Genomic DNA, 72,089 nt, shown 5'->3' with positions numbered 1-72,089 from the left:
TGAAATGTAAGCACGCATGACTGTAAGTCGCTTTGGATAAAAGCGTCTGCTTAATGGCATATTATATTATTATATTATAAATGCTTACTTACAAGCCCTTAACCAACAATGCAAATAGTCTGGGTAGCTATGATTAGCTGTTCAGGAGTCTTATGGCTTGGGGGTAGAAGCTGTTAAGAAGACTTTTGGACCTAGACTTGGCGCTCCGGTACCGCTTGCCGTGCGGTATCAGAGAGAACAGTCTATGACTAGGGTGTCTGGAGTCTTTGACAAGTTTTAGGGCCTTCCTCTGACACCGCCTGGTATAGAGGTCCTGGATGGCAGGAAGCTTGGCCCCAGTGATGTACTGGGCTGTACGCACTACCCTCTGTAGTGCCTTGCGGTCGAAAGGGCCAAGCAGTTGCCATACCAGGCGGTGATGCAACCAGTCAGGATGCTCTCGATGGTGCAGCTGTATAACTTTTTGAGGATCTGAGGACCCATGCCAAATGGGTAATGGGCTTTTTCGTGCCCTCTTCACGATTGTCTTGGTGTGTTTGGACCATCATAGTTTGTTGGTGATGTGGACACCAAGGAACTTGAAGCTGTGCGGTAGTTATGAAGTTATTGATGAAATTATTAGGCTTTGGATGGTGTATCAATACATCCAGTCACTACAAAGATACAGGCGTCCTTCCTAACTCAGTTGCCGGAGAGGAAGGAAACTACTCAGGGATTTCAACATAAGGCGAATGGTGATATTAAAACAGTTACAGAGCTTAATGGCTGTGATATGAGAAAACTGAGGATGGATCAACATTGTAGTTACTTCACAATACTAACCTAAATGACAGAGTGAAAAGAAGGAAGCTTGTACATAATACAAATATTTGAAAACATGCATCCTGTTGGCAACAAGGCACTAAAGTAATACTGCAAAAAATGTGGCAAAGAAATGAACTTTTTGTCCTGAATACGAAGTGTTATGTTTGGGGCAAATCCAACACAATACGTCACTGAGTACCATCACTGAGTATTTTCAAGCATGGTGGTGGCTGCATCATCTTATGGGTATGCTTCTCTTCAGCAAGGAGTAGGGAGTTTTTTAAGAAAAAAAGAAACAGAATACAACTATAAGTGCAGGCAAAATCCTAGAGGAAAACCTGGTTCAGTCTACTTTCCAACAGACACCTGGAGATAAATTCACCTTTCAGCAGGACAATAACCTTAAACACAAGGCCAAATATACACTGAAGTTGCTTACCAAGATGACAGAATATTCCTGAGTTGTCTAGTTACAGTTGACTTAAAACGTCTTGAAAGTCTATGGTAAAACTTGGAAATGGCTGTCTAGCAATGATCAACAATCAACTTGACGGCGCTTGAAGAATTATGAAAAGAATAATGACAAATATTGAACAATCCAGGTGTGGAAAGCTCTTAGAGACTTACCCAGAAAGACTCACAGCTGTAATCCCCACCAAAGGTGCTTCTACAAAGTATTGACTCAGTGGTGTGAATACTTATGTAAATGAGATATTTCTGTATATTTGCAAATATTTCTAAAAACATGTTTTCACTTTGTCATTATGGGGTATTGTGTGTAGATTGGTGAGATAAAAAATAAATATTTAATCCATTTCGAATTCAGGCTGTAACACAACAAAACGTTTAATAAGTCAAGGGGTATGAATACTTTCTGAAAGCACTGTAGATGTAAACAAATGTGTTCATAAAGAAGGATACTCTTCCTGCATCTCAAATATCTGAAGCTTTAATGGAATGTAAGAAGAGAACAAAGGTGAATTGAATATTGTTAATGCAATGGAACGTTCCCCAACCCACCCCCCCCCCCAAAAAAAAACATAAAAAAAAAAAAAAAAAAACATTGTAAAGTGGTTATCCCACTGGCTATAAGGTGAATGCACCTATTTGTAAGTCGCTCTGGATAAGAGCGTCTGCTAAATGACGTAAATGTAAAATGTAAATGTCAATACAGTTAATGCGGCCTCTGAAATGCAGGGTCTGGTGATGACATGTTAGAAACATATACTGTGTCCTGTCGCATTCCATAGTTTTTTATCCATCCACCTTGTAGTGGTGATTCTCAACCAGAGATCTTCAGTACACATTCAAGGGGTTCCACGAAAAAAGGAAGGAAAAAACGTACCCCTGCTCTTGTAGACCCAACACAACTCCTGTGGAATGAACAAGTCAGAGACAAAACCAATGCACCATATAGCAAATCCGGTGCCAATGGACAGTAGTTTGACCCAGCACTGTGGTGGTACCAAGGGCATCAGGAAGGAGAGAGGAGGACGAGGGATCTCTGTGCGATTATTTAGTGACTTCTGGTAGGTGCCTGTCAGGGATTTAACGATAAATGGTGGCAGCCAAGAATTACACTTTCTCCTTTTTCCTCTGTCTATTTATCTCACCCTCCCTGGTTTCCCCTCCCTGCCTCTTTTCATTCTCTCCCCCTCCACCCCCAGCCCCTCTCTCTGTCCTCTTCCCTCCCCCAGCCCCTCTCTCTGTCTCTGTCATCTCCCTTCTCCCTTGACAGCAATAAGTTCCTAGTTGCAATGAATTTTGTAGTGATATGTCCTCAGTTGTCGTAATGTGTATAACAGACTGATTTTAGAAATGCTGTGGTGGTGTTACAGGACACATCTACAATGTATTTTACCCTGTTGCCAGGACAAACGTCTAATACTGCAGTGGATCTGGTGTGGCCTGGCCGGTTTAGTTTGAGGGTTTTGTCTCATCCTATTCCTATCAGGATACATTGCCTCTCTCTCTAATTGTCATTCCCTGTTGTTGCATAATGTTTCTAACTGACTGAGCAGAGATCAGAGATGGACTTTCAAGTGTAAATGCTGCTTGCATTATTCATTCCCGCCCGTCAGTCTGTCTGTCAGGTGTGTGTGTGTGGTGTGGCGTGTGTGCATGTGTGTCACCAGGGCACTCAACATGAATAATTGATCTGATGTGATTAAAGTTTTGCAAATGATTACCCCCTCACCTCCCCTCTCTGCCTGTGTTCATGTCCCTGTCTCTTTATGTTGTTCCCTTCTCCTCTCAATAAAGCATATTTTCAATTAAACAAGGCTGTTACAATAGCTTTGTTTACTGAGTGTTTCTCTGGGAATATGGAGGACAGTTACTTGTCTGCAGTGCCTCCCTTTCATTTGGTTCCTCCTGCAGTAACAACATTCACTGACTAGACTAGTCTGCTTATGTGCTGAAACACAACTATCTGTTCCTCCAAAGGTTTCAGAATGATGAATCCTTAGATGTGGATAGACTGAGAATCAGATAAAACTGAACTTGTAACTGGCAGACTGTCAGATACAATGAAACACTTAAATGAACACTTTAACAAGGTCCCGTTGAGAGCAACCTTGGCCAACGTGACTCTACTGCCTTGCCTCTGCACCTTCTCCATTCCCTCCCATGTCCACACTCCACACTACACACACACTCTGCTCATTTTGTAGTAGGATCACTTCTCACTCTCTCCCCTCTCCGCTCTTAACCTTCAAAGCCCAACCAAGAATGTGACTTTGATCTGTCTTCCAGAGCCGAGGAATGAAATCCATGACAGGGAGCGTCTTGAGGAGGGAGAGATGGAGAGAAGGAGGGAGGGAAGGAGGGAGGGAGTGTGGGAAGAGTGACAGGTAATGACAGTGGCTACAAGCTGTGACCTTTGGAATGATCAGGGAAGCATGACGACCAGGCTCAAGGTGACAGAAGAGGAACACTTTGGGGGAGAGGAATGGACTAAGTTTGTGTGTATGGTTTAGTGGTAGTAGTGGTAGAGAGGATAGTTGGGAGAGTAATAGTTCTGTAGGGCAATCATTGTTGTAGCTATAGCAGTGGTGTAAAGTACTTAAGTCGTTTTTTGGGGTATCTGTACTTTACTTTACTATTTATATTTTTGACAACTTTTACTTTTACTTCACTACATTCCTAAAGAAAATGATGTACCTTTTACTCCATACATTTTCCCTGAAACCCAAAAGTTCTCGTTACATTTTGAATGCTTAGCATGACAGAAAAATTGTCTAATTCACACACTTATCAAGAGAACATCCCTGGTCATCTCTACTGCCTCTGATCTGGCGGACTCACTAAACACATGCTTCGTTTGTAAATGATGTCTGAGTGTTGGAGCATGCCCCTAGCTATCCATCAATTTAAAAAACAAGAAAATGATGCCGTCTGGTTTGCTTTATGCAATTTGTAAGTCGCTCTGGATACGAGCGTCTGCTAAATGACGTAAATGTAAATGTAAATGAATTAGAAATGATTTATACTTCTACTTTTACTTTTGATACATAAGTATATTTTAGCAATTACATTTACTTTTGATATTTAAGTATATTTAAAACCAAATACTTTTATACTTTTACTCAAGTAGAATTTTACTGGGTGACTTTCACTTTTACTTGAGTCATTTTCTATTAAGGTATCTTTACTTTTACTCAAGTATGACAATTGGGTACTTTTTCCACCACTGAGCTATAATTACTAAAACACAAACTGTGCCGTTTGCACTAATCAAGAAGACAACAGACGTCACCTCAACCGAGGCTTGGAACGCAGAAGTGAATATATCACAGAATTATTGATGGGATTTTAATTGTTCATGTGAATCTGGTAGGATTGAGAACAGAATGTACAGAAAGGACTAGAGCAGGACAGGTGGACAGTGAGATGAGTGTTAGAGGGAAGAGAGGTAGAGGTAGAGAGGAGAGAGGAGGAGAGGTAGAGGGAGGAGAGGTAGAGAGACGAGAGGTAGAGGACAGTTAGAGGGAGGAGAGGTAGAGGGAGGAGAGGTAGAGAGAGGAGAGGTAGAAGGGGGTGAGGTAGAGGGAGAACTTGTCTTCCTGTCCTCTCTGTCAGGCCTTAACAAACACCCTGTCACACACACACACACACACACCACCCAGCCTGGGCCTCACCAGTAGTCCATGTGCCTGCGTTTCTCGCCCCGTAAAGGCTTCAGACGAATACTAAGAAAGCAGGCATAGATTTTCTGCTGGGGTAAGAGAGAAGGGGGTGAAGGGGTTGAGGGGGGTTGACTGCTCCCCTCCTTTTCTTTTATCTCACCTGTTTCTTTCTCTCCTCTCTTCTCATCTGCTCTGGAGGGACCTTCTGTTTGGCAGCCAAGCACTGGAGCGTCTCACCCTAAAACCACCCCAACGCACCTCTCTCCATCTCTCTTTCTCTCTCTCTCTTTCAGTCTGTCTCTCTCTCTCCCACGATCTTTCTATCTCTCTCTATCTATCTATCTATCTATCTATCTATCTATCTATCTATCTATCTATCTATCTATCTATCTATCTATCTATCTATCTATCTATCTATCTATCTATCTATCTATCTATCTATCTATCTATCTATCTATCTATCTATCTATCTATCTATCTATCTCTCTCTCTCTCTCTCTCTCTCTCTCTCTCTCTCTCTCCTCTCTCTCTCTCTCTCTCTCTCTCTCTCTCTCTCTCTCTCTCTCTCTCTCTCTCTCTCTCTCTCTCTCTCTCTCTCTCTCTCTCTCTCTCTCTCTCTCTCTCTCTCCTCTCTCTCTCTCTCTCTCTCTCTCTCTCTCTCTCTCTCTCTCTCTCTCTCTATCTATCTATCTATCTATCTATCTATCTATCTATCTCTCCCTCCCACAATCTTTCTCTCTCTATGTCTCTCTCTCTATTTATCTTTGTCTGTCTCTCCCTCTCTCTCCTACCCACTCTGTAGTTCTGTCTTCCTCTGCTTTAATCTGCCTCCCCTCTTCCACCAGTTAGAAAATATCTTGATGATGTCAATAAGGGAGCGAGACAGAAAAAGATGTGATATGTGAGAGAGACATAATGGAGGTTTTAAAACAGTATAAAATACTTAGGTGCAGAGGAGTGGGGTTAATTTCTACCAAGAGATGCTTCCTAATAAGAAATGCAAAGGCTGAACAGAATAACAAATGAGAGAGAGAGAGAGAAAGAGAGAGAGAGAGAGAGAGAGAGAGAGAGAGAGAGAGAGAAAGAAAGAGAGAGACAGTGAAAGAAAGAAAGAGAGAGAGAGTGAGACAGAGAGTGAGAGAATAACACGAGAGGTAAAAGGAGGTTTGTTATACGAGGAAATTCAAATGCAGCAACAAGGATAGGTTTCTGGTTAACTCTATGATAAATGTAACACATAGGTGAGTAAAGATGGGAGGAAATTGCAGATTGCAGTACCCTCCCTCCCTCCCAGGCCTCTCTTCAGGCCCCAGCCTCCCCCAGATCGCTCCACAAGTGTTGGGGGGATTAGGGTGTGAAAGGGGTGCTCTATTGATTTCAGAAGCTAAAAGATGACAACTCTGGTCTCAGATCATCCTGTTTGTTTACAGTTGATTCACAGCCCATCTTCTGCTCTTAGAGAAAGAGAAAGACTGTGCGTGTGTCCGAGTGCACACACTCGTGTGAGTATATCTGTGTGTGTTTATTTATGCGAGAGGTTTGCCTCTTTCTGTGCCTAAAATCTATACTTCCTAATCAAAACAGGCTTGTTACATTTCATATGAAATATGAAGTCCTGTGAGAATAGGAAATCCTTACTCCAGACCATCCCTAATAGCCACACTACTCTCTCACGTACAGTTGAAGTCGGAAGCTTACATACACCTTAGCCAAATACATCTAAACTCAGTTTTTCACAATTCCTGACATTTAATCCTAGTAAAAATTCCCTGTTTTAGGTCAGTTAAGCTAAGTAATAATAATAATAATAATTTTAAAAAATAAACACATAAAAAAAAAATATATATATATATATATATATATATATATGTATATATATGTATATATATAAAACAAATGAAAATTAAAAACACTCTAAAAAATATATATATATATATTTTATACATTTGAAAGAAAGAAAAAAAAAGTGGTTGTCCCACTGGCTATCATAAGGTGAGTGCACCAATTTGTAAGTCGCTCTGGATAAGAGCGTCTGCTAAATGACGTAAATGTAAATGTAGTTAGGATCACCACTTTATTTTAAGAATGTGAAATATCAGAATTATAGTAGAGAGAATGATTTATTTCAGCTTTTATTTCTTTCATCACATTCCCAGTGGGTCAGAAGTTTACATACACTCAATTAGTATTTGGTAGCATTGCCTTTAAATTGTTTAAATTGGGTCAAACGTTTCGGGTAGCCTTCCACAAGCTTCCCACAATAAGTTGGGTGAATTTTGGCCCATTCCTCCTGACAGAGCTGGTGTAACTGAATCAGGTTTGCTGGCCTCCTTGCTCGCACATGCTTTTTCAGTTCTGCCCACACATTTTCCATAGGATTGAGGTCAGGGCTTTGTGATGGCCACTCCAATACCTTGACTTTGTTGTCCTTAAGCCATTTTGTCACAACTTTGGAAGTATGCTTGGGGTCATTGTCCATTTTGAAGACCCATTTGCGACATAGCTTTAACTTCCTGACTGATGTCTTGAGATGTTGCTTCAATAAATCCACATAATTTTCCTTCCTCGTGATGCCATCTATTTTGTGAAGTGCACCAGGCCCTCCTGCAGCAAAGCACCCCCACAGCATGATGCTGCCACCCCCGTGCTTCACGGTTGGGATGGTGCTCTTCGGCTTGCAAGTCCCCCTTTTTCCTCCAAACATAACGATGGTCATTATGGCCAAACAGTTCTATTTTTGTTTCATCAGACCAGAGGACATTTCTCCAACAAGTACGATCTTTGTCCCCATGTGCAGTTGCAACCGTAGTCTGGCTTTTTTATGGCGGTTTTGGAGCAGTGGCTTCTTCCTTGCTGAGCGGCCTTTCAGGTTATGTCGATATAGGACTCGTTTTACTGTGGATATAGATACTTTTGTACCTGTTTCCTCCAGCATCTTCACAAGGTCCTTTGCTGTTGTTCTGGGATTGATTTGCACTTTTCGCACCAAAGTACGTTCATCTCTAGGAGACAGAACGCGTCTCCTTCCTGAGCGGTATGACGGCTGCGTGGTCCCATGGTGTTTATATTGCTCTCAAGGATGAACCAGACTTGTGGAGGTCTACCATTTTTTTTTCTGAGGTCTTGGCTGATTTCTTTCGATTTTCCCATGATGTCAATTAAAGAGTTACTGAGTTTGAAGGTAGGTCTTGAAATACATCCACAGGTACACCTCCAATTGACTCAAGTGATGTCAATTAGCCTATCAGAAGCTTCTAAAGCCATGACATCATTTTCTGTAATTTTCCAAGCTGTTTAAAGGCACAGTCAACTTAGTGTATGTAAACTTCTGACCCACTGGAATTGTGAACTAGTTTTAATGACTCCAACCTAAGTGTATGTAAACTTACGACTTCAATTGTTCCACTCTCTGAATGTGTTAGGGTGACGCAGGGCAGGGTGGTGTGGAGCGCTTTCAGAGCTGCCAGGTTCCATCGTGTGGTGTCATGTGTGGAAGCAGACATAGGAGGGTGAGTCACTCTGACATTTGGAGGAGGGCCCGGTGGAGACCTGCCTGCCTGCAGACCTCTACGCCTGCAGCTTGGAGCCGCAGCTGGAGCAGATGGATCAGATGCTGCATCTCCAGGGGGCTCCAGGACCCTCGCAGCAACAACACAGCACCTCCACAGTGAGGAGCATGTCAGGAAGCACCCTCACCTCCCCAGGTGTGTGTGTGCGTGTGCGTGTGCGTGTGTGTGTGCGTGTGCGTGTATGTGTCTGTGTGCTACTCTCCAGATAAGAGAGCTGTGAGGTTTCCCCGTGTAAGATTAGAACTGACAACATGCTCGTTTCTCCTCTTTGATCTGTCAGGATTTTACCAAACAAACACCCAACTGGTGTCTGAATGACCTTTGATGGCTTAGCATGTTACCCACAAGGCTTTGGAGAAAGTAGACATAAAATTGCCTATATGTTGTTGATTAAAGAGTTCTACTCAAACCCCCAGATAGAATGAGAGTATTGAATTGTATTTCCAGATTCATAAATCAGTCTTTTTGTCATTTGGGACTGTGCTGTGGATATTAATGGTTGTCAGTTTATCGACCCTCCTGCCAAACCCTGTTAAACCTATTGGCAGCTATGAATGTGTATGTATGTATTATTCCTACTGACAGGTGTCACTGGAGACCAAAGCTTACATCTCATCCTTTTCTTCCAACAACAAAGTCCCATCCTTCCCTCTAGCTATTTACACCACCTCTCAATCTATGTCTCCTTTCATTTCTCTGTATTGTTTTTGACTGTTTTTCCCTCCCTCCCTCCCTCCCTCCCTCCCTCCCTCCCTCCCTCCCTCCCTCCCTCCCTCCCTCCCTCCCTCAGGCTCGCATGTGGTGATGTGAGGTGCATGTCTGTCTGTCTCTGTTTGTTTCCATCGAACATGCTAGGAGGATTTTCTGATCACACTATGAAGTTCCCCTTGTCTGCTCCCCCTCCCCCTCTCTAAACATCTGTTATGTGAATTTCTATCTCTAATTCAACCTAAGCTTGAATCATTACCAGAGGTTGTAAGGCTCTGGTTTTAATCATCAATGATTCAAGGTCCACAACCCACAAGTATTATCTGTATATTTCTTCATGGAGAGCTCTAGCGCCAAAAACACATACATACTGTTTTTATACCTCTTGACAAACAAAGGCACTATGCTCCTCCCACCTTTAGGTGGCTTTCTTAAACAGTTTCCGCCTTCCCCTTCACCCTTGAATGTTTAGTACCGCCCCCTCTGTTAGTGGGTTGACACTACATGATAATTCTAACATTTATACTGTATTTGGGGTGAAATCCTTTAGTCATTATTCTTAAAATCCAAATTAATCTAACAATCCACCCCTTTGACTAAATATTCCCACATTCAGGATAAATGTATTTTACAAGCATGATTAATCTCAGAGATCACATCAGAACTAATAAACATTTCATCCAATTGCGGTCTTTCAGGGTCCAAATCCTCGTCATCCACCAAGCCTGGAGGATCGTTTTTCACATTCCCCTGGTCAGAGTCAGTCCATCTCTCATCATTGTTTAGATACTGCATTTCACCAACGCCTGACTCACCAATCCTCGGACACAGGGAACAAGACAACAACCACATAATACAAGAATACCCATACAAACACTGACCGCTCCTAAGATGGTGGCTGCTAGGGTTTTCCATTTACCAAATATTTCATCAAACCACCCTATCCACAATGTACTAACTTCTGAGTTCAGTTCATCCTTCACTTAGTGCAGTTAATTCTGTAAGAGCTCTGGTGACTGTCCCATCCAGTGTGGTGTTGTTAGGGATAAATGTGCAACAATGGCTTATCTTTCTATAGACACCGGCCCTTTCTGCCTGATCTAGAACCAACCTCTACTAAGTTATGAGCGGGATGGCGGATAATCGCTCAGAGATCCCCTTTACTGCATCTCTAGTCTGGTCAATAAATCGTTGTTGGTTGTAATAGATATCATTTATCCAATCCATATTTTTGTTTATTGTCACCCACCAGAAAAATGTTGTAGTAAAACTCTCCCATATTTGATTCATAGCTTTGTATTCGTCTGGAACACCCCTGGGGATGCCTATACCATCTATCCAAATTGGGCTATTTCCTTCCTGACTTATATTTCTTTTTCTCCTAATTATTCTTCCTGTCACTGGTCTTTGATGACCAATTCTTACAGGTTGGACCAACAATACTGGTGCACAAGTACCCACCCATCCCTCTGGTAATGTCTGCCGAATGTTCCCTTTGTTAGTGCATGCCCACCACACATCAGTCAGAGGGATGGTTAGGCTCCTAATTTTTTTCCTCCCTTCCTTATCTAAATCAGTCACATTAATTATCTCCTTACAGCCATCAAAATCACCCAAGTTACGGGTGCCATTTCTATGTCTGTAACACTGGTATTCGCCAGGAGTTAAAGTGAATCTAGGTGGGCTGGCCGAGTATGTCAATTTTGCCAGCCCAATCCCTGTGCAATTTGGCTCTTTTTGATTGGACCCCAGGTCTAATACACAGGGAAACATTGCCTTTGGCATTGGGGCGGTCAACATTGTCGGTCGCCCAATGGAGCATGCATAACAATTGGTCTCTCCCAAGGCCCTAGCAGTGTACTTCATCCACTTTAACCAGATTCTCATCAGGGACCCCCTCTACTTCCCCTTGGTTCCATTCTTGGAGGAGAAAATCTTTCATAGTGGACGGGTTAGTCGAATTGACTCCGTCATCCCTTAACTGATTTACTCGGTCTATTGCTGTTAGTGGATTAATGACAGTACCTGTGCTTTCCATATCTTTTGACTCCATCAAATGTAATCTTAGACAAGTATCCCATCCATATTTGTCCGCGCAAGCCCAGTAAGTTCTTTTCATGTCCTCTTTAGTGACCTTTACTATCGTTACTACCATCTCCGTGGGGATGTCGTTATACCTTCTTATCCTCCATCTGGACGTCCAGCCCCCCCCCCCCCCCCCCCGTCTCATATCTCCGTCCCCCAGTATGTCTAAATACCTGAGCCCAGGAACAATCCGCCGAGGGAGCTGAACATAAATACAATGGGATTTTATAATCCCACGTTGCTTGCTTATCCGCTCTGATAAGATCCCTGACCCTAATTTTGAATCTTACTCCCCACCCTTCTCTGACCCCTATTTTGTAGATCACTCGTCCTTGACGGTCAGTATGTCGGGTTGCTTCCCTTTTATTTCTTAATAATGGTAAGGCCATAGCGTAATTGGTGCGAGGTGGTGGTGGATCTTGACATACCAAGACTATTGCCGAGACTATGATGCAGCTCAGGGTCACCCATATTCCCCAAAACCGCCAACCCTCTCCTGTCTTGAGTCCTTCTGCTCGGTACCACCCCATACTCACACCCTAGGAACACACTACAGTGATGATAGGTCTGGGTAGGAGATCTTCGTTGACAGAGGTGACCCCCGGACTCTGTGGCCCAGTTCTGCTCGCCAACTCTGCATGTGCTAAGTGGTGCTTGTACGTGGTCTTACCTTCTTGCAGTGGGTAACATGGACCCAGGTTCCTCTCTCTGCTATTCTAATGGCCAAGGCGGTGACCAACATAACCTGATAGGGCCCTTCCCAACAGGCCTGCTTCCAGTTTTCCTTCTAGTGACTGGATGCTCACCAGTCACCTGGTTAGATAGTGGGTCACCTTCTCCTTTAGTTCACCTGTGGGGCACAAAACCTCTGACATACGGGTGTGGTTAATAAACTATCTTCACACATGTTCAGATTAATCTAACAATTTCTGACTGCATTCTCTTTTTAGACTGTATCTAAAAAAATGTTTTTTTTTCAAAGTATTTTGTCCTCTCCTTCGTATATTATTTAATCCTACAATTAGCCTCTTCCCCCCTCTTGACACATAGCTCTGCTCATGTGTCAATATTTACCACCTACCTAACATTCCCTTAGGTAATTTATCAACCAATTGCCATGCCTTTCATTTTTGAGATTGTCTTTTGCTTCTTTATTGCTCCTCCCACTTCCTTTGTCTTTTATGGCGGCTAAATTCGACTTTCATTCAGTTCAGAATCAATTAGTAATCCAATCAATCAATCTCTTATCTTGTAAAAACACTTATGTTTAGTTCAACCTCTGTCCTACCCCGGCTCTCCCGGGCTTGACCTGAAGACTGATTGTTGGACATGACAAGTCCATATTTAGGTCACCTAAGTCTTCTGCCTAGCAACAAAGAATAAAAACCTCTATGTTCGTGATTAACCCAGTTATCTCTAATAGCCCACCAAAAAAACCCATCATCTTTAAATCACAACCAATGTCATATTCCTCTTTACTCTCTACCATTTGGGTAACATCCCTGATATATGTATGAAAAACTAAGACTGTTTGGGAAGAGAGCAACAACATAAACTGTTCTTCCTCCTCAGAGTTCCAAATGATTTTACCATGGGCTTCCATTGCCTTCTCATAGATAAGATCACTTAATTTACCAGTATACAGTACATAATGGAGTACCCAAGCTTTACAGCAGTCTATCATTACCAAAAAGCTCATAATTCTTCATCTATTTTTTTTTCCTAGTCCCTATCTTCCTGATCTTATTGCTAAATCAATGATCTAGGCAATAGCTGTTTCGCCTTAAATTGTACCTTCCTCTGATTACTGCAGCTCATTGCATTAATTTAGTTTCAAATATCACCCAATAAACCGTTCCATCCCACAGCATAGTAAACACCACCTATGAACTGTTGAAAATCCCCTAAATTCAACATAACAACCCTTTATAAACATCATGCTGGGTGTGTTTTTTTAATTTGAAAAACCCAATTGAAAAATAACAATCAAAGATAGTTAGGCTCAACTTAATTTGGTAGCTCCCTCTTATGACCTAAATACTGCCTAACTTCACTACTGCTCCCCCTTGCCCTGAGCAATATTCCAATGAGATAAGCTAATCTCTTTCTCCTGGTTATACATTTTGTTAAAATTGTTTCTCACGCGACAATTAACAATTTACTTATTTACCCATTGGTCAAAATACGTGTTTTTGATTGGACACTCTACTTATTAGTGTGCCTACTCCTTGTCCAAATCCTCCTTAGTGTGCCTACACTCTTAGAAAGAAAGGTGCTATCTAGAATCTAAAGGGTTCTTCGGCTGTCCCCATAGGATAACCCTTTGAAGAACCCTTTTTGGTTCCATGTAGAAACCTTTCCACAGAGGGTTCTACATGGAACCCAAAAGGGTTCTACCTGGAACCAAAAAGGGTTCTACCTGGAACCTAAAAGGGTTATCCTTTTGGAACCCTTTTTTCTAAGAGTGTTCTCAATGTTCAAACCCTTATTAGTCTGCCACTCCTTGTCCAAACCCTAACCTTTGACTTATTTGACTAATTTGAACTAATGTTTTTAAATGAACATCATAAAAATGTCAATAGTTGGTAACTAATGTTTAGGATAGTTATACATTCTGCTTGATGATTGAAATAGCTTAGCAGGACACGAGTTCCACAGTCATACATCATTCTACTGAACAGGGTAGAGGTTGTTGAGCTAAAACATGAGCAGAAATCTGATCAACTGATGGGAATATTTGCTCGACAATCACGCAAAAATACAAAGCGTTCAGAAATATAAGTACATTTAGATTTTAGTAGCTCTTATCCAGAGCGACTTACAGTTAGTGAGTGCATACATTATTTATTTTTATACTGGCCCCCCATGGGAATCGAACCCACAACCATGGCAAACGCCATGCTCTACCAACTGAGCTACATCCCTGCCGGCCATTCCCTCCCCTACCCTGGACCAATTGTGCGCCGCCCCATGAGTCTCCCGGTCACGGCCGGCTACGTTAGAGCCTGGATTCGAACCAGGATCTCTAGTGGCACAGCTAGCACTGCGATGCAGTGCCTTAGACCACTGTGCCACTCAGGAGGTATTAATTATACTTCAGACTTTTTTTTCTGAAGACAACGTGGGCGTAAATTATGTAAAGCAAACTATGACTTCAACTAAGACACAAAATACTGAACATACCAGCCTACCTAAAGCCTGGCCTGCAGGTATAATGCAGTACGAGGCCGTTATAATGAATTGTAAGACTTGTCGTGAGCATGTCAAAAAATATTTTACCTGCAGGCTTTAGTAAGTAAAGTTTTAAAGGTTCTTTCCAGCCTTTTTAAGAAAAAAAATGTGCCACGAAATGACCACCAACAACAAATATAACATTCAGGGAGAGTGTCAGCTCCTATTGCTTAAGCAATTGGAATAGGAAATTAAAGCTTTTGTTTTGTTGAATCAGAAAATGAAGTGGACTTAAAGAGAGAATTGCAGAGTGAGAGAGGGAGAGAGAGAGTAGAACATCTCTCAGTATGCCTGACCATGTCTCCGAGCTTGGAGTGGAGGAAGAGGGGAAAGCAAGCGATAACTGGACAAACCAGGAGGGAGAGAGGGAAGAAAGAAGAGGGGGAAAGAGAGATAGAGAGATAGAGAGAGAGAGAGAGAGAGAGAGAGAGAGAGAGAGAGAGAGAGAGAGAGAGAGAGAGAGAGAGAGAGAGAGAGAGAGAGAGAGAGAGAGAGAGAGAGATAGAGAGAGAGAGAGAGAGAGAGAGAGAAGGCAGGGCAGTGTGTATCTGGTATTATTAATAGGGAGAATGAGAGTTGCTGTGCAACTCAATCTGTACACTGTCACTCTGGATCAGGCCTCCAAATCAGAGCCTAATGGAACAGCACAGCACCACCATGTTGTATGCACACACACACACACACACACACACACACACACACACGTGCATACACACACACACAAACTGTGCAGGCAAGTGTATACCTTCACAAAATAAACACACTCAATTCCCTTTTCCCCGTTTTACGAATTATTTATTTATTTCAATCTATCTTTCTTCCTTTCTTTTGATCTATCTGTCTATCTATCTAAAATCAAATCAAATCAAATCAAATTGTATTGGTCACATGCGCCGAATACAACAGGTGCAGACATTACAGTGAAATGCTTACTTACAGCCCTTAACCAACAGTGCATTTATTTTTAACAATAAAAAGTAAAAATAAAACAACAACAAAAAAAGTGTTGAGAAAAAAAGAGCAGAGGTAAAATAAAATAACAGTAGGGAGGCTATATATACAGGGGGGTACCGGTGCAGAGTCAATGTGCGGGGGCACCGGCTAGTTGAGATTGTTGAAGTAATATGTACATGTGGGTAGAGTTAAAGTGACTATGCAGAAATAATTAACAGAGTAGCAGCAGCGTAAAAAGGATGGGGTGGGGGGGCAGTGCAAATAGTCCGGGTAGCCATGATTAGCTGTTCAGGAGTCTTATGGCTTGGGGGTAGAAGCTGTTGAGAAGTCTTTTGGACCTAGACTTGGCACTCCGGTACCGCTTGCAGTGCGGTAGCAGGGAGAACAGTCTATGACTAGGGTGGCTGGAGTCTTTGACAATTTTGAGGGCCTTCCTCTGACACCGCCTGGTATAGAGGTCCTGGATAGCAGGAAGCTTGGCCCCAGTGATGTACTGGGCCGTACGCACTACCCTCTGTAGTGCCTTGCGGTCGGAGGCCAAGCAGTTGCCATACCAGGCGGTGATGCAACCAGTCAGGATGCCCTCGATGGTGCAGCTGTATAATTTTTTGAGGATCTGAGGACCCATGCCAAATCTTTTCAGTCTCCTGAGGGGGAATAGGCTTTGTCGTGCCCTCTTCATGACTGTCTTGGTGTGTTTGGACCATGATAGTTCGTTGGTGATGTGGACACCAAGGAACTTGAAGCTCTCAACCTGTTCCACTACAGCCCCGTCGATGAGAATGGGGGCGTGCTCAGTCCTCTTTTTTTTCCTGTAGTCCACAATCATCTCCTTTGTCTTGGTCACGTTGAGGGAGAGGTTGTTGTCCTGGCACCACACGAACAGGTCTCTGATCTCCTCCCTATAGGCTGTCTCATCGTTGTCGGTGATCAGGCCTGTCGTCAGCAAACTTAATGATGGTGTTGGAGTCGTGCCTGGCCATGCAGTCATGGGCGAACAGAGAGTACAGGAGGGGACTGAGCACGCACCCCTGAGGGGCCCCCGTGTTGAGGATCAGTGTGGCAGATGTGTTGTTACCTACCCTTACCACCTGGGGGCGGCCCGTCAGGAAGTCCAGGATCCAGTTGCAGAGGGAGGTGTTTAGTCCCAGGATCCTTAGCTTAGTGATGAGCTTAGAGGGCACTATGGTGTTGAATGCTGAGCTGTAGTCAATGAATAGCATTCTCACGTAGGTGTTCCTCTTGTCCAGGTGGGAAAGGGCAGTGTGGAGTGCAATAGAGATTGCATCATCTGTGGATCTGTTGGGGCGGTATGCAAATTGGAGTGGGTCTAGGGTTTCTGGGATAATGCTGTTGATGTGAGCCATGACCAGCCTTTCAAAGCACTTCATGGCTACAGTCAGTGCTACCGGTCGGTAGTCATTTAGGCGGGTTATCTTAGAGTCCTTGGGCACGGGGACTATGGTGGTCTGCTTGAAACATGTTGGTATTACAGACTCAGTCAGGGACATGTTGAAAATGTCAGTGAAGACACTTGCCAGTTGGTCAGCACATGCTCGGAGGACACGTCCTGGTAATCCGTCTGGCCCTGCGGCCTTGTGAATGTTGACCTGCTTAAAAGTCTTACTCACATCGGCTACGGAGAGCGTGATCACATAGTCATCCGGAACAGCTGGTGCTCTCATGCATGCTTCAGTGTTGCTTGCCTCGAAGCGAGCATAGAAGTGGTTTAGCTCGTCTGGTAGGCTTGTGTCACTGGGCAGCTCGCGGCTGTGCTTCCCTTTATAGTCTGTAATAGTTTTCAAGCCCTGCCACATCCGACGAGCATCAGAGCCAGTGTAGTAGGATTCAATCTTAGCCCTGTATTGACTCTTTGCCTGTTTGATGGTTCGTCGGAGGGCATAGCGGGATTTCTTATAAGCGTCCGGGTTAGAGTCCCGTTCCTTGAAAGCGGCAGCTCTACCCTTTAGCTCAGTGCGGATGTTTCCTGTAATCCATGGCTTCTGGTTGGGGTATGTACGTACGGTCACTGTGGGGACGACATCATCGATGCACTTATTGATGAAGCCAGTGACTGATGTGGTGTACTCCTCAATGCTGTCTGAAGAATCCCGGAACATGTTCCAGTCTGTGCTAGCAAAACAGTCCTGTAGCTTAGCATCTGCATCATCTGACCCCTTTTTTATTAACCGAGTCACTGGTGCTTCCTGCTTTAGTTTTTGCTTATAAGCAGGAATCAGGAGGATAGAGTTATGGTCAGATTTGCCAAATAGAGGGCGAGGGAGAGTTTTGTATGCATCTCTGTGTGTGGAGTAAAGGTGGTCTATAGTTTTTTTTCCTCTGGTTGCACATTTAACATGCTGGTAGAAATTAGGTAGAACGGATTTAAGTTTCCCTGCATTAAAGTCCCCGGCCACTAGGAGCGCTGCATCTGGATGAGCGTTTTCCTGTTGATTTATGGCCTTGTACAACTCATCTATCTATCTATCTATCTATCTATCTATCTATCTATCTATCTATCTATCTATCTATGTCCGTCCGGTTTGCTTCTATATGCCATATTTTTCTAACTGTGCTCTTCCACAAAAGCTCCCAACCTACAACCTATAGACTTACATTTACATTTTAGTCATTTAGCAGACGCTCTTATCCAGAGAGACTTACAGTTAGTGAGTGCATACATATTCATACTGGCCCACCGTGGGACACGAACCCACAACCCTGGCGTTGCATGCACCATGCTCTATCAACTGAGCTACAGGGGACCCTCCGTAATCCAGCTCAATATTCCAGTAGACAGACATCACATCATTGGTCCAGTCCTGTGGTTTGTCCTATCAGTCCTGTCTGTCTGTATCTACCTGGTTGTTGTTACCCTGAGCCCTCACCACCAGGCCCTTTGAGATCATCATCCTGCTGACCATCTTTGCCAACTGGCTGTGTTCCCACCCATACCTGAACAATGACAACAATGCTACCAACACCTGCCTGGTAAGAACTTACTGACCTGATCTTCAATGTGCATGCATGTTTGTGTGTGTAAAGCTGTTCTGATTGTAACATAATTACACTGAGTATACCAAACATTAGGAACACCTTCCTAATATTGAGTTGCACCCATGCTGGCCCATGTTGACTCCAGTGCTTCCCACAGTTGAGTCAAGTTGGCTGGATGTCCTTTTGGTGGTGCACCATTTGTATTTTTATTTTTATTTGTATTTATTATGGATCCCCATTAGCTTCTGCCAAGACAGCAGCTACTCTTCCTGGGGTCCAGCAAAATTAAGACAGTTTATACACTTTTAAAAACATTACCATACATTCACAGATTTCACAACACACTGTGTGCCCTCAGGCCCCTACTCCACCACTACCACATATCTACAGTTCAAAATCCATGTGTACGTGTGTATAGTGCATATGTTATCGTGTATGTGTATGCATGTGTCTGTGCCTATGTTTGTGTTGCTTCACAGTCCCCGCTGTTCCATAGGGTGTATTTTTATCTGTTTTTTAAATCTAATTTTAGTGCTTGAATCAGTTACTTGATGTGGAATAGAGTTCCATGTAGTCATGGCTCTATGCAGTACCGTGCGCCTCCCATAGTCTGTTCTGGACTTGGGGACTGTGAAGAGACCCCTTGTGGCATGTCTTGTGGGGTATGCATGGGTGTACGAACTGTGCGACAGTAGTCCAAACAGACAGCTCGTTCATTCAACATGTCATTACCTCTCATAAATACAAGTAGTGATTAAGTCAATCTCTCCTCCACTTTGAGCCAGGAGAGATTGACATGCATACTATTAATATTAGCTGTATGTGTACATCCAAGGGCCAGCCATGCTGCCCTGTTCTGAGCCAATTGCAATTTTCCTAAGTCCCTTTTTGTGGCACCTGACCACACGACTGAACAGTAGTCCAGGTGCGACAAAACTAGGGCCTGTAGGACCTGCCTTGTTGATAGTGCTGTTAAGAAGGTAGAGCAGCGCTTTATTATGGACAGACTTCTCCCCATCTTAGCTACTGTTGTATCAATATGTTTTGACCATGACAGTTGACAATCCAGGGTTACTCCAAGCAGTTTAGTCACCTCAACTTGCTCAATTTCCACATGATTTATTACAAGATTTAGTTGTGGTTTAGGGTTTAGTGAATGATTTGTCCCAAATACAATGCTTTTAGTTTTAGAAATATTTAGGACTAACTTATTCCTTGCCACCCACTCTGAAACTAACTGCAGCTCTTTGTTAAATGTTGCAGTCATTTCAGTCGTTGTAGTAGCTGACATGTATAGTATTGAGTCATCCGCATACATTGACACACTGGCTTTACTCAAAGCCAGTGGCATGTCATTAATAAAGATTGAAAAAAGTAAGGGGCCTAGACAACTGCCCTGGGGAATTCCTGATTCTACCTGGATTATGTTGGAGAGGCTTCCATTAAAGAACACCCTCTGTGTTCTGTTATACAGCTAACTCTTTATCCACATTATAGCAGGAGGTGTAAAGCCATAACACAAATATGTTTTTCCAGCAGCAGACTATGATCGATAAGCCACACTGAAGTCTAACAAAACAGCCCCCACAATCTTTTAATCATCAATTTCTCTCAGCCAATCTTCAGTCATTTGTCTAAGTGCTGTGCTTGTTGGATGTCCTTCCCTACAAGCATGCTGAAAGTTTTTTGTCAATTTGTTTACTCTAAAATAGCATTGTATCTGGTCAAACACCATTTTTTCCAAAAGTTTACCAAGGGTTGGTAACAGGCTGATTGGTCGGCTATTTGAGCCAGTTAAGAGGGCTATACTATTCTTAGGTAGCGGAATTACTTTTGCTTCCCTCCAAGCCTGGGGGCACACACCTTCTAGTAGGCTTAAATTGAAAATATGGCAAATAGGAGTGGCAATATCGTCCGCTATTATCCTCAGTAATTTTCCATCCAAGTTGTCAGACCCCGGTGGCTTGTCATTGTTGATAGACAACAATACTTTTTTCACCTCTTCCACACTCACTTTATTGAATTCAAAATTACAAACTTGTCTTTCATAATTTGGTCAGATAGACTTGGATGTGTAGTGTCAGCATTTGTTGCTGGCATGTCATGCCTAAGTTTGCTAATCTTGCTAATGAAAAAAATCATTAAAGTAGTTGGCAATATCAGTTGGTTTTGTGATGAATGAGCCATCTGATTCAATGAATTATGGAGCTGAGTTTGCGTTTTTTCCCAACATTTCATTTAAGGTTCTCCAAAGCTTTTTACTATCATTCTTCATGTCATTTATCTTTGTTTCATAGTGTAGTTTCTTGTTCTTTTTATTCAGTTTAGTCACATGATTTCTCAATTTGCAATACGTTTGCCAATCGGTTGTTTTGCCTCCCTCTCAACCATACCATTTTTCAATTCCTCCTCAATCCACGGGGATTTAACAGTTTTTACAGTCATTTTCTTAATGGGTGCATGCTTATTAGTAACTGGAATAAGCAATTTCATAAATGTGTCAAGTGCAGCGTCTGTTTAATCCTCATTACATACCGCTGACCAACAAATATTAGGAATCACAACAAAACTTATTGTATGACCTCTTACACACTATATTAGACCCTACCTTTGGAACTTTGGTTTTCCTAGATATGGCTACTATATTGTGATCACTACATCCGATGGATCTGGATACTGCTTTTAAGCAAATTTCTGCAGCATTAGTAAAGATGTGATCAATACATGTTGATGATTTCATTCCTGTGCTGTTTGTAACTACCCTGGTAGGTTGACTGATAACCTGAACAAAGTTGCAGGCACTAGTTACAGTTTGAAGCTTTTCTTGAGTGGGCAGCTTGATGAAAGCCATTCTTGGTACACATGGGAAACTGTTGAGCGTAAAAACCCCAGCAGCATTACGGTTCTTGAAACAAACCGTTGTGCTTGGCACCAGTCGTTTAAAGTACTTAATTACCTTTGTTTTTAAGCCCTGGATTTCTAATCCCTTGATATTATTGTTGGATCTGATCTCGATGGCCATAATAAATAGATATGCTGATAGTGGACAACCTTGTTTCACTCCTCTTGACAGTTTAACACTTTCTGAGAAATAGCCATTATTTACTATTTTACACCTAGGGTAACTATACATGATTTTGACCCATTTTATAAGAGATTCTCCAAAATTGAAATGCTTTATATATAAACCCCAGTCGTACTTTATCAAATGCCTTTTCGAAGTCTGCTATGAATAGCAGGCCTGGTTTCCCAGATTTTCCATAGTGTTCTATTGTTTCCAGTACTTGCCTTATATTATCTCCAATGTATCTTCCATGTTAAAAACCTGTCTGATTAGAATGAATAATGTCCGACAATACCTTTTAATTTTATGCGCTATACATTTTGCTAGAATTTTTGCATCACAACACTGAAGTGTAAGGGGCCTCCAATTTTTTAAATGGACTGGATCTTTATATTTTCCACTTGTATCCTGTTTCAGTAATAATGAAATCAGACCTTCTTCTTGAGTGTCTGATAATCTACCATTTACATAGGAGTGGTTAAAACATGCTAATAATGGTCCTCTTAGTATATCAAAAAAGGTTTGGTATACCTCGACTGGTATGCCATCCAACCCTGGAGGTTTCCCGGACTTAAAGTCTTTAATTGCATCCAGAAGTTCCTCCTCTGTAATTTCACCTTCACATGAGTCTTTCTGTATGGCTGTTAATTTTACATTATCAATAGAAAAAAATCTCTACAATTAGCTTCAGTTAGAGGAGATGGAGGCGACTGAAACGAAAACATATGCTTAAAGTACTTTGTTTCCTCCTTCAAAATATAATTTGGTGAATCATGGGTGACTCCGTCAATTGTAACCAGTTTCATTAAATTATTTTTGGTAGCATTCCTATGCTGAAGATTAAAAAATAATTTGGTGCATTTTTCCCCATATTCCATCCAGTTTGCTTTATTTTTATAATAATTTACACTTGATCTTTCTTGAATAAGTTTCTCCATTTTTTTTTTTTTTTGTCAATGGCTGAGGTGAATGTGGTGTGGGAGTCAGGCGCAGGACACCGAAGCTTAGTCCAACAAAGTTTACTAGTGCAACACAAGGCACAATACAAATGAACGGCCTCAACACAAACCAGAGGCAAGCGATTAAGCAAACTCTGCGTAAACTACAAAAACAACAAACAGAGAAAACACGCAGCACTAACGGACAGGCGAATAACAACACACAAACTAACCAACACAAAACAGGCAACTTATAGGACACATAATCAGACACAAACGGACACAGGTGCAATAGACAGACAAAAGCAATCAAACACTGAAACATCTAACGGTGGCAGCTAGTACTCCGGGGACGGCGAACGCCGAAGCCTGCCCGAGCAAGGAGGAGGAGCAGCCTCGGCAGAATCCGTGACAGTTTTTCCTCTAATTTATTCTGAACCTCTATGTTACAGTTTTTATTGCCATCTATCTGTTCTGTTAGACCTTCTATTTCCTTTGTTAGTATAAACTCTTTTGACATAAATTACTTTTATTTTCGAGATGAGTACTGAATTGCATGGCCTCTAAAGGCACATTTAAAGGCGTCCCATACAATAAGGGGATTTGCTGTACCTATGTTATGTCTTAAAAAATCTGTTATAAATTATTTTGTCCTAGTTAAAAATAAATTTTCATCCAATAGGCTTTGATTAAATTTCCAATATCCTCGCCCACGTGGAAATTCAGTAAGAGTAATGTATATGCCAATTATATGATGGTCCGACTGCATTCTGTCCCCGATCAACACTTTTTAAACTTTTGGTGCCAACGAGAATGACATAAGAAAGAAGTCAAGATGACTAGCTTGATTGAGTCGCCGCCATGTATAGCTCACTAGATCAGGATACAGTGGGGGAAAAAAGTATTTAGTCAGCCACCAATTGTGCAAGTTCTCCCACTTAAAAAGATGAGAGAGGCCTGTAATTTTCATCATAGGTACACGTCAACTATGACAGACAAAATGAGGAAAAAAAATCCAGAAAATCACATTGTAGGATTTTTTATGTATTTATTTGCAAATTATGGTGGAAAATAAGTATTTGGTCACCTACAAACAAGCAATATTTCTGGCTCTCACAGATCTGTAACTTCTTCTTTAAGAGGCTCCTCTGTCCTCCACTCGTTTCCTGTATTAATGGCACCTGTTTGAACTTGTTATCAGTATAAAAGACACCTATCCACAACCTCAAACAGTCACACTCCAAACTCCACTATGGCCAAGACCAAAGAGCTGTCAAAGGACACCAGAAACAAAATTGTAGACCTGCACCAGGCTGGGAAGACTGAATCTGCAATAGGTAAGCAGCTTGGTTTGAAGAAATCAACTGTGGGAGCAATTATTAGGAAATGGAAGACATACAAGACCACTGATAATCTCCCTCGATCTGGGGCTCCACGCAAGATCTCACCCCGTGGGGTCAAAATGATCACAAGAACGGTGAGCAAAAATCCCAGAACCACACGGGGGGACCTAGTGAATGACCTGCAGAGAGCTGGGACCAAAGTAACAAAGCCTACCATCAGTAACACACTACGCCGCCAGGGACTCAAATCCTGCAGTGCAAGACGTGTCCCCCTGCTTAAGCCAGTACATGTCCAGGCCCGTCTGAAGTTTGCTAGAGTGCATTTGGATGATCCAGAAGAGGATTGGGAGAATGTCATATGGTCAGATGAAACCAAAATATAACTTTTTGGTAAAAACTCAACTCGTCGTGTTTGGAGGACAAAGAATGCTGAGTTGCATCCAAAGAACACCATACCTACTGTGAAGCATGGGGGTGGAAACATCATGCTTTGGGGCTGTTTTTCTGCAAAGGGACCAGGACGACTGATCCGTGTAAAGGAAAGAATGAATGGGGCCATGTATCGTGAGATTTTGAGTGAAAACCTCCTTCCATCAACAAGGGCATTGAAGATGAAACGTGGCTGGGTCTTTCAGCATGACAATGATCCCAAACACACCGCCCGGGCAACGAAGGAGTGGCTTCGTAAGAAGCATTTCAAGGTCCTGGAGTGGCCTAGCCAGTCTCCAGATCTCAACCCCATAGAAAATCTTTGGAGGGAGTTGAAAGTCCGTGTTGCCCAGCGACAGCCCCAAAACATCACTGCTCTAGAGGAGATCTGCATGGAGGAATGGGCCAAAATACCAGCAACACTGTGTGGAAACCTTGTGAAGACTTACACAAAACGTTTGACCTGTGTCATTGCCAACAAAGGGTATATAACAAAGTATTGAGAAACTTTTGTTATTGACCAAATACTTATTTTCCACCATAATTTGCAAATAAATTCATTAAAAATCCTACAATGTGATTTTCTGGATTTTTTTTTCTCATTTTGTCCGTCATAGTTGACGTGTACCTATGATGAAAATTACAGGCCTCTCTCATCTTTTTAAGTGGGAGAACTTGCACAATTGGTGGCTGACTAAATACTTTTTTTCCCCACTGTACATATCCTTAAAAAAAATATATTTCCCTTTATTACTTTCCAACCCCACCACCCCTTCCATAATTGGAGTAAACTAGTGAACAACAATGATTAGGCCTTTACTTCCAGCTTATACATACTACACTGCTCAAAAAAATAAAGGGAACACTTAAACAACACAATGTAACTCCAAGTCAATCACACTGATTGACAATACATTTCACATGCTGTTGTTCAAATGGAATAGACAACAGGTGGAAATTATAGGCAATTAGCAAGACACCCCCAATAAAGGACTGGTTTTGCAGGTGGTGACCACAGACCACTTCTCAGTTCCTGTGCTTCCTGGCTGATGTTTTGGTCACTTTTGAATGCTGGCGGTGCTTTCACTCTAGTGGTAGCATGAGACGGAGTCTACAACCCTCACAAGTGGCTCAGGTAGTGCAGCTCATCCAGCATGGCACATCAATGCGAGCTGTGGCAAGAAGGTTTGCTGTGTCTGTCAGCGTAGTGTCCAGAGCATGGAGGCGCTACCAGGAGACAGGCCAGTACATCAGGAGATGTGGAGGAGGGCGTAGGAGGGCAACAACCCAGTAGCAGGACTGCTACCTCCGCCTTTGTGCAAGGAGGAGCAGGAGGAGCACTGCCAGAGCCCTGCAAAATGACCTCCAGCAGGCCACAAATGTGCATGTGTCTGCTCAAATGGTCAGAAACAGACTCCATGAGGGTGGTATGAGGGCCCGACGTCCACAGGTGGGGGTTGTGCTTACAGCCCAACACCGTGCAGGACGTTTGGCATTTGCCAGAGAACACCAAGATTGGCAAATTCGTCACTGGCGCCCTGTGCTCTTCACAGATGAAAGCAGGTTCACACTGAGCACGTGACAGACGTGACAGAGTCTGGAGACGCCGTGGAGAACGTTCTGCTGCCTGCAACATCCTCCAGCATGACCAGTTTGGCGGTGGGTCAGTCATGGTGTGGGGTGGCATTTATTTGGGGGGTGCACAGCCCTCCATGTGCTCACCAGAGGTAGCCTGACTGCCATTAGGTACCGAGATGAGATCCTCAGACCCCTTGTGAGACCATATGCTGGTGCGGTTGGCCCTGGGTTCCTCCTAATGCAAGACAATGCTAGACCTCATGTGGCTGGAGTGTGTCAGCAGTTCCAGCAAGAGGAAGGCATTGATGCTATGGACTGGCCCGCCCGTTCCACAGACCTGAATCCAATTGTGCACATCTGGGACATCATGTCTCGCTCCATCCACCAACGCCACGTTGCACCACAGACTGTCCAGGAGTTGGCGGATGCTTTAGTCCAGGTCTGGGAGGAGATCCCTCAGGAGACCATCCGCCACCTCATCAGGAGCATGCCCAGGCATTGTAGGGAGGTCATACAGGCACGTGGAGGCCACACACACTACTGAGCCTCATTTTGACTTGTTTTAAGGACATTACATCAAAGTTGGATCAGCCTGTAGTGTGGTTTTCCACTTTAATTTTGAGGGTGACTCCAAATCCAGACCTCCATGGGTTGATACGTTTGATTTCCATTGATAATTTTTGTGTGATTTTGTTGTCAGCACATTCAACTATGTAAAGAAAAAAGTATTTAATAAGATTATTTCATTCATTCAGATCTAGGATGTGTTATTTTAGTGTTCCCTTTATTTTTTTGAGCAGTGTATTGACATTTTCTGGACACAGTCAATTTTACTGCTGTATTCTTTGTAAGTTAGACTACTGAAATCTTTGTAAGTTTCACTACTATATTCTTTGTCCTGATTCTTTCAAGTTCTGAAATTATCTTCAATTAAATCTTAAATGAGCCTTGAATTCTGACAATGGCTGAACACAAAGCACAATGTGATAGCGCATACAACAAAGCACAACACAGACAAATGCAATAAATATTCCATGAGTTATATGACCATAAATAAGTACCTGTTCTTTCTCTTTACACAGAGAGGAGAAAAACAACTGAGCCTAAATCCACGGTGAGAGAGAGAGAGAGATTTATCCTTGTTGCACCACGATATATGAGGCACCTTAAACAAACAATTCAAAATAAGTCTCCCGGCCCTAGCTACAGTAAATTGAATGTCCTGCTCACACCTCTGCTACCTGAAGAGGCAATGGGAGCATGGACGCAAGCTGCTCAATAACGCAAATAAAAGGAAACATTTGCCCAATAAAAATAACAAACATCAGCTAACAAGGACAGGTAAGGGTAGAGCGAGAGAGAGAGAGAGAGAGAGAGAGAGAGAGAGAGAGAGAGAGAGAGAGAGAGAGAGAGAGAGAGAGAGAGAGAGAGAGAGAGAGAGAGAGGAAGGGAGAGAGAGAGAGAGAGAGAGAGAGAGAGAGGAAGGGAGAGAGAGAGAGGAAGGGAGAGAGAGAGAAAAAATAACCAAAAGAGAGGGAGGGAGATACGCGGAAGGAGGGAGTGAGAGAGAGAGAGACAGACAGCTCAGAGACATGCACATATTTAAATATTAATCAGCTCAGTAATATTTTAACAGCCACTAAAAATCAAATTCTGACTATATTGCCTGTGACTGCTGGCCATGATGATCTTTCGTCCGGTCGAGGATGAGGCTGCTTCTAGAGCACTGAGGAGTGTTCTATTAGGTTCTATTGTTCTAGTGTTCTAATGGTTTTAATGGCACTGACAGACTGACTAAACCACAAAGTGAGACTGACACACCATTTAAGACAACACATGGATAGGATAGGACAGCACTCGTAAAGTCCTGAAAAAGAAGCCTATGGCGCTCTAGTATCCTACTCCAGCTCAGCCCCACACCCACCCTTTTCCTTCTCTTCACGTTCCCCCAAAACCTAGTTTCACGTTGTCATACTTCATAGACTTTGATATATTCACTCGGCTAAATGCGCAAAAGCTCAACCCTTGATAGGCACCATTTGAGTTTTTTTCTCTCTCTTTCTCTCTGGTGGACTATCTCCCTCGCTCCCTTGACAGTAGTCATATCTAAGGAGAGGGGGAGAAAGAGAGAGAGAGAGAGAGAGAGAGAGAGAGAGAAAGGGAGAGAAAGGGAGAGGCGATTGATAACAGAGTCATCATCAATATGTATCCCCCCAGAGCCTCCCACCAGCTCCCACCTCGGCCATTAAACTTTAAACATGCAGATGTGTGATTAAGCCTGTCATGTAGAGAGAGGACTCAACTCTCAGAGGATATGGAACTAAAACCTACATTTAAAACAACTTATTAGAATCATTGAGGGCCATTCCATATACTAAAACCTCAAAGATGATGCATACATGTAAAAAATACAAAATAAATATGAATATGCTCCTACTGTTTTGACCACAACAGTTTAGTAAATTAATTGGGCCATTAAGATGCATTTACTGTAAATGACTATAATTTGAATTATTTGATTTTACTATCTATTATTATATTACTATAATATAGGGAGCGCAAATACAGTGTGTGTGTGTGTGTGTGTGTGTGTGTGTGTGTGTGTGTGTGTGTGTGTAAGAGAAGAAGAACAATTCTCTGGGTGTCTCAGTATCTCTTCCTAATGAGGCCTGATAGCGAGGGAAAGCGACTCACGCAGACAGACGATAATCTACGTGTGTGTGTGTGTGTGTGTGTGTGTGTGTGTGTGTGTGTGTGTGTGTGTGTGTGTGTGTGTGTGTCACGCAGACAATAGTCTAGGGAACATTTTGTGTCTTCTCTCAATTCCTCACCCTTACGTACTACAACAAAAGATCCATTCATTTCCCCATAGGCTGTGGCCAACGAGCCATGGCGGAGTTAGCCTCCGTTAGTGCCTACAAAAAAACGCCATTACTATTGCTCTCTATTTCTTGCAGAATTGTGCCTACTATTTCATGATTTTGCCACAGAAGTCTTACTAAAGGGGAACAACAGGTGGGTTAAGACGTGATGTAGCTGTAGAGAAGCAGTTACAAGCAGGCAAACCTGATAGGTATTTTATAAAACATCCTTTAGCTGTTTATTTCCTTCCTCTCCTCTCATCAGAGTAGGTGAAAATATAACAATTGCCATTCATACCATCTCTTTTGTGTACCTTTGAAAATATATATATTTTTAACACATTTAATTATTTTCTCCCTAGACCCAATTAGACTCAGACCTACAGTATATTTTGTAACAAAATTACTGCTTTCAAAATCCTTAGGACAGAGGAGAGAGAGAGAGAGAGAGAGAGAGAGAGAGAGAGAGAGAGAGAGAGAGAGAGAGAGAGAGAGAGAGAGAGAGTAAGAGAGATCTTACAGGTGTTATAGCCTACATGCAGAGGGAGTGGGAGATTTTTCAAGGCGGTTTGTTGGAAAAAATCAGTTCCTTAAAGTAATGAGGTTTCTACAAACCCGAGGCTGCTTAACAGATACTTGGACTACAACAAGCTAACAAGGGCAAAACAAACAAGTCGTTAGGCTACATTTCTAGCAGGTTCGGGTTGGTTATTTCCGTATTTTCTTGAAATCTATGTTGGACTTTATAGTAGCTTAGCTGTACTGACCTCAGTCGAAACGGGTCATCAATTGGTCCTCTGTAGCTCAATTGGTAGAGCATGGCACTTGTAACGCTTGTAACGCCAGGGTAGTTGGTTCAATCCCCGGGACCACCCATACGTAAAAATGTATGCACACATGACTGTAAGTCGCTTTGGATAAAAGCGTCTGCTAAATGGCATATTATTTTATTATCACTAGCTTCTATAGCCACAAAGTCATAAACCCCTCCCATTTCTACAATTTATCTTCTTAAAATGTGATTTTAAACCTAACCCTAAACTTAACCACACTGCTAAACATATGCCTAACCCTAACCTTAAATAAAGATCAAAAAGCAAAAATGTTTTTCCAATTTTGACTTTGTGGCTGTGGAATCTGACTTTGTGACTGTGGAATCTGAATTTGTGGCTTTAGAAGCTGGTGGAAACCGTTGAAAGGGGAAATTACCGTAGAGGTGGTGGTGAGAAAAAGTGATTGCTGTTTCTTTCTCGTCTCTTCCCGGGCATCTCCTGCTTAAAAAGTATGCGCGCCTCTCGGCTATTCATTTGGCACGCTCTCACAGATTGTCTGCAGGAGGATTCGTACCTGGATATACTCGAGTCAAAGACGCCTGATGGAGAAATCTTCTTGAGTTTAGTTTCACTATAATAGGAAAACAGACAGAGTGAGTAAAATTACTGTGCAATGCATGCTTTTCGTTTTTGTGTGTCGATTTCCAAGATTTATCTTGGAGAGAGACATGTTTTAACAGTGGTGATAAAAACTCATAGAAACACTGTAGGCTACCTATAAACTAATAACAATTAGATACATAAGTATATAATAAATAGCATTACTTGACAATTGGAAATTAATTCAATCCCAATAGAAAATTGAACTTAATTAAATATTCAGGGATTCCTTAGGATGAATATAAAACTACATTTGTCAGATGATTGGATTTTGACCCAGTAAGACCTGATAAACATTTTAAATAATTGCCTAAAAGGACAGAAAAATTAAACCATGTCCTCCATGTAGAAATTCCCGGTTGTTTTAAATTAGAGTGGTCAGTTTCAAACCTCAAGGAGCATTTTATTTTTAACTTGGTAGAGCATGGGTGGAGTAGGCATTGTGGTGCTCATGTGAATTTCCTTTCTTTTTCGGCTTCTGACCAATCCCTACTTCTCACTTAAAACATAGTTTTTTGTTTTTAATTATATTAATGGGACTTGATAATAAAAAGCGCAATCAAGAGATACAGTATATGAATGTATTTGTTTTGTTCTTCATCTTTCCACAGACTTTGTGAGTCCCTGAAGAGAGGAATACACCATAGATCACAAAATAAAGATTTGATTGGTTTCTCGCCCCAGCACCCTCCATCTAGAACTGGACGCCATATAATACTACTACCACCCTGTAAACACACAGGACTAAAATGATTCTGACAGGAAGGGAACTCTGAACGCATCGACTTTCTTTTCCCTTCTCTTCCTTCTCTTATTTATTCTCTCAATCATGCCGTATTGAGCGGAGAGACACCTCTATTAGGTGAGAGTCTGTCATTCATAAGGGGAGCCGTTAGAAAAGCAGAAGTATTTTGTTGAATAGACATGTGAATTACTATTTTTTACTGCCGACTACAGTACATAAGTAGCTGAATTGGCACCTGAAGTCGAATCAGCGATCTCTTGGTAAGTTCTGATGACATAAGTTCCCTATTGTACGTTCTCTTGGGCTGGGTTTGGTTTATGTTTGATGCACAGAAAATATGAGGAATTTGATCAAAGCAAAGACAAGAAAACTCTGGAAGACAAGAGCAGGAAAAAAGGTGAAAAAGAACTAAATTAAATTAACTATGTCAACTACAACATAGCGTTATCTGAACACTGACTGCAGGTTTTAAACTACAACTTAGCGTTGTCTGAACACTGACTGCAGGTTTTAAACTACAACATAGCGTTGTCTGAACACTGACTGCAGGTTTTAAACTACAACATAGCGCTGTCTGAACACTGACTGCAGGTTTTAAACTACAACATAGCGTTGTCTGAACACTGACTGCAGGTTTTAAACTACAACATAGCGTTGTCTGAACACTGACTGCAGGTTTTAAACTACAACATAGCGTTGTCTGAACACTGACTGCAGGTTTTAAACTACAACATAGCGTTGTCTGAACACTGACTGCAGGTTTTAAACTACAACATAGCGTTGTCTGAACACTGACTGCAGGTTTTAAACTACAACTTAGCGTTGTCTGAACATTGACTGCAGGTTTTAAACTACAACATAGCGTTGTCTGAACACTGACTGCAGATTTTAAACTACAAGATAGCATTGTCTGAACACTGACTGAAGATTTTAAACTACAACATAGCATTGTCTGAACACTGACTGCAGGTTTTAAAAGAATGAAATCCTGCTCCCTCACCATCCCTTTCCCTTCGTCATCCCCCTCTCTCCTGTTGTTCCTCTCTTCCCTTCGTCATCCCCCTCTCTCCTGTTTGTTCCTCTCTTCCCTTCGTCATCCCCCTCTCCCCTGTTGTTCCTCTCTTCTCTTCGTCATCCCCCTCACTCCTGTTGTTCCTCTCTTCCCTTCGTCATCGATCTCTTCCTTTTCTCTCCCACATTCTACCCATGTTGTCTCAACGGACCCTCTCTCTTTGCTGCTGACACCTGTTGGCCTAGTCTGAGAGCACCACATACATACAGCAACCAAACCTCTCCATACCTTCCTTCCAGTCTTTCATATTCTGTCTATCTATAGTGCACCCTGGCACCCGGTACTATTCCGTCTAAGGGGGAGGAGGATTTTCTGACCCTGGCCGCCTCTCGGTTCAGCCGTCGGAAGCGTGCCATCGGAGCCGCCATGGGCGTGGCCATGGTCCTACTCCTCCTGATCGCCATCCCCCTATTGGTCCACATCACCAAAGGGGGAGGAGCTAACCCAGGAAGTGGCGGCGGGGGGACCCATTATGAGATGCTGGGGAGCTGCAGAATGGTCTGTGACCCGTATAGTACTGCCCAACCAGGCCAGGAGCTGACAGCCATGTCCCCCCAACCGGAATACCCTGGGAGGAAGAAAACGGGGTACCGCGGGGTCCCTGGGATCCCTGGTCCTCCAGGCGCCCGAGGACCCCCTGGGGAATCAGGCAAGCCAGGGCCACAGGGGCCTCCCGGCCCTGGACCTAATGGTTATGTCCCCTCCTTCTACAGCCCCAAGATCGCCTTTTATGCAGGGCTAAGGAAACAGCACGAGGGCAGCGAGGTGTTGAAGTTTGATGATGTGGTGACCAATGTAGGGAACTACTATGAGCCTAGTACTGGGAAGTTCACCTGTCCTCTACCTGGTATCTACTTCTTCACCTACCATGTTCTGATGAGGGGCGGAGACGGGACCAGCATGTGGGCTGACCTGAAGAAGAACGGACAGGTAGGAGAGAGTGTGTGTGTGTGTGTATGTATATATGTATGTGTTTGTGTGTGTGTCTGTGTGCATGCGTTTGTTCAAACAACACATCTCCATTGACCATCACCTCTGAGCAGTGGTGTAGTGGAGGGTATACGCAGGCAGGGTTGTGTAGGTTACTTTCTAAATGTAGTCCGTTACTGTTACTAGTTACCTATCCAACATTGTAATCAGTAACATCACTTTTGGATTACCCAAACTCAGTAACGTAATCGGACTATTTTCAGTTATTTTGGGATGACTTTTCCCTTAAGAGGCATTAGAAGAAGACAAAAAGGATCCAGCAAATGCATTTGGTGACATCATAGTGATCTCTGTCTTGTGACTCGCTCAGGTGGAACAAACTTAAACTTTTTCATAGAGAAAGCAGAAAGGTGTCATAATATAATTTTTTATGCTAACACTGTTCTAAATTAAAAAGTAATCATCTAGTTTTTCAAAAGTATTTATAATCTGATTACAAGATTTTTGCTGGTACCATAACTGATTACAGTTACAGTTTAAAAAAAAGATCAGATTACATTTCAATCAGTTACTCCCCAACCCTGTACGCAGGTACAGTGGGGAAAAAAAGTATTTAGTCAGCCACCAATTGTGCAAGTTCTCCCACTTAAAAAGATGAGAGAGGCCTGTAATTTTCATCATAGGTACACGTCAACTATGACAGACAAAATGAGAAAAAAACTTCCAGAAAATCACATTGTATGATATTTAATGAATTTATTAGCAAATTATGGTGGAAAATAAGTATTTGGTCAATAACAAAAGTTTTTCAATACTTTGTTATATACCCTTTGTTGGCAATGACACAGGTCAAACGTTTTCTGTAAGTCTTCACAAGGTTTTCACACACTGTTGCTGGTATTTTGGCTCATTCCTCCATGCAGATCTCCTCTAGAGCAGTGATGTTTTGGGGCTGTCGCTGGGCGACACAGACTTTCAACTCCCTCCAAAGATTTTCTATGGGGTTGAGATCTGGAGACTGGCTAGGCCACTCCAGGACCTTGAAATGCTTCTTACGAAGCCACTCCTTCGTTGCCCGGGCGGTGTGTTTGGGATCATTGTCATGCTGAAAGACCCAGCCACGTTCCATCTTCAATACCCTTGCTGATGGAAGGAGGTTTTCACTCAAAATCTCACGATACATGGCCCCATTCATTCTTTCCTTTACACGGATCAGTCGTCCTGGTCCCTTTGCAGAAAAACAGCCCCAAAGCATGATGTTTCCACCCCCATGCTTCACAGTAGGTATGGTGTTCTTTGGATGCAACTCAGCATTCTTTGTCCTCCAAACACGACGAGTTGAGTTTTTACCAAAAAGTTATATTTTGGTTTCGTCTGACCATATGACATTCTCCCAATCCTCTTCTGGATCATCCAAATGCAGTCTAGCAAACTTCAGACGGGCCTGGACATGTACTGGCTTAAGCAGGGGGACACGTCTGGCACTGCAGGATTTGAGTCCCTGGCGGCGTAGTGTGTTACTGATGGTAGGCTTTGTTACTTTGGTCCCAGCTCTCTGCAGGTCATTCACTAGGTCCCCCCGTGTGGTTCTGGGATTTTTGCTCACCGTTCTTGTGATCATTTTGACCCCACGGGGTGAGATCTTGCGTGGAGCCCCAGATCGAGGGAGATTATCAGTGTTCTTGTATGTCTTCCATTTCCTAATAATTGCTCCCACAGTTGATTTCTTCAAACCAAGCTGCTTACCTATTGCAGATTCAGTCTTCCCAGCCTGGTGCAGGTCTACAATTTTGTTTCTGGTGTCCTTTGACAGCTCTTTGGTCTTGGCCATAGTGGAGTTTGGAGTGTGACTGTTTGAGGTTGTGGACAGGTGTCTTTTATACTGATAACAAGTTCAAACAGGTGCCATTAATACAGGAAACGAGTGGAGGACAGAGGAGCCTCTTAAAGAAGAAGTTACAGGTCTGTGAGAGCCAGAAATCTTGCTTGTTTGTAGGTGACCAAATACTTATTTTCCACCATAATTTGCAAATAAATTCATAAAAATTCCTACAATGTGATTTTCTGGAATTTCTTTTCTCAATTTGTCTGTCATAGTTGACGTGTACCTATGATGAAAATTACAGGCCTCTCTCATCTTTTTAAGTGGGAGAACATGCACAATTGGTGGCTGACTAAATACTTTTTTCCCCCACTGTATATGCCATGTACCCACTTATGTTTCAGTGGGCATTGCATATACTCACTTCTTAATCCCCACCATGCATATAAAGTATCGTAGTGGAGGTATACGCCGTATCAATTACTAAGGCTGATGGAACTGATCAGAATGTTTAGCTTCAAATGTTGATAAACTATTATTTCTTCACCTTTTCAGTGCAGCGATGTGCACACAGTGGTAGGCCTATGCGCCAATGTTCCAAAAGGCAATTTGCGGGAAAACACTGTTCTACTGCACATGCAAACGGTTTCATGGACAGAGATGGGAACATCGTTAGAAATGTAGAAAGAGGGGAGATGCAACAACTATCATGGGCTGCTAATATGACTACGATACCTTTGGCTACTCGACAGTGAAAGAAAGTTGAAAGAAAACCAATAGAACAGTAGAACGCATAATAGCATAATTGCCTCCACGTTTCTATGGTGGGATTTTGGCTAATGGCTACTTTGAAGCAAGTTAAGACATGCCTCATAATATGAATTAAAGCGTCCAGGTTTCAAACAATTAAGGAACGGGAAAATATAGCAATGCTAATGATAGGCCTAACCATCTTCTGGTAGATGGAAAAGCCTTCCCAAAAACATTCATTAAATGTTAATGTGCTACAAAGTAGTCTATGCTTGCTTGGCAGAATGATATAATGATTATTTGCATGAATCCATGAATCTCATGTGCTACAGAAACACTGCTAACCAAACAACAGTGCTAGGTGCCTGCACTACATTTATTAGATTTTTCCCAGCCCTCAAAAGTGGTCTCCTGATGTGGTTTAACCATATTGTTGTGGACTTCGAACATTGAATTTTATTGTTTTTCAACAACAAAAAAGTGTGACAGAGCGAAAACCTAAATAAATAAAAGACAACAACAACCTGTGAATTTCTGACTCATTTATCTGTTTCAATAGTAGGCCTACTATTAGCCGACTTACACAGTACAGTACAGCTTGGGTTGGCCTGACTGTGAAAGACCAATATACAGTGAGGGAAAAAAGTATTTGATCCCCTGCTGATTTTGTACGTTTACCCACTGACAAAGACATGATCAGTCTATCATTTTAATGGTAGGTTTATTTGAACAGTGAGAGACAGAATAACAATACAAAAAATCCAGAAAAACGCATGTCAAAAATGTTATAAATTGATTTGCATTTTAATGAGGGAAATAATATTTGACCCCTTTGCAAAACATGACTTAGTACTTGGTGGCAAAACCCTTGTTGGCAATCACAGAGGTCAGACGTTTCTTGTAGTTGGCCACCAGGTTTACACACATCTCAGGAGGGATTTTGTCCCACTCCTCTTTGCAGATCTTCTCCAAGTCATTAAGGTTTCGAGGCTGACGTTTGAAAACTCAAACCTTCAGCTCCCTTCACAGATTTTCTATGGGATTAAGGTCTGGAGACTGGCTAGGCCACTCCAGGACCTTAATGTGCTTCTTCTTGAGCCACTCCTTTGTTGCCTTGGCCGTGTGTTTTTAGTCATTGTCATGCTGGAATACCCATCCACGACCCATTTTCAATGCCCTGGCTGAGGGAAGAAGGTTCTCACCAAGATTTGACGGTACATGGCCCCGTCCATCGTCCCTTTGATGCGGTGAAGTTGTCCTGTCCCCTTAGCAGAAAAACACCCCCAAAGCATAATGTTTCCACCTCCATGTTTGACGGTGAGGATGGTGTTCTTGGGGTCATTCCTCCTCCTCCAAACACGCCGAGTTGAGTTGATGCCAAAGAGCTCGATTTTGGTCTCATCTGACCACAACACTTTCACCCAGTTCTCCTCTGAATCATTCAGATGTTCATTGGCAAACTTCAGACGGGCCTGTATATGTGCTTTCTTGAGCAGGGGGACCTTGCGGGCGCTGCAGGATTTCAGTCCTTCACGGCGTAGTGTGTTACCAATTGTTTTCTTGGTGACTATGGTCCCAGCTGCCTTGAGATCATTGACAAGATCCTCCCGTGTAGTTCTGGGCTGATTCCTCACCGTTCTTATGATCATTGCAACTCCATGAGGTGAGATCTTGCATGGAGCCCCAGGCCGAGGGAGATTGACAGTTCTTTTGTGTTTCTTCCATTTGCGAACAATCGCACCAACTGTTGTCACCTTCTCACCAAGCTGCTTGGCGATGGTCTTGTAGCCTATTCCAGCCTTGTGTAGGTCTACAATCTTGTCCCTGACATCCTTGGAGAGCTCTTTGGTCTTGGCCATAGTGGAGAATTTGGAATCTGATTGATTGATTGCTTCTGTGGACAGGTGTCTTTTATACAGGTAACAAGCTGAGATTAGGAGCACTCCCCTTAAGAGTGTGCTCCTAATCTCAGCTCATTACCTGTATAAAAGACACCTGGGAGACAGAAATCTTCCTGATTGAGAGGGGGTCAAATACTTATTTCCCTCATTAAAATGCAAATCAATTTATAACATTTTTGACATGCGTTTTTCTGGATTTTTTTGTTGTTATTCTCTCTCTCACTGTTCAAATAAACCTACCATTAAAATTATAGACTGATCATTTCTTTGTCAGTGGGCAAACGTACAAAATCAGCAGGGGATCAAATACTTTTCTCCAGTATGCACCACTACACCACCGCCTCTGATTCTCACTTTTACCTTTGCTTTACAACATTGGTCACTTTTAATTCACGTCACATTCCTCTGTATCTATGGGCCGTAGCAACACGGCAGCAAAATATAGAACTAAGAAAATATTATCCATCATTAAAGAGAAGTGATGCTTTACACTTTAAAATCACAGCCACTAATTTGCATTTCCACCAGTCATAGACAAATGGCGAGTGGCAGTATGCTGCCATCGGTCGTTGCCAAAGGAAAGTCTAATTAGTAGATATTATACACCAGGACTGTGCCCCAAATGGCACCCTATTCCCTACATAGTGCACTACTTTTGACCAAAGCCTTATGGGCCCTGCCCTGGTGTAAAGTAGTGCACTATAAAGAGAATAGGGTGCCATTTGGGACACAGGTTGTCACCTCAGATAGATACTGTAGATAAATAATGAAAGCAAAACTGACAGGCCACTCATCTCTCGTTCCCTCGTTCTCTTTCCCCTGGTACTAATTAAAGACAGAGGGGCTGATGAGGAGAAGAGGAAAAGAAAAGGTGTAGGATAAATCACAGAGCTTTAATTTGAGGACTCTAACACAACTATGTTTTCATCTTAATTCATCAGTCACCACACTGACACATTCAATGTACCATTCAGTTCTCCGTGTGTCTTTCTGAGGCGTTGGGATGAAGCGGAAGTCAAATTTTAGTTGGACCTTGTGTACAATTGATTAATAAGGTGATCTTAATCTTCATCTTTAAATGTGTCCTAAGCATGTATTTGTGTTTAGAAAAATCAGAAAGAGGTAACACACTATATTTAAGATACCTACCTGGCTTCTGCTTTATGTCCTCCTATATTGTCATTCCAGTCATCTCATCATGCCATTAAATCATTCATAACTCTTAGATTAGATCCCCTGAAACAACTCTCCCACATACCCCCACTTCCCCCTCTACCTCCATCTCCTTCATCTACCACCCTCTATCCCCAAATGCCCCACTTCCCTCGACCCCCCCACCTGAGATAATATTTCCAGTTGACTTCAACGATCTTCATGTACATCTGGATCTGTTTCCCCAAGACAGTTGTTTTAGACATGTATTTCGCTTACTTTGGTATCAGGAACTAGTGGTGTCTGTTAATGTCAGATGCTCGGTTAGGTTCTGCAGGTTGCTGGCAAGTCTATTGGCCAAAGGTGTAGTGTCGTCTTAATCTGATCACTCTTTTGTTGCAGAGAATTTTCCAGGAAATGTAGGTGAGCTTTGTGATTTACATAAATTCACTGAAAACCCGCACACACAGTTATAGTCCAAACCTTGGGGGAGGGCGGTTCTACTAAGCTAATATATGGAATTGTTTGAAGATGGTCATACCATGGATAATTTAGCTATTTGATTTAGAATTTTAGGATGAAACATTGAATTTGTCCTTACTGCTATTAGCACATAGAAACGCATTGAATGACACATTCATACATGGCAAAACAAAATAAATCAAAACGACTTATATTTTGAAGTGTCTGTCCTATATCTGAGAGAAAGTTTGGACACACCTACTCATTCAAGGGTTTTTCTTTATTTTGTACTATTTTCTACATTGTAGAATAATAGTGAAGACACCAAAACTATGAAATAATACATATGGAATCATGTAGTAATCAAAAAAGTGTTAAACAAATCAAAATATATTTTATATTTAAGATTCTTCAAAGTAGCCACCCTTTGCCTTGATGACAGCTTTGCACGCTCTTGGCATTCTCTCAACCAGCTTCATGAGGTAGTCACCTGGAATGCATTTCAATTAACAGGTATACCTTCTTAAAAGTTAATTTGTGGATACAGAAGATAACCCTATTTGGTAAAAGACCAAGTCCATATTATGGCAAGAACAGCTCAAATAAGCAAAGAGAAACGACAGTCCATCATTACTTTAAGATATGAAGGTCAGTCAATACGGAATATTTCAAGAACTTTGAAAGTTTCTTCAAGTGCAGTCGCAAAAACCATCAAGCGCTATGATGAAACTGGCTCTCATGATGACCGCCACAGGAATGGAAGACCAAAGAGTTACCTCTGCTGCAGAGGATAAATTCATTAGAGTTACAGCTCAAATAAATGCTTCACAGAGTTCAAGTAACAGACACATCTCAACATCAACTGTTCGGAGAAGACTGTGTGAATCAGGCCTTCATAGTCGAATTGCTGCAAAGAAACCACTACTAAAGGACACCAATAAGAGACTTGCTTGGGCCAAGAAACATGAGCAATGGACATTAGACCAGTGGAAATTCGTCTTTTGGACTTGAGTCCAAATTGGAGATTTTTGGTTCCAACCGCCGTGCCTTTGTGAGACGCGGTGTGGGCAAACGGATGATCTCCGCATGTGTATTTCCCACTGTAAAGCATGGAGGAAGAGGTGTTATGGTGTGGGGGTGCTTTGCTGGTGACACTGTCTGTGATTTATTTAGAATTTAGAATCTGGTTTGGGTTTAGTGGGACTATCATTTGTTTTTCAACAGGACAATGACCCAACACACCTCCAGGCTGTGTAAGGGCTATTTTACCAAGAAGGAGAGTGATGGAGTGCTGCATCAGATGACCTGGCCTCCACAATCCCCCGACCTCAACCCAATTGAGATGGTTTGGGATGAGTCGGACGGCAGAGTGAAGGAAAAGCAGCCAACAAGTGCTCAGCATATGTGGGAACTCCTTCAAGACTGTTGGAAAAGCATTCCAGGTGAAGCTGGTTGAGAGAACGCCAAGAGTGTGCAAAGCTGTCATCAAGGCAAAGGGTGGCTATTTAAAGAATCTCAAATATAAAATATATTTTGATTTTTTAACACTTTTTTGGTTACTATATGATTCCATATGTGTTATTTCATAGTTTTGATGTCTTCACTATTATTCTACAATGTAGAAAATAGTAAAAATAAAGAAAAACCCTTGATGAGTAGGTGTGTCCAAACTTTTGACCGGTACTGTATAAGAAAGCTCAGGAAAAAAAATGAATACATGTTTACCGTGGAATAACTCATATACCTTTTTACATGGAAATGCTCTATTCACTTCCATGAATTATTCGCCCCGGTACTGGGTTACCTTCAGACAAGTCTTGCGAGGCTTGTGGGTTGTAGAGAGAACGGAGAACACCATCGTGTTTGTGAGAGTCTCATTTTTCCATAGTGGGGTCATATTAATTTCTAGTCCAAACTGTTCGGTTTTCATGAGAAAACCGATTTTCTGGATGTCTCATGGTCTGACAAACCGCTAGTGGATTGAGATGCAGCCCATGCAAAAAACATATCTCCAGCTTAAACATACTTATCCCCTTTTTCTCCCCAATTTCGTGATATCCAATTGGTAGTTATGATCTTGTCTCATTGCTGCAACTCCCCAATGGGCTCGGGAGAGGCGAAGGTCGAAGGTCGAGTCATACGTCCTCCAAACATGATCCGCCAAGCCGCACTGCTTCTTAACTCACTGCTCGCTTAACCCGGAAGCCAGCCACACCAATGTGTCGGCGGAAACACTGTTCAACTGACGACCGAAGTCAGTTTGCAGGTGCCTGGCCCGCCACAAGGAGTTGCTAGAGCACGATGAGCCAAGGAAATCCCCCCGGCCAAACCCTCCCCTAACCCGGACAACGCTGGGCCAATTCTGCGCCACCCTATGGGGCTCCTGGCCATGGCCGGCTGTGACACAGAAACAGACAGATTTTTATGGGGATTTTGTATTGTTATGCTAATTTGATTCTAGGGGGTCATCAGTATTGCACTTTTCATGTAGCAACATTATGGACTAAACATTAAAATCCTGTTGCTGCAGGATTATTTTGCTACGACAATACTGGTCAAATTAAGATCCTACATCTGTAGCTGATGTTTCACTCTCTGAACCCTCCAAACGGTGGGTTACATTCTGAACACCTGAGACAGAGGAGGTCTATGCTTGAGGTTATATCCCTGTCAGTCAATTGATGGTACAGTATTTACAAAATGGCCGCTTTGTCCAAAAGGCTGTATTCCTCCTGATTTCGGGGTCAAAGGACCCTTTTCTTCCATTGCCGCAGATGCAGCTGTATTGCAACTTTGTGAGAAAGGTGTGTGTCCCAAATGGCACCCTATTACCTATATAGTGCACTACTTTTGACTAGAGCCTATAGGGCTCAAGTAATGCGCTATAGGGATTAGGGTGCCATTTGAGACGGACCCCACAGTGTCTGTCTATAGCTGTGGCTTCAACATTGTTGTGAAATTTGTCATAATATCAAACAATAGTTGAAACGTGTATTCATTCTTTATATCCACAAGGACACAAGGAGTTGGTCTGACTAATCATTAATCAAACAAAAATATCAACTTGGAGAAAATGCATTCTCCTTCAAAGTGAAATGTGAACACCCACACCAGCACCATGCTTCTCCACAGGGGCGTCATGCACCCCCAAAAATTTGAGGGGGCACAAAGTATGTGAGGATGGCTTGTGGCTAGGCCCCCTGTTCAGAAGTTTTTCATTTTTCAAACACCTGAAACACCGTTTTCCTGCAATCTAGTGGCATAATAATTATGCCTAATTCTATGTAAAAAAATATTTTGCTGCCTATCTAAGCATACCTCGAGAATTTTTTTTGTGATCCAGTTGACATTTTAGTAATTTAGCTGACGCTCTTATCCAGAGCGACTTCCAATTAGTGAGTGCATACATTTTTCATACTGGCCCCCCATGGGAATCAAACCCACAACCCTTGCGTTGCAAGCGCCATGCTCTACCAACTGAGCTACAGGAGGGCCAATAGCCAAAGCTGTCTGTATCCTCCTGACTGGTGGTTATTTTTTCTAAAGAAACTACATATGCTTCACTGCATCTCTACTAAAATCTGGGTGAAAGATTTAAAGGAATGTGAGTCTTATTCAATACATTTAGTTATTGCTTGCTTTTCTAAAGTCTACCAACCTTGCCAGCAGGCATGCCAGCTAAGATAGTTAGACAAGCTAGCTACTCTAACTTCATTGATAACCAGTGGCGGCTCCTGAAAAAATTCTCAGGGGGGGCAATTTTTCTGATGATTTAGGTGACCTACACACATTTTAACAAATATATGTCCAGCAACAACATGAAGACAGGGGCAGCATATAAGTCAATACCAGAAGCATTTATTGACTGATCTCAAAAGTGTTGGCTTACCAGGGTTGGTGGAGCCCTCAGTTTCATCTTTGCCTCGCAAAGCTAACTCAAACACTCCGCAAAACTTCACACACTGGATTAGCCGGCTGAGGATGTGGCGGTTCTTGCTAATGTCGTAGTAAATATATTTGTTATAGTGAATATGGAATATGATATGTTGAGTAAAATGTTGTGCTAAGATCTATTTAGGTCAGGAGCTGGTTATAAGTTCTGTTCCTATCCAATAACAATGGACAAAAGGGTCCTATCTTGTCAGCCTTGTCAGTTTCAGTTCTCCAGTAAACTTGTGATTATCAACACTAACCTCATCGTTGTGGCGGCGGACAGCTAGCCTGTATCCCTCATCCAGTTGAGTGGGAATGTTCACTCTCCCCAAAGCAGACAATCTCAAACAGCTATCCATGTGGGTCTTTGACAGCTCATGTTTCTTAATCTTTCCTGAAAGATGGTGCATGTCCGTTACACACCAGTCGCTGTCCAAGCGGTGCTGTCTGCCGTGCCGCCTTCAGGGTGAAAGAGTAAGCAGGGGGTAGCAGAAGACTGCATTAGCTACATCGCAGCCTGCTAGCCAGGTTTTTCGTTCGTACCAATTTTTGGAAAATCCTCGGGTGTAGGACTTCCCCCCTTTAGTAGAAACCTGTTGAATTATTAAATTTGGTCTGGGAGGTCCTAATTGTTTCGTTGCCAATTTATCTTCATTTGTTCGCCGACAAAAAGGAACTTCTTTCAAAGACACAATCGAGTTGCACTGAAGCCTAGCCATTTTGACAGTAATAGTGAATTGATTGACGCTGCTACCCGCTCTTTTCTTAGTTACGTTCATGGTTACGTTACGTATGACGAAAGCGCGTAAGTGCAAGCCCTCAGAAACCCATAGAGATTGTATTGAAAGCTCTGATATTTGAAAAAAATAGATTTTACATGGGAGTCTATGACAGACTTCTGGGCGATTTTCAACCTGACTGAAATCGCCCCAAAAGGGGGGGGGGGGGGCATTTGAAGCACGACTTTAGCCTGATTGGACATTTAGTGGCACTGTGGCAGATCAGACGTCTAGATTACAACACTGATAACTACTGTTGCCGTGATATAATTGATTAGAAAAAAAATCCCTTCCTTTTCCCGTTTGGCAGTGCGTCGCCCATATCGCCCTATTGAACACACCGCCCCTGTTGATAACCTGAAATGGCTTCTTGGTAGCTAGTTATGAGGTTGGTAGATTGGGAACCTATCTGGGTTAGCTAAATCCAACTTCATAAAATTGCTAGGTGGCTAGTAGTATTACAGAGAAACAACAACAACAAAACATTTATAAACAAAATGTAAACAACAAGACAGATCTGAGGGGGCTGGTGCTATGGGCATGACGCTTCTGCTTATCCATGTGAACACCCACACCATGCTTATCCATGTGAACACCCACACCATGCTTCTCCATGTGATCACCCACACCATGCTTCTCCATGTGAATACCCACACCATGCTTCTCCATGTGATCACCCACACCATGCTTATCCATGTGAACACCCACACCATGCTTCTCCATGTGATCACCCACACCATGCTTCTCCATGTGAACACCCACACCATGCTTCTCCATGTGAACACCCACACCATGCTTCTCCATTTGATCACCCACACCATGCTTCTCCATGTGAACACCCACACCAGCACCATGCTTCTCTCATGGTGCTGCATTAGAATTACAACTCATTACTCATGACTTACATTGTTACATGTTAGCCCTGTTTATACCTGGTACTAACATGTGTCCTTGTCCTGATTGTGTCCACATCCTGATTTGGCCCACATTTGTAGACAGGTGTAGACGATCAAAAGACACATTTTGATCTGATTGTTATCAGATCATCCTGATCACCTCCGGAGGTAGTCAGGCACACATTGTGTCTGGATATCTTACAAGTGTAGACGGATCTGGACAGTGAAACCGTTTTAATCATCATTTTCCTGCCTTCTAAAATCCTTGACAAGTGCCACCATTGAATTATGACATCAATATGTGACTTAAAATAAATAAATGAATATTATTTTTAAAGAATATCGGTCAAATAATTTGCATACAGGGAGGGACCAGGAAATCTGGTCACAGTGCGGACACAGTGGACGGATACAAGACATATTTTAATACCATGTTTCTGAAAATGTATCTGAAAATGTGGGCACAATCAGAATGTGAAAAAGATCAGGACCAAGGATGCATTTTGGCGCCAGGTATAAACGAGGCTTCTGTTTCCAGACAGTTGCTGTACATCTATCAATGCCTCAGTTATTTTACATGCTCTGGTCAGTGACTCAGTGTCCATATGGTAGTTGTCTCTAAATGATATTCAGGTCACAGAGTCCACACCGGACATGAAGCATGTCTACAGCCAGCCAGCCAGAGGTTCCGTTAATCCCTGTGTGGCTGTCCAGTGTTCACTCTAAGGCAGATTGATTAAGAGTGTGTGTGTGTGTGTTGGGGGGGGGGGGGGGGGGGTAGCTGGAATGACCACAGATATGGATCTATGGCTATGGCGCCCATACAGCTATAAAACATTAAGAATAAGAACACCTTAAGAAAAACCCAGCAGCGTTGCAGTTCTTGACAGAAACCTGTGCGCCTGGCACCTACTACCATACCCCGTTCAAAGGCTCTTAAATATTTTGTCTTGCCCATTCACCCTCTGAACGGCACACATACACAATCCATGTCTCAATTGTCTCAAGGCTTAAAAATCCTTCTTTAACCTGTCTCCTCCCCTTCATCTACACTGATTTAAGTGGATTTATCAAGTGACATCAAGAAGGGGTTGTAGCTTTCACCTGGATTCACCTCGTCAGTCATAGAAAGAGCAGGTGTTCCTCATGTTTTGTACACTCTGTGTATGTGGTTCTTAGTAGTGTCGTATATACTGTATAGTATATGTGGTGGTTAACAGTTTAAAACATGATCTGATTAATTGATTGAATTGGTTAACAGTTTAACACATGATCTGATTAATTGATTGAATTAATCTACTCCCCTGCTCCTTATGTGGTAATATCTTGTGTTACCATAACATAACAGGTTTGACCAAAGTAATAATATAGACAAAAGTAATAAAGGCAATATATATACTCTTTAAAATGTGTTTTCTTATACAATATATATTTTACCTTTATTTAACTAGGCAAGTCAGTTAAGAACACATTCTTATTTACAATGACTGCCTACACTAGCCAAACCCGGGCCAATTGTGTGCCGCCCTATGGGAATCCCAATTACGGCCTGTTGTGATACAGCCTGGAATCGAACCAAGGGGTCTGTAGTGATGCCTCAAGCACTGAGATGCAGTGCCTTAGACCACTGCGCCACTCGGGAGCCCATATATATACACTATTGTTCAAAAGTTTGGGGTCACTTAGAAATGTCCTTGTTTTCGAAAGAAAAGCAATTTTTTTGTCCATTAAAATAACATCAAATTGATCAGAAATACAGTGTAGACATTGTTAATGTTGTAAATGGCTATTGTAGCTGGACACGGCTGATTTTTAATGGAATATCTACATAGGCGTACAGAGGCCCATTATCAGCAACCATCAGTCCTGTGTTCTAATGGCACGTTGTGTTTGCTAATCCAAGTTTATCATTTTAAAAGGCTAATTGATCATTAGAAAACCCTTTTGCAATTATGTTAGCACAGCTGAAAACTGTTGTGCTGTAGGTGGTCCTCTGTAGCTCAGCTGGTAGAGCACGGTGCTTGTAACGCCAAGGTAGTGGGTTCGATCCCCGGGACCACCCATACACCAAAATAAATAAAAATTATGCACGCATGACTGTAAGTTGCTTTGGATAAAAGCGTCTGCTAAATGGCATATTATTAAAGAAGCAATAAAACTGGCCTTCTTGAGACTAGTTGAGTATCTGGAGCATCAGCAATTGTGGGTTCGATTACAGGCTCAAAATGGCCAGAAACAAATAACTTTCTTCTGAAACTCGTCAGTCTATTCTTGTTCTGAGAAATGAAGGCTATTCCTTGCGAGAAGTGGCCAAGAAACTGAAGATCTCGTACAACGCTGTGTACTACTCCCTTCACAGAACAGCGCAAACTGGTTCTAACCAGAATAGAAAGAGGAGTGGGAGGCCCCGGTGCACAACTGAGCAAGAGGACAAATATGTTAGAATGTCTAGTTTGAGAAACAGACGCCTCACAGGTCCTCAACTGGCAGCTTCATTAAATAGTACCCGCAAAACACCAGTCTCAACGTCAACAGTGAAGAAGCGACTCCGGGATGCTGACCTTCTAGGCAGAGTTGCAAAGAAAAAGCCATATCTCAGACTGGCCAATAAAAAGAAAAATATTAAGATGGACAAAAGAACACAGACACTGGACAGAGGAAGATTGGAAAAAAGTGTTAGGGACAGACGAATCGAAGTTTGAGGTGTTCAGATCACAAAGAAGAACATTTGTGAGACGCAGACCAAATAAAAAGATGCTAGAGGAGTGCTTGATGCCATCTGTCAAGCATGGTGGAGGCAATGTGATGGTCTGGTGGTGCTTTGGTGGTGGTAGAGTGGGAGATTTGTACAGGGTAAAAGGGATCCTGAAGAAGGAAGGCTATTTTGCAACGCCATGCCATACCCTGTGGATGGTGCTTGATTGGAGCCAATTTCCTCCTACAACAGGACAATGACCCAAAGCACAGCTCTAAACTATGCAATAACTATTTAGGGAAGAAGCAGTCAGCTGGTATTCTGTCTACAATGGAGTGGCCAGCACAGTCACCGGATCTCAACCCTAATGAGCTGTTGTGGGAGCAGCTTGACCGTATGGTACGTAAGAAGTGCCCATCAAGCCAATCCAACTTGTGGGAGGTGCTTCAGGAAGCATGGGGTGAAATCTCTACAGATTACCTCAACAAATTGACTGTCACGACTTCCGCTGAGGCTGCTTCCCCTCCTTGTTCGGGCAGGTTTTGGCGTTCGTCGTCACTGGCTTACTAGCTGCTGCCAATCCATTTATCATCACTCCACTTGTCTTGTCTAATTAATCACACACACCTGGTCCTTATCCCCAATGAGTCATTGTATAAGTGTTCCCTCTGCTTCCTTGTCTGTGTGGGTGATTGTTTGTAGTGAGCTGTGTGTAGCTCGGTTGAGCTACCCTTACCTTGTTGTTGCCAGGGTAGATATTTCCCCTGTGCCTGAGTTTTGTTGTTGCATGCTTGCGCAACTGTTTATCGACGGAATAAAGTTTTTGGATGCGTATTACTCTCCTGCGCCTGACTCCTTCTACCACACACATCACAGAATCACCCACCTGCTATGGAGTCAGCGGGAGAAGAGCGCATGCCTGGATCGGGTTCTTCAGGTCCAACGACTGGAGAGGAGCAGACCCGATCTGTCGAGACCAGCTGGCCAACCGGATCCAGCCACCTACACCCCAGCACCAGGAGGGATCCAGATATCCCGACCACGGGCGTTTGAGGGGACAGCGGCGCTGTGCCAGGGATTCCTCCTCCAATTGGAGCTTTACTTCGCCAGCATCAGGCCGGCACCATCGGAGCGGGAGAAGGTGTCCGTCCTCGTTTCCTGCCTCTGTGGGAAAGCCCTGGAGTGGGCCAACGTGGTGTGGAACGAAGGAGGAGCCGCGTTGGAGGACTACAGGGAGTTCACTTGCCTCTTTCAGGCGATATTCGACCACCCGCCCGAGGGTCGAGAGGTGGGTGAGCGACTGGTCCACCTGAGGCAGGGGACGAGGACCGCGCAGGACTTTGCGTTGGAGTTCCGGACGCTGGCAGTGGGGTCCGGGTGGAACGAGCGGGCCCTGATCGACCATTTCCGGTGCCATCTGCGGGAGGATGTCCGACGGGAGCTAGCCTGCCGGGACACCATGTTGTCCTTCAATAAACTGGTGGACATGGCCATTCGGTTGGACAGCCTGCTGGCAGCCAGAGGACGTCCTGGTAGGGGTTTGCCCGTTTCCACTCCGGAAGACTCAGACCTCGAGCCGATGGAGCTGGGTGGAGCCGCCGGCCGAGAGAGCGGAGGACGACAGCGCCAGTCCCACACTGGTGGCGCGAAGGGACATTTCACCACACGTTGTCGTCAACGCTCTTCTGGGTTTGGAGGGGGCAGGCAGGGCACTCTCGCATCACACCAGGTATCGAACACCCACACTTGTTCAGAGCCCTCTGCTGCGCACTGTAAAATACTCGTCTCCTTTCCTGAGCACATGGATGTTCCCCAGTGTAAGGCACTAGTCGATTCAGGCGCAGCTGGGAACTTTATGGACAGGGCATTCGCACAGCGTATAGGCATTCCATTGATTCCCCTATCCATTCCACGCCCCATCAGAGCACTTGATAGTCGACCATTAGGGTCCGGGTTGGTTAAGGAAGTTACTGCACCAGTCACCATGATTACCTAGGAGACTCATTGTGAGCAGGTTACTTTTTCCATGATTGAGTCTCCTGCTTTCCCTGTGGTATTAGGTATCCCTTGGCTAGCACTCCACAACCGCACCTTCTCATGGCCGCAGAGGGTTCTCACGGGGTGGTCGCGAGAGTGTCAGGGTAGGTGTCTAGGTGTTTCCGTTGGTGCAACCACGGTGGAAAGTCCAGACAGTACCTCCATCGTGCGCATTCCCCCTGAATACATCGATCTGGCGCAAGCGTTCTCTAAAACGCAGGCTACTAAATAAGGAGTATCCAACACTACTATATTATTTTGTAAGGTATTTAACATGATGTATTATATCAAGTATGATAGTTGGGTCCAGGGGCTTTTATGGTAGCAATATCGCTCCAATATGTTGAAGGATTATTAATGTAAGTCTGCTTTTTTGCTGGTATTGGTGAAACAGAGCGATAGAGACAGAGAGATGTGAGGGAGGCATGGTAGGATTATGAAGGAGATAAATGTGAAGGTGGGGGCTGAGATGGAGCAAGAGAAAGAGAGAGAACAACCCATGAAAGAGCTGGCCATTCCCCCAGAGAAGCCAGCAGAACAGCCCACCCCAGATCCTGACCACAGCCTCGACACCACAGCAGAACAGACAAATGACCCCCTCCTAGCAGCCCCCATGAAAACCCCTCGACACCCACCGATGACACACAAAAGCCACAAATTGTACTCCTTATGGACTCAAATGGGGAATACATACAAGAAAATAAACTTTTCTCCAAACCCACAGTCGCTAAACTATGGTGCCCTAACACCCAGCGTGCCCTGCACCTGCTATCTGATGGTCAACTAGGGTCACCCAGCCACATAATAATTCACACAGGCACAAACGACCTGAGACCACAGCACTCAAGGGAGTGATTGAAAAAGCTTCTTCCACTTTTCCCAAAGCACAAGTGGTTATTTCCACCCTGCTACCACGAAAAGATGTTCACCCTGCTACCATACAGCGGGTAAACGCAAGCATTTCCCGTGAAACCAAATGTTTACCTGGCCCACCACTCCACCCTGGACTTTATGACCAGGTCCACCTCTACAAAGCAGCAGTCCCTACTTTTGCAATGACCCTGAAAGACATTGCCCTCAACTGCAGCCCCAGCACCTCACACAGGAGCAACAGAGCAACGGACACCCCTCCCAGACTAGCAAGACACCCTCCCAGACCTTGCGAGGCCCCACCCACAGACCTGCATCTAGAGGACCCATGTCGAGAGGACCCACGCCGACTCCAACATTTCCTCAGTGAAATCAATATCCTGATCAAATGTCAAATTAGCTTCTTACCAAACTACCGTATGACCACATATAAACCCTGCACACCCTTATTGACAAACAAACCAACCAAAACAAAAGAAGTCTTCTCATGCTTTGTTGATTTCTAAAAAGCTTTTGACTCAATTTGGCATGAGGGTCTGCTATACAAATTTATGGAAAGCGGTGTTGGTGGAAAAACATATTACATTATAAAATCAATGTACACAAACAACAAGTGTGAAGATAAAATTGGTAATAAACACACAGATTTCTTTCCTCATGGCCGTAGGGTGAAATAGGGATGCAGTTTGAGACCCACCCTCTTCAACATACTGTATACAGTGCCTTCAGAAAGTATTCACACCCCTTGACCTTTTCCACATTTTGTTGTGTTACAGCCTGAATTGAATTAAAATTGATTACATTTAGATTTTCTTGCCACTGGCTCACACACAATACCCCATAATGTCAAAGTGGAATTATGTTTTTAGAATATTTTACAAATTAATTAAAAATGAAAAGCTGAAATGTCTTGAGTCAATAAGTATTCAACCCCTTTGTTATGGAAAGCCTAAATAAGTTCAGGAGTAAAAAAATAAATAACTTTGCTTAACAAGTCACATAATAAGTTGCATGGACTCACTCTGTGTGCAATAATTTTTGAATGACTACCTGATCTCTCTACCCCACATATACAATTATCTGTAAGGTCCCTCAGTCGAGTAGGGAATTTCAAACACAGATTCAACCACAAAGACCAGGGAGGTTTTCCAATCCCTCGCAAAGAAGAGCCCCTATTGGTAGATGGATAACAACTTTTATAAAGCAGACATTGAATATCCCTTTGAGTATGGTGAAGTTATTAATTACAGTTTGGATGGTGTATCAATACACCCAGTCACTACAAAGATACAGGCAACCTTCCTAACTCAGTTGCCCGAGAGGAAGGAAACCGCTCAGGTATTCCACCATGAGGCCAATGGTGACTTTAAAACAGTTACAGAGTTTAATGGTTGTGATAGAAGAAAACTGAGGATGGACCAACAACATTGTAGTTACGCCACAATAATAACCTGAATGACAGAGTGAAAATAAGGAAGCTTGTACAGAATACAAATATTCTGTTTGCAACAAGGCACTAAAGTAATACAACAAAAATGTGGCAAAGCAATTAACTTTTTGTCCTGAATACAAAGTATTATGTTTGGGGCAAATCCAAAGCAACACATTACTGAGTACCACTCCATATTTTCAAGCATAGTGGTGGCTGCATCATGTTATCAGTATGCTTGTAATCGTTAAGGACCAGAGAGTTTTTCAGAATAAAAAAGAAACGCAATGGAGCTAAGCACAGGCAAAATCCTAGAGGAAAACCTGGTTCAGTCTGCTTTCCACCAGACACTGGGAGATGAACTCACCTTTCAGCAGGACAATAACCTAAAACACAAGGCCAAATCTACACTGGAGTTGCTTTCCAAGAAGACAGTGAATGTTCCTGAGTGGCCGAGTAACAGATTTGACTTAAATTTGCTTGAAAATCTATGGCAAGACTTGAAAATGGTTGTGTAGTAATGATCAACAAGAAATTTGACAGAGCTTGAATACGTTTTTAAGAATAATGGGCAAATATTGTACAATCAAGGTGTGCAAAGCTCTTAAAGACTTACCCAGAAAGGCTCACAGCTGTAATCACTGCCAAAGGTGGTTCTAACATGTATTGAGACAGGGGTGTGAATACTTATGTAAATTAGATATTTCTGTATTTCATTATCAATACATTTGCCAAAATTTCTAAAAACATGTTTTCACTTTGTCATTATGGGATATTGTGTGTAGATCAGTGAGGAGAAAAAACCAATTTCATTTGAATTCAGGCTGTAACACAACAAAATGTGGAATAAATCAAGGGGTATGGATACTTTCTGAAGGCACTGTATATCAATGAATTGGCGAGGGCACTAGAAAAGTCTGTAGCACCCGGCCTTACCCTACTGGACTCAGAAATCAAATATCCACTGTTTGCAGATGATCTGGTGCTTCTGTCCCCAACCAAGGAGGGCCTACAGCAGCACAAAGATCTTCTGCACAGATTATGTCAGACTTGGGCCCTGACGGTGAATCTCAGTAAGACAAAAATAATGGTGTTCAAAAAAAGGTCCATTATCCAGTACAAATACAAATTCAATCTAGACACTGTTGCCCTATAGCACACAAAGAACTATACCTACCTCGGCCTAAACATCAACACCACAGGTAACTTCCACAAGGCTGTGCACAATCTAAGAGACAAGGCAAGAAGAGCCTTCTAGGACATCAAAAGGAACATAAAACTTGACATCCCAATTAGGATCTGGCTAAAAATACTTCAATAAGTTATAGAACCCATTGCCCTCTATGGTTGTGAGGTCTGGGGTCCACTCACCAACCAAGAATTCACAAAATGGGTCTAAACACCCAATTGAGACTGCATGCAGAATTCTATAAAAATATACTTACACTTAGTGTACAATGCAAAACCCCAAACAAAGCATTCAGAGCAGAATTAGGACTATACGCGCTAGTTATCAAAATCCAGAAAAGAGTTGTTAAATTCTACATTAAAACCTTTTTGAGGGCAATATTGCTGTTAAATTCTACATTGAAACCTTTTTGAGGGCAATGTTTGCTGTTAAATTCTACACTGAAACCTTTTTGAGGGCAATGTTTGCTGTTAAATTCTACACTGAAACCTTTTTTAGGGCAATGTTTGCTGTTAAATTCTACACTGAAACCTTTTTGAGGGCAATGTTTGCTGTTCAATTCTACATTGAAACCTTTTTGAGGGCAATGTTTGCTGTTACATTCTACACTGAAACCTTTTTGAGGGCAATGTTTGCTGTTAAATTCTACACTGAAACCTTTTTGGAGGGCAATGTTTGCTGTTAAATTCTACACTGAAACCTTTTTGAGTGCAATGTTTGCTGTTAAATTCTACACTGAAACCTTTTTGAGGGCAATGTTTGCTGTTAAATTCTACACTGAAACCTTTTCGAGGGCAATGTTTGCTGTTAAATTCTACGCTGAAACCTTTTTGAGGACAATGTTTGCTGTTAAATTCTAATTGTTTTGTGTCTCCTCACTTTTGTTTATTGTTTATTTCACTTGCTTTGGCAATGTAAACACGTTTCCCATGCCAATAAAGCCTCTTTGAATTGAATTGAGAAGGACCGAGAAAGGGACAGAGAGAGGGGTACAGAAAGAGAGGGACAGAGAGAGAGGGACAGAAAGAGAGGGACATAGAGAGAGGGACAGAAAGAGAGGGACATAGAGAGAGGGACAGAAAGAGAGGGACAGAGAGAGAGGGACAGAAAGAGAGAGCGAGATAGGAAGAAGAGAGAGAGAAAGAGAGAAAGATTCACAGGGAGATGGAGATGGCCATGGGGAGGGGGAGTGAGCTCCTCAATGTGAGGCCACCACACTGAACTGATCCTGGGGCTGTGAGGAGCAAAGGGGCCCCTGGGGGCCAGCATAGAGCCTGGGGCTGTCTCTGGTAAACGGGCCTGGGAGGGAGGGAGAGAGGAGGGGAGGGTGGAGGGGAGGGAGAGAGAGAGGGAGAGAGGAAGAGAGGGGGTAGCAGCTGCACTCTCATTTTATATACAACCCAAGATGTGTGAACATATGTGTCGAAAGAGACAGAAAAGGATAGATTAAATGAGAAACAGAAAAAAGGCCAGAGGAAGGTGGTGGTGGTGAAAGACGAGGGAGGTGGGGCTAGGGTAATAAACTGATCAAGCACGGCTATTCTGTGATACCGGTAGGGAGATGTGAGGGTATACAAAGTTATGTTTTTATCTGTGGTGCCTTGGTTCACTGGTAATAAAAGTGACAGGATTCATTGGCTGTGATATACTGACCACTTAGAGCGAAGACAATAGAAAAGTAGCTCTTAATAAAACCTCCCAGGAAAACTTTCAGGGAACCATAGTAAAACATTCTCAGAACCTCCCTGCAACCTAAAAAGTTACGTTCCCAGAACAGGCAAAATGTTAACTTCCGTTTAAAAAACGTTCAGTTTTACCGGTCAAGAAACGTATGGCTTTGTTCCCAGAACCAATGGGAAACCAAAAACGTACATTCCCACAACTTCCAAAGAACCAAATGTGCTAGCTGGGTGGTTCCTTGAGTATTGTCATAAACAAGGGATACCAATGATATCTATGTTATATCACTGTCGTGACACAACTGGTATGTAAGGGATACCCGTGACGCCCTGTACATTATCTGGAAGTAATGGACGACGTGGTAGGGACGATGCGCATATTATATAAAATGTGCAAAGTGTACAAATGGAGATCATACTGCCTTCATTGCCTCCGATTTAATATTTCCCTGGGTCTTTTTTTTATACTCTTTTAATAGATCACATGAAAGTGGTTTCACACGCCCATGTTAAAATGTCAGGCCCACTCTGTAATGACCAGCACCTGTATTAACTCCAGAAAGAAGTGACATTGGGTGCTTCCCAAATAGCACATTATTCCCTACATAGTGCACTACTTTTGAACACAGCCATATGGGCCCTGGTTGAAAGTAGTGTGCTAAATAGGGAATAGGGTGCCATTTGGGGTCCAGCCATGGATATGGTAGAGCTGCTGAAATATATTATAATTAGCCTTCAGGGTATTGTAGCTAAGGAAGCTCTGACTCTGGCTGTACACTGTGCTTCTCAATATGTGAGCTTAAATCGGTGTGTTTTGTAGAAATTGATATAACCTGTGATATAACCTGTATTTGATACTTCAAGGCAACCAACAAAAGAGTTAATGATTATGTAATATAAATCTCTCAAAATAGACGTCTTTTGATCTTTCATGCCACAGTAATTACATACACTGAGTATACCAAACATTAGGAACACCTTCTGAATATTGAGTTTCACCTCACGCTTTTGCCCTCAGAACCGCCTTAATTTGTCTCAACAAAAAGCATTCCACAGGGATACTGGCCCCTGTTGACTCCAATGCTTCTCACTGTTGTGTCAAGTTGGCTGGATGTCCATTGGGTGGTGGACCATTCTTGATACACACAGGAAATTGTAGAGCGTGAAAAACCCAGCAGCGTTGCAGTTCTTGACGGTGCGCAAAGTCACTTAAATCTTTTCACCCTCTGAATGGCACACATACAAAATCCATGTCTCAATTGTCTCAAAGCTTAAAAATCCTTCTTTAGTCTGTCTCCTTCCCATCATCAACACTGATTAAAGTGGATTTAAGAAGTGACATCAATAAGGGATCATAGCTTTCACCTGGATTCACCTGATCAGTCCATGTCATGGAATGAGCAGGTGTTCCTAATGTTTTGTACACTCAGTGTATATGTTTTTAAATAACATTCTTAGAACGTTCTGTATAAAATATTAGGAACACCTTCCTAATATTGAGTTGCACCCCCTTTTGCCCTCAGACCAGTCTCAATTTGTCATGGCATGGACTTAATTTCCCTTTCCCTTTCTACAAGGTTTCGAAAGCATTCCACAGAGATGCTGGCCCATGTTGACTACAATGCTTCCCACAGTTGTGTCAAGTTGGCTGCATTCTCATCGACGGGGCTGTAGTGGAACAGGTTGAGAGCTTCAAGTTCCTTGGTGTCCACATCACCAACGAACTATCATGGTCCAAACACACCAAGACAGTCGTGAAGAGGGCACGACAAAGCCTATTCCCCCTCAGGAGACTGAAACGATTTGGCATGGGTCCTCAGATCCTCAAAAAATTATACAGCTGCACCATCGAGAGCATCCTGACTGGTTGCATCACCGCCTGGTATGGCAACTGCTTGGCCTCCGACCGCAAGGAACTACAGAGGGTAGTGCGTACGGCCCAGTACATCACTGGGGCCAAGCTTCCTGCCATCCAGGACCTCTATACCAGGCGGTGTCAGAGGAAGGCCCTCAAAATTGTCAAAGACTCCAGCCACCCTAGTCATAGACTGTTCTCTCTGCTACCGCACGACAAGCGGTACCGGAGTGCCAAGTCTAGGTCCAAAAGACTTCTCAACAGCTTCTACCCCCAAGCCATAAGACTCCTGAACAGCTAATCATGGCTACCCAGACTATTTGCACTGCCCCTCCACCCCATATTTTTACGCTGCTGCTACTCTGTTAATTATTTATGCATAGTCACTTTAACTCTACCCACATGTACATATTACTTCAACTACCTCAACTAGCCGGTGCCCCCGCACATTGACTCTGCACCGGTACCCCCCTGTATATATAGCCTCCCTACTGTTATTTTATTTTACTTCTGCTCTTTTTTTTATTAAAAATAAATGCACTGTTGGTTAAGGGCTGTAAGTAAGCATTTCACTGTAATGTCTGCACCTGTTGTATTCGGCGCATATGGCCAATAAAATTTGATTTGATTTGATCTCCTTTGGGTGGTGGACCATTCTTGATACACACGGGAAACTGTTGAGCATGAAAAATCCAGCGGCGTTGCAGTTCTTCACACAAACTGGTGTGCCATGCACCTACTATCATACCCCGTTCAAAGGCACTTAAATATTTTGTCTTGCCCATTCACCCTCTGAATGGCACACATACACAATCCATGTCTCAATTGTCTCAAGGCTTAAAAATCCTTCTTTAACCTGTCTCCTCCCCTTCATCTACACTGATTGAAGTGGATTTAACAGGTGACATCAATAAGGGATCATAGCTTTCACCTGGATTCACCTGATCAGTCCATGTCATGGAATGAGCAGGTGTTCCTAATGTTTTGTACACTCAGTGTATATGTTTTTAAATAACATTCTTAGAACGTTCTCTGAACGTTACTAATGTTTTCTTATGGTTTTTATGGAAAGTTTTCTTAATGTTCCGAGAACATGACTTTAAATAAAACCATGAGGAAACCTGCAGAAAACGTTATGCTGAAGTACTGACATTTCCACAGATGTTTCTTAAGCGCTAGCTGGGTGTCCTGCACTATTCCCAGAAAGTTGTGGGCAGTTTGTATGCAAAATAACCATAGGACAACCACGTTTTCACCAAGCTCTAAGAAACATGGTTCTCAGATCGTTATGTGCTAGCTGAGCAGGGACGGACTGGTACCAGAAAACAGCCCGGCCATTTGTAACCAACCGGACCATTCTTTTCCCCTCAAGGCACCCTCACTGGCCCATTCTATTGCTCCGAGGTCCCCATTATTAGCCAAATAATGACATTTCTGCACTTAAACCCCAATTTAGACAGGCCCACTGGGCTTAAGATGGACCAGCCCATCTGGCATTTGCTAGAATTGCCCTATGGTCAGTCAGTCTCTGTGAGGGACTGTAAATTAATAGATTAATGATAGCACCATCACAAAGTTAATGAGGGGTTAGGGGAGATGTTGCGTTTAAGAAGTATAGCATGACATATTACCCCTCCATGATATATTATATAACATAGCATAGATAGATAAGGCAACTGCAAATGTGGTAGAATATTAAATATCAAATCTCAATTTCTTTAAATGGCAATAGCAGGGAAAACACTGCTGTCACCATCATAACCATGTCATAACCTGTCACCACCATAACCTTTAACTTCAACCACGCGTCATGTCCCCTAACAGCAATAAGGAAACCTACCACTAAAACAGACACATACAGGTAGAGTTAACACAGGAAATATCCCCTGGAGGAATCACATCACATGACAGTCTCTGGATTCATTAATTAGTATACCGATTTCACCTAATTCAAACAGACATCGATAATTAGTACACAAATGCAACGTCTAGGTAACGTTTAGACACATTCACTTTTTCTCTCTCTAATGCCTGATGCACTTGTCTGGCCATCGTGACATGTTCAGTGTGTGGGTATCTATATATCTGTCTTGTGGTGTTCTCTCAGTCTGGCCCTCACAACACTTACCTCCCTATTGCTTCGTCCCTCAGCCCACTGTCTACCAACCTCCATTAACACATCTATCTTCCTATCCTCTCATCCCCTGATCTCTCTCTCTCTCTCTCTCTCTCTCTCTCTCTCTCTCTCTCTCTCTCTCTCTCTCTCTCTCTCTCTCTCTCTCTCTCTCTCTCTCTCTCTCTCTCTCTCTCTCTCTCTCTCTCTCTCTCTCTCTTCCTTTCTGTCTCTCTGTCAACCAACTTGTCTTGTTTTGCCATCCTTTTACTGTCATGCTTTTGGAGGTTTTGCGTCTTGGTCATGTTATTTTTATCTCGCCCTCCATTCCCCTGGCTCGGTGTAGAACTGACTATCCTTATTTTATTATATCCCTCTATCTATCCCTCTGACTGCCCACTGAGCAACACAATGTTATAAAGGGTGGACAAAAACCCTTTCAAACTTACACACCTGCCCCTCTCAACAAGCCTGTTAATACGATGACATGGTCTGTTGAGTATGAGTTACACAGAATGTGGGACCAGTGTTTAAGAAATTAGTGTTCTTTTGTTAGAGTGTCCACCTTGAGATTGGAAGGTTGGGGGTTCGATCCCAGGTTGAGTCATACCAAAGTGGGACCCGATGCCTCTCTGCTTGGCACTCCACATTAAGGAGATGGATTGGGGGTAAGGCTCAATGGGCCATTCTGGCTTAGACAAGGCTTACTTTCTAATGATTAGTCAGGTATGTACTGCTTTAGCATATACTATATATATATACAGTGCCATACAAAGTATTCATCCCCCTTGGCGTTTTTCCTATTTTGTTGCGTTACAACCTGTAATTTAAATGGATTTTTATTTGGATTTCATGTAATGGACATACATAAAATAGTCCAAATTGGTGAAGTGAAATGAAAAAAAATACTTTTTTCAAAGAATTCTAAAAAATAAATAACGGAAAAGTGGTGCGTGCATATGTATTCACCCGCTTTGCTATGAAGCCCCTAAATAAGATCCGGTGCAACCAATTACCTTCAGAAGTCACATAATTAGTTTAATAAAGTCCACATGTGTGCAATCTAAGTGTCACATGATCTCAGTATATATACACCTGTTCTGAAAGGCCCCAGAGTCTGCAACACCACTATGCAAGGGGCACCACCAAGCAAGCGGCACCATGAAGACCAAGGAGCTCTCCAAACAGGTGAGGGACAAAGTTGTGGAGAAGTACAGATCAGGATTGGGTTATAAAAAATATCAGAAACTTTGAACATCCCACGGAGCACCATTAAATCCGTTATTAAAAAATGGAACGAATATGGCACCACAACAAACCTGCCAAGAGAGGGCCACCCACCAAAACTCACGGACCAGGCAAGGAGGGCGTTAATCAGACAAGCAACAAAGAGACCAAAGATAACCCTGAAGGAGCTGCAAAGCTCCACAGCGGAGATTGGAGTATCTGTCCATAGGACCACTTTAAGCCGTAAACTCCACAGAGCTGGGCTTTATGGAAGAGTGGCCAGAAAAAAGCCATTGCTTAAAGAAAAAAATTAACAAACACATTTGGTGTTCGCCTAAAGCCATGTGGGAGACTCCCCAAACATATGGAAGAATGACACTGGTCAGATGACACTAAAATTGAGCTTTTTGACCATGAAGGAAAACGCTATCTTTGGCGCAAACCCAACACCTCTCAACACCCCGAGAACACCATCCCCACAGTGAAGCATGGTGGTGGCAGCATCATGCTGTGGGGATGTTTTTCATCGGCAAGGACTGGGAAACTGGTCAGAATTGAAGAAATGATGGATGGCGCTAAATACAGGGAAATTCTTGAGGGAAACCTGTTTCAGTCTTCCAGAGATTTGAGACTGGGACAGAGGTTCACCTTCCAGCAGGACAATTTTTTATTTTTTTATTTCACCTTTATTTAACCAGGTAAGCCAGTTGAGAACAGGTTCTCATTTACAACTGCGACCTGGCCAAGACAAAGCAAAGTAGTGCAACAAAAACAACACAGAGTTACATATGGGGTAAAAAAAAAAACATAAAGTCAGAGATACAACAGAAAATATATATACAGTGTGTGCAAATGTAGCAAGTTATGGAGGTAAGGCAATAAATAGGCTATAGTGCAGAATAATTACAATAGTATTAACACTGGAATGCTAGATGTGCAAGAGATTATGTGCAAATAGAGATACTGGGGTGCAAAAGAGCAAATTAAATAACAATATAGGGATGAGGTAGTTGGGTGGGCTAATTTCAGATGGGCTGTGTACAGGTGCAGTGATCGGTAAGGTGCTCTGACAACTGATGCTTAAAGTTATTGAGGGAGATAAGAGTCTCCAGCTTCAGGGATTTTTGCAATTCGTTCCAGTCATTGGCAGCAGAGAACTGGAAGGAATGGCGGCCAAAGGAGGTGTTGGCTTTGGGAATGACCAGTGAGATATACCTGCTGGAGCGCAGACTACGGGTGGGTGCTGCTATGGTGACCAATGAGCTAAGATAAGGCGGGGATTTGCCTAGCAGTGATTTATAGATGGCCTGGAGCCAGTGGGTTTGACGACGAACATGTAGTGAGGACCAGCCAACAAGAGCGTACAGGTCACAGTGGTGGGTAGTGTATGGGGCTTTGGAGACAAAACGGATGGCACTGTGATAGACTACATCCAATTTGCTGAGTAGAGTGTTGGAGGCTATTTTATAAATGACATCGCCGAAGTCAAGGATCGGTAGGATAGTCAGTTTTACGAGGGCATGTTTGGCAGCATGAGTGAAGGAGGCTTTGTTGCGAAATAGGAAGCCGATTCTAGATTTAACTTTGGATTGGAGATTCTTTATGTGAGTCTGGAAGTTGAGTTTACAGTCTAACCAGACACCTAGATATTTGTAGTTGTCCACATACTCTAGGTCAGACCCGTCGAGAGTGGTGATTCTAGTCGGGTGGGCGGGTGCTAGCAGCGTTCGATTGAAAAGCATGCATTTAGTTTTACTAGTGTTTAAGAGCAGTTGAAGGCTACTGAAGGATTGTTGTATGGCATTGAAGCTCGTTTGGAGGTTTGTTAACACAGTGTCCAATGAAGGGCCAGATGTATACAAAATGGTGTCGTCTGCGTAGAGGTGGATCTGAGAGTCACCAGCAGCAAGAGCGACATCATTGATATACACGGAGAAAAGTGTCGGCCCAAGAATTGAACCCTGTGGCACCCCCATAGAGACTGCCATAGGTCCAGACAACAGGCCCTCCGATTTGACACACTGAACTCTATCTGAGAAGTAGTTGGTGAACCAGGCGAGGCAGTCATTTGAGAAACCAAGGCTATTTAGTCTGCCAATAAGAATGCGGTGGTTGACAGAGTCGAAAGCCTTGGCCAGGTCGATGAAGACGGCTGCACAGTACTGTCTATTATCAATCGCGGTTATAATATCGTTTAGGACCTTGAGCGTGGCTGAAGTGCACCCGTGACCAGCTCGGAAACCGGATTGCATAGCGGAGAAGGTACGGTGGTATTCGAAATGGTCGATGATCTGTTTATTAACTTGGCTTTCGAATACTTTCGAAAGGCAGGGCAGGATGGATATAGGTCTGTAGCAGTTTGGATCTAGAGTGTCACCCCCTTTGAAGAGGGGGATGACCGCGGCAGCTTTCCAATCTCTGGGGATCTCAGACGTTATGAAAGAGAGGTTGAACCGACAATTTCGGCGGCTAGTTTTAGGAAGAAAGGGTCCAGATTGTCTAGCCCAGCTGATTTGTAGGGGTCCAGATTTTGCAGCGCTTTCAAAACATCAGCTGTCTGAATTTGTGTGAAGGAGAAGCGGGGGGGGCATGGGCAAGTTGCAGCAGAGGGTGCAGAGTTGGTGGCCGGGTTAGTGGTAGCCAGATGGAAAGCATGGCCAGCTGTAGCAAAATGCTTGTTGAAATTCTCGATTATTGTAGATTTATCGGTGGAGATAGTGTTTCCTAGCCTCAGTGCAGTGGGCAGCTGGGAGGAAGTGCTCTTATTCTCCATGGACTTTACAGTGTCCCAAAACTTTTTGGAGTTAGTGCTACAGGATGCAAATTTCTGTTTGAAAAAGTTAGCCTTTGCTTTCCTGACTGCTTGTGTATATTGGTTCCTAACTTCCCTGAAAAGTTGCATATCGCGGGGGCTTTTTGATGCTAATGCTGTACGCCACAGGATGTTTTTGTGCTGGTCAAGGGCAGTCAAGTCTGAGGAGAACCAGGGGCTATATCGGTTCTTAGTTCTGTATTTTTTGAATGGGGCATGTTTATTTAAGATTGAGAGGAAATTACTTTTAAGGAACAACCAGGCATCCTCTACTGACGGAATGAGATCTATATCCATCCAGGATACCTGGGCCAGGTCAATTAGGAAGGCCTCCTCGCTAAAGTGTTTTAGGGAGCGTTTGACAGTGATGAGGGGTGGTTGTTTGACCGCGGACCCGTTACGGACGCAGGCAATAAGGCAGTGATCGCTGAGATCCTGGTTGAAGACAGCTGAGGTGTATTTAGAGGGTATGTTAGTCAGGATGATATCTATGAGGGTACCCATGTTTAAGGATTTAGGGTTGTACCTGGTAGGTTCGTTAATAATTTGCGTGAGGTTGAGGGCATCTAGCTTGGATTGTAGGATGGCTGGGGTATTAAGCATATCCCAATTTAGGTCACCAAGCAGTACAAACTCAGAGGATAAATGGGGGGCAATCAATTCACATATGGTGTCCAGGGCACAGCTGGGGGCTGAGGGGGGTCTGTAGCAAGCGGCAACAGTGAGAGACTTATTTCTGGAAAGGTGGATTTTTAGAAGTAGAAGCTCAAACTGTTTGGGCACAGACCTGGATAGTATGATAGAGCTCTGCAGGCTATCTCTACAGTAGATTGCAACTCCACCCCCTTTGGCAGTTCTATCTAGACGGAAAATGTTATAGTTGGGGATGGAAATTTCAGAATTTTTGGTGGCCTTCCTGAGCCAGGATTCAGACACTGCTAGAACATCAGGGTTGGCAGAGTGTGCTAACGCAGTGAATAACTCAAACTTAGGAAGTAGACTTCTGATATTTATGTGCAAGAAACCAAGACTTTTGCGATTACAGAAGTCAACAAATGATAGCTCCTGGGGAGTAGGAGTGATACTGGGGGCTACAGGGCCTGGGTTAGCCTCTACATCACCAGAGGAACAGAGGAGGACTAGAATAAGGATACGGCTAAAGGCTTTAAGAACTGGTCTTCTAGTGCGTTGGGTACATAGAATAAAGGGGGCAGATTTCCGGGTGTTATAGAAAAGATTCAGGGCATTATGTACAGACAAGGATATGGAAGGATATGAGTAAAGTGGAGGTAAACCTAAGCGTTGGGTAACACTGAAAGAGATAGTATCTCTAGAGGCATCAATTGAGTCGGTCTCTGAGTGTATGGGTGGAGGGACAAAAGAGCTAACTAAGGCAGGTTTAGCTAGGCTGGGGGGTCTACAGTGATATAGTACAATTAGAAATAACCGAAACAACAATAAACTAACCATGTTTGGGCTGAGGCTAAACATAAACAGGATGTAGTACCGTAAAAAAGGAACAGTCCAGCAGATATCAGCTGTATAGCTGAGTTATCATAAGGTCCGGTGGTGAAGTGCTAGTGAGTAAGAGGCCACGGCTAGCGTGTGCTACGTCCGTTTTGTTGTAGCCAGCTGGTAGCGAAGAATCCGGAGTTAAAGGTCCAGTGATTCCGGCGGAAAAACTGATATGTTCTGGGTCGATAACGCGCAGTGCTGACTGGCCGAATATCCGGTGATCAAAGTCCAGTGATTAAAATTAATCCCGCGGAAAAAAATCAAATGTTCTGGGTGAAACACTGCTAGCTGTGGCTAATAGCAAGTAGCTAGTCCAGTAGCTAGTTCAGTTTAGTGAGTAAGCGTGTGCTAACGGGCCAGGGCTAGCAGATGGATGGAATCTTCGTGGTTACGTCGTAACCACATCAGACGATTTCGTCGGCAGACCAGTCGTGTAGGATCGGCGGGGCTCCGTGTCAATACTATGTGGTCCCGTCCGGTTGATAGAGAGGTAGATAGCCGGGAGATGGGCCTAGCTCAGGTTGATTAGCCAGACCACAGCGTCCGTTTTGTTGTAGCCAGCTGGTAGCGATTAATCCGGAGTTAAAGGTCCAGTGAATCAGTGATTCCGCGGAAAAACTGATATGTTCTGGGTCGATAACGCGCTGTGCAGACTGGCCGAATATCCGGTGATCAATGTCCAATGATTAAAATTAATCCCGCGGAAAAGAAATCCAATGTTCTGGGTGAAAACACCGCTAGCTGTGGCTAATAGCAAATAGCAAGTAGCTAGTTAGCTGGCTAGCTAGTTTCAACTGGAGATTCTAGATTCTAGATAAAGGTAAGTCAATAATAGAATCCGTTCCACATTGAGTGAGGCGGGTTGCAGGAAAGTATATCTTGTAGAAGGATGAAAAGTCTGATAGGGAAATATGTACGAAAAATGTACGAAAATAGGGTATTTACAGGAAACATTTAAATGTCAAAGCCCAGACCTCAATCCAATTGAGAATCTGTGGTACACCAGCGGAACCCATCCAACTTGAAGGTGCTGGAGCAGTTTTGCCTTGAAGAATGGGAAAAAATCCCAGTGGCTAGATGTGCCAAGCTTATAGAGACATACCCCAAGAGACATGCAGCTGTAATTGCTTCAAAGGTGGCTCTACAAAGTATTGACTTTGGGGGGGTGAATATTTATGCACGCTCAAGTTTTCTGTTTTTTTTGTCTTATTTCTTGTTTGTTTCACAATAAAAAATATTTTGCATCTTCAAAGTGGTAGGAATGTTGTGTAAATCAAATGATACAAACCCCAAAAAAATCCATTTTAATTCCAGGTTGCAAGGCAACAAAATAGGAAAAATGCCAAGGGGGGTGAATACTTTCGCAAGCCACTGTATACATATATATCTATATATATCATAATGCACCTTGTTGGGGAGATGGACATAAGGGCTCATACATGCTTATAAAGCATTATTATACTTGTCAACTTTATGTAAAGTGATACCAATGGCACAGTAAAGTGGTGTGATTGAGTGACATGACGTTAGTTGAGCTGCAGATCATATTCTGTGCCTGTCGTGTCATGTCTTGGAGATATACGTCGGTCATCTGGGGGGCTGACAGAGATTGAGTGGTCTATGCTCAGTACTCACACCGTGGCTGCCTAGACATGAAGCCTGATAGATAGATACAAGGTCAGTTAGGCCACTGACACTTGACAGACAGACAGACAGACAGACATACAGTATGTCTATAGAGTTGAGATATAAATCTTACATACTTACTCCTCTCTTTTTTAAGACTGTAATAGTGTAGCTTTCCATCAGAGTATGACGTCACCTGGTTGGTTAGTGCTTCCTGCCTAACAGGGCCTTGTACAGGCTGCACTGGATAAACAGATGGATTGGGATCTAACCTCTGACCTCTTCCTCGATCACAACCATATTGTCTGTTATTATTTAGCAATGAAGCGGAAGGCTGATTGGCTAGTGTAGAATAGATGAGGAAGAGGGGTTCACATGGGACAATGGGTAGTCTACAGCAGTGGTCACCATCCTTTTCTGAGTGAAGATCACTTTCGCAGTCAAAAAGCAAGCTGAGATCTACCGCTCAAAATTTAAACATGACTTAAATGTAGCATTAACCTAATAAAAATGGTTCTGTAGGAGGTTTGTGCAGTAGGCCTAATACATTACACAGCACATTGGCTATATAACTGGCCTGCCAATATTGTTCTTCTCAGACCATATTAGATTTAAAAACTTGAGCTTTGATAACAAAATAGATCAATTGGTGTAGCACTTGTGAGGCACAGCTGAGCATAAATTGAAATACTGGACTTTTACTGGACTGATGCTACCAGCATCTGATGGTCATGGTGCTTTCAAGACAACTGGGAACTTGAAGAAAATAAACTAGGTCAAATCAGTGATCTTCAGCTCAGAAAGTCGGAGCTCTAGAAAGATGCTTGAGTTTCCGACTTCGAATTCCGAGTTGGATGACCTTTAAAAATATTTTAACCAGGCGGATCTAATTTTTTTCAGAGTTCCCAGTTGTCTTGAATGCAATGAAGTCGGAAGTCTGAGATTTCCGAGTTCCAAGTTGTTTTGAACATGGCATTAGTCTCAGCGGAGGGAGGGAGAGAGCAGCAGAGGGTTCGCCTCTCACGGTCTCTGCTCTCTCCTTCCTTTCCTCCGGTGAGACTGACTAGAGAGAGTGGAAACCCTTCCACCTAATGGCGAAACTCGAGTCGAACCACATCAGCCTCATGCACAAATTCATGTTGTTCCTATGACCAGAGAAAGTGAAATATTCCTTGATATTAAAATCGACATGACGAAATGCTAATAATAATACAAACGCAGGGCTATCGATAGCCTACACTTGGCTACTCATTCATTGTAGCTGCAGCGCGAGTGGAAGTAGGGAGAAGCGTGTTTTATGTTTTGTAATAGTGTTGAATAAAAACAGTTTTGACAGTGCTGAATAAAAAATTAGACATGAACTCACTCAAAACAGTCTCCCTCTGGTCATGGTTTTAAAAGTTATTAAATCTCACGTAGGCTAGTATCAAACTTCGCTGTGGCAGCTTTCCCAGTTTGCCCGGTAAGCGGAGAGTCTTTTCAGACAAATGAAATGTGCCCCGTGTAGCTCAGTTGGTAGAGCATGGCGCTTGCAACGCTCTGGATAAGAGCATCTGCTAAATGACTAAAGTTTAAAATGGGAACACTTTGCCTACCTGGTGCGCAGGGCTTCTGAATCAAGTGTGCCAACAGCGCAATATATTTAAACAAGGCGCGCAAGCCTTTATCGTTGGATTTCCTACAGAAATATTTGGTGATCGACTAGGAATGCCTTGAAGATCGACCAGTCGACTGGTTGGTGACCACTGGTCTACAGGGATGGAAGTCAGGAAGTCAGGCAGTCGGGCAGTCAGGTCCAGAAACAGCAACAGTATCTTCCCCCAGCAGCTATTGACCTGTTGCTTATGATGCTAACGCCCTAGCGCTAGTAGCAGAGCTCAATATGCATGGTATTGAGTGGCTGTCTGCGTCCCAAACGGCACCCTATTTCCTTTATAGTGCATTACTTTTGACCAGGGCCCATAGTCCTCTGGTCAAAAGTAGTGCAATAAAAGGGAGCCAATTGGGACGCATCCGCTGTGTCCGGCCCAGCCTGAGCATCAGACATATTTCCATTTGCATGCTGGTGGGGAGCTCAGTCTGTATTGACCCACAGGCAGTGGATCTTTACTTGTTTGTTAACACCTTTAATTGGGTTTACTCGTGTGGACACGGAGACACAAATGCATGAATTAAGTTACTATTACAAAGCAGGAGGGGGGGTTTGCCTATTGTAAAGCTTTAACCTTGATGGTGTCAACCAATGACATTTGCTCTGTCTGTTCTGTCCCTCTGTCTTCCCGTCTGTGTCTGTGTGTGTGTGTGTGTGTGTGTGTGTGTGTGTGTGTGTGTGTGTGTGTGTGTGTGTGTGTGTGTGAGACAGGTGAGGGCCAGTGCCATCGCCCAGGATGCGGACCAGAACTACGACTATGCGTCTAACAGTGTGATCCTGCATCTAGACGTGGGGGACGAGGTGTGTGTACAGCTGGATGGGGGGAAGGTCCATGGAGGAAACACCAACAAATACAGCACCTTTTCTGGGTTCCTCATCTACCCTGACTGACTGACTGACTGACTGACTGACTGACTGACTGACTGATTGACTGACCGACTGACTGACTTGACCGACCGACCTGACTGACTTGACCGACCTGACTGATTGACTGACCGACTGACTTGACCGACCGACCGACCGACCTGGCTGACTGACTGACTGACTTGACCGACCGACCTGACTGACTGACTGAACTTCACAACTTTAAAAATACAAGGGAGGCTGTGGGCAGACTGGAGGAGCTGAAGGCAACACAGACAGACACAGACAAACACACATACACAAACACACATACACACAAACACAAACATACAGTGCTATGAAAAAGTATTTGCCCCCTTTCTAATTTTCTCTACTTTTGCATATTTGTGATACTGAATGTTATCAGATCTTCAACCAAAACCTAATATTAGATAAAGGGAACATAAGTGAACAAATAACACAACAATTACATATTTATTTCATTTATTTCATAAACAAAGTTATGCAAAGTAATTGCCCCCTTACACTCAATAACTGGTTGTGCCGCCTTTAGCTGCAATGACTCCAACCAAATGCTTCCTGTAGTTGTTGATCAGTCTCTCACGTCGCTGTGGAGGAATTTTGGCCCACTCTTCCATGCAGAACTGCTTTAACTCAGTGACGTGTGGGTTTTCAAGCATGAACTGCTCGTTTCAAGTCCTGCCACAACATCTCAATTGGGATTAGGTCTGGACTTTGACTAGGCCATTCCAAAACTTCCAATTTGTTGCTTTTTAGCAATTGTGTGTTTTGGATCATTGTCTTGCTGCATGACCCAGCTGCGCTTCAGCTTCAGCTCACAGACGGATGGTCTGACATTCTTCTGTAGAATTCTCTGATACAGAGCAGAATTCATGGTTCCTTCTATTAAGGCAAGTCGTCCAGGTCCTGAGGCAGCAAAGCATCCCCAAACCATCACACCACCACCACCATGCTTGACCTTTGGTATGATGTTCTTACTGTGGAATGCAGAGTTTGGTTTTCGCCAGGAATTACTGGAACCATGTCTTCCAAAAAGTTATACTTTTGAATCATCTGTCCATAGAACGTTCTTCCAAGAGTCTTGATTATCATCCAGGTGCTTTTTGGCAAACTTGAGTCAACTTTTTGGACGAGATGGGTCCCATTATGCCTGGCGTAAACCAAACACTGCATTCCACAGTAAGAACATCATACCAAAGGTCAAGCATGGTGGTGGTGGTGTGATGGTTTGGGGATGCTTTGCTGCTTCAGGACCTGGACGACTTGCCTTAATAGAAGGAACAATGAATTCTGCTCTGTATCAGAGAATTCTACAGGAGAATGTCAGACCATCTGTCTGTGAGCTGAAGCTGAAGTGGAGCTGGATCATGCAGCAAGACAATGATCCAAAACACACAATCAAGTCTACATGAAAATAGCTAAAAAGCAACAAATTGGAAGTTTTGAAATGGCCTAGTCAAAGTCCAGACCTAATCCCAATTGAGATGTTGTGGCAGGACTTGAAACGAGCAGTTCATGCTTGAAAACCCACACGTCACTGAGTTAAAGCAGTTCTGCATGGAAGAGTGGGCCAACATTCCTCCACAGCGACGTGAGAGACTGAACAACAACTACAGGAAGCATTTGGTTGGAGTCATTGCAGCTAAAGGTGGCACAACCAGTTATTGAGTGTAAGGGGGCAATTACTTTTTCACACAGGGGAATTGGGTGTTGCGTAACATTGTTTATGAAATAAATGAAATAAATATGTAATTGTTGTGTTATTTGTTCACTTATGTTCCCTTTATCTAATACTTGGTTTTGGTTGAAGATCTGATAACATTCAGTATCACAAATATGCAAATGTAGAGAAAATTAGAAAGGGGGCAAATACTTTTTCATAGCACTGTACATACACACACACAAACATAGAAAACTTGCATACATATGTACATACATTCATGCAGTACATGCATACGCATACTTAACACTCTCTCGTACAGATGCTCTCTCTCTCTTTCTCTCACTCTTTTTCTCTGTTTCACACACACACACACACACACACACACACACACACACACACACACACAGCAAACTGAAAAGACATGGACTGACTGAGTGTGGTTTTTCAAATGAAGAAGTGTTTCGTGTGTGTTGAGTGAGTTGAGTGTTATTGAGCCAATCATGAACAAGCGCATTTACTGACCCCTCGTGTGTGTGGAAATATGGACATCAGACCATGTACAGAATAGGTGAGCAAAAGGTTGCATTAAAATATACAGCATATTCCATGTCACGTCTACTTACATTGTTGTACATCCAGTTTAACTAAGATAATCAATCCTACCCATTGAGCATTCAGAGAGGGAGCTTATCATTGTGGCCCAGGTGGCACAAAATAATCAAAGGTCTGACTGCACGGAGATGCTTGGGGAAAATGGTTACAACGGTGGACCAGAGTGTTTGTGTTTCAGGTGAAGAGGGTGGATCTGAACTCCATCACCTAGGACTTGACATAGATTAAATAGATGAATCAAATCTCACATTGTTGTCAATTTTTGCTCAATCTTGCATGCTTTCTCAAACAGCTGTAACTGTATATGCATTCGTAAATCAGGTCCTTTCTTGAGTTGGGCTCTGGGATGTAACAACCGTTGAGCATCTGATTTTATGGTTGATTGTGGAGGAAAGGGGTTGAGTGTGTTAGAGTATGTGAGTATGTGCGTGTGTGTTTATCCCACATCTGTTGCAAGGGGGTAAGGATGTTAGGGAGAATATAGGATGAACCACAATAATTGTTTGCTAAAATAATAATTGCTTGTCAAAAATGTAATGGGTTATAGGTTAAAATCCTACGCATGAACTGCCGAAATGATGGAAAATAAGATATGCAAGATATTTGAATAGATACAGTGAGGGAAAAAAGTATTTGATCCCTGCTGATTTTGTACGTTTGTATTTTACTTGCTGAAAAGGAGTCAAGGTAAAATATTGATTTATGCGTTTTGCGCACCATGATTAGAGAGGAGGCATATGTCAGCCATAGTCTCTGTCAAAAAATAGGATCAAATCAAATTGTATTTGTCATATGCTTCGTAAACAACACATATAGACTAACAGTGAAATGCTTATTTACGGGCCCTTCCCAACAATGCAGAGAGAAAAATATAACAATTGTAGAAATAAAAAACACAAGGAATAAATAAACGAGTAACGATAACTTGGCTATATACACGGGGTAGCAGTACAGAGTTGATGTGCAGGGGTACGAGGTAATTGAGGTAGTGAGGGAAAAAAGTATTTTATCCCCTGCTGATTTTGTACGTTTGCCCACTGACAAAGAAATGATCAGTCTATAATTTTAATGGTAGGTTTATTTGAACAGTGAGAGACAGAATAACAACAAAAAAATCCAGAAAAACGTATGTCAAAAATGTTATAAATTGATTTGCATTTTAATGAGGGAAATAAGTATTTGACCCCCTCTCAATCAGAAAGATTTCTGGCTCCCAGGTAACGAGCTGGAATTAGGAGCACACACTTAAAGGGAGTGCTCCTAATCTCAGTTTGTTACCTGTATAAAAGACACCTGTCCACAGAAGCAATCAAACAGTCAGATTCCAAACTCTCCACCATGGCCAAGACCAAAGAGCTCTCCAAGGATGTCAGGGACAAGATTGTAGATCTACACAAGGCTGGAATGGGCTAGAAGACCATCGCCAAGCAGCTTGGTGAGAAGGTGACAACAGTTGGTGCGATTATTCGCAAATGGAAGAAACACAAAATAACTGTCAATCTCCCTCGGCCTGGGGCTCCATGCAAGATCTCACCTCGTGGAGTTGCAATGATCATGAGAACGGTGAGGAATCAGCCCAGAACTACACGGGAGGATCTTGTCAATGATCTCAAGGCAGCTGGGACCATAGTCACCAAGAAAACAATTGGTAACACACTACGCCGTGAA

The 72,089-nt window shown here is 43.0% G+C and overlaps 1 protein-coding gene across 1 annotated transcript; it reads left to right on the top strand.

Annotated features, from left to right (window-relative positions):
- Positions 1 to 32,304: 32,304 nt before the first annotated feature.
- Positions 32,305 to 68,152, top strand: LOC311147809 (complement C1q-like protein 4; the record flags this gene model as incomplete). The annotated part of the gene is made up of 2 exons (XM_084184599.1): positions 32,305 to 32,868; positions 67,973 to 68,152. 2 exons carry the CDS (start codon positions 32,305 to 32,307, stop codon positions 68,150 to 68,152), a joined length of 744 nt encoding a protein of 247 aa, XP_084040725.1.
- Between the last annotated feature and the right edge of the window lie 3,937 nt (positions 68,153 to 72,089).

This window comes from Coregonus lavaretus (genome assembly GCF_964263955.1).
Source record: "Coregonus lavaretus genome assembly, chromosome: 20".
Taxonomy (NCBI): Eukaryota; Metazoa; Chordata; class Actinopteri; order Salmoniformes; family Salmonidae; genus Coregonus; species Coregonus lavaretus.
Note: the sequence above shows the minus strand (reverse complement) of the source record. Positions and strands in the feature narration are given on the sequence as shown.